General features: G+C 47.6%; 1 protein-coding gene and 2 long non-coding RNA genes across 4 annotated transcripts; 2 read left to right on the plus strand and 1 right to left on the minus strand.

Moving 5' to 3' along the window:
• Positions 1-5,638: 5,638 nt before the first annotated feature.
• Positions 5,639-19,476, minus strand: LOC126528888 (uncharacterized). The gene is made up of 5 exons (XM_050176479.2): positions 19,400-19,476; positions 18,156-18,634; positions 14,954-15,168; positions 11,707-11,900; positions 5,639-5,980 (listed from the first exon to the last, which is right to left on the minus strand). Exons 2-5 carry the CDS (start codon positions 18,429-18,431, stop codon positions 5,727-5,729), a joined length of 939 nt encoding a protein of 312 aa, XP_050032436.2. The 5' UTR covers positions 18,432-18,634; positions 19,400-19,476; the 3' UTR covers positions 5,639-5,726.
• Positions 19,477-20,392: 916 nt separating this feature from the next.
• LOC126529318 (uncharacterized) lies at positions 20,393-43,815 on the plus strand. Of its 2 annotated transcripts, XR_011896091.1 has the most exons (6): positions 20,393-20,570; positions 20,721-20,805; positions 26,777-26,805; positions 35,764-35,796; positions 36,363-36,389; positions 43,668-43,815. It is a non-coding gene; the product is annotated as an uncharacterized lncRNA (long non-coding RNA). The 2 variants fall into 2 exon arrangements; XR_008612098.2 differs by lacking the exon at positions 36,363-36,389 and having other exon boundaries at positions 20,396-20,570.
• Positions 43,816-58,767: 14,952 nt separating this feature from the next.
• LOC129384258 (uncharacterized) lies at positions 58,768-59,384 on the plus strand. The gene is made up of 2 exons (XR_008611997.1): positions 58,768-59,249; positions 59,283-59,384. It is a non-coding gene; the product is annotated as an uncharacterized lncRNA (long non-coding RNA).
• The last annotated feature ends 2,082 nt before the right edge of the window (positions 59,385-61,466 follow it).

A 61,466-nucleotide genomic window follows, 5' to 3' on the forward strand; every position in this document is an offset into this window, starting at 1 on the left:
GTCGGGAAAGAGAGCAAGGAGAACAACATGGCCAGTCCAAATTTGAACGCTGAACTAATAGCAAATACAGTCACTAGAGTTGAGGAAGACCTTGGCAAATGGCCAAGTAAAGAGTGGGAACATGGTGAGCTTCTAAGTGCAATAACGACAGAAATACGGAAAGAGAAACAACATGTTCGTTGGAAAGGAAAAAAGAAACCGAAAAGCTGGCGGAACAAGGAGATACGAGAAGCGATCCCGAATTACAGAAAGCATCTGGAGAGTACAGGCAGGCAAAGAAGGCGCAGTTGCCGCAGGATGAAATAACCAGTAAATGGGAAATGTACCGAGAGAAAAAGTGTATGGTTCAAATACTGGTGCAAGCAAAATTAAAAAGTGAAAGTGAACATTTGTTGTCAGAAATACGTGAGAAAAAGAAGGCCGCACCTAGAATATGTTGGAACCACATAAAATTATTAGGCAGGAAGTCAACAACAATACAATAACATATCCTAGACGAAGATGAAAACAGACTGGAAGGAGAAGCGGCCATAAATTACATCCGAAAAGTAACAGGCGAATCTTTCGAAGGCAATGACGAGGTTGTACTTAAAAAAAAAAAGAGCATGAAAGAGACCTAAGTGGAAAAGGAGCTGGTGCTGCCAAATTTAAACTGGAAGAAAGCGGAAGAGAAAATTCCTAAGCGCACAGCCACAGGGCTAGACGAGGTTCCCGTTAGGCTGATAAATGAACTAGGACCAAAAAGTAAGGAAGCTCTGGTGAAAGCAGTGGAAAAAACTTTAAAAGATAGACGAATACCAGACAGTTGGCGACAAAGTAGAATGAATTTAATTTGTAAAGGTAAGGGGGAGGAAGACAGAATCCACTCATATAGACCGTTGACCATTACATCGGTAATATACAGGCTAGCAATGCAGGCAATCAAATTAAAACTTCAAGCATGGGCAGAGAATACTGGCATTTTGGGAGAGCTTCAGAATGGCTTCAGAATAGGTAGGCGTTTGGATGATAACTTGTTTGTTCTTACTCAGTGTATTGAAATATCAAAATCAGAAAGCAGACCGTTGTATGTGTCCTTTTTAGACATTACAGGAGCCTACGACAACGTAGACCGCAACATTTTGTGTGATATTCTGGAAGGGGAAGGCTAAGGTAACGATTGTATACAGCTTTTGAGAGAGATTTACCTAGAAAATACCGTTTGCGTTGAATGGGAAGGGATGAGGAGCGAGGAGAAAGTTCATATCAACAAGGGACTGAGGCAGGGGTGCCCCTTATGCCCGCTGCTGTTTACGATGTACTTGGTGAGGATGGAGAGGGCGCTAGAAGGAAGTAATATCGGGTTTAATCTCTCATACAAACAGGCGGGTACAGTAGTAGAGCAGCAACTCCCAGGATTATTTTATGCGGACGACATTGTGTTGCTAGCTAACAAGCAAAGTGATTTGCAACGTCTAGCTAATGTCTGTGGACAGGAAGGCAACAATTTAGGTATGAAATTTAGTGTTAGAAAATCAGGTGTTATGGTATCCAATGAAAACAGTGAACAGACAGTGGAGATACAGGGCCAAGAAATACCTCGGGTAACAGAATATAAATACCTTGGTATATGGATAAACGAAGGCAATAGATATATGGGAATACAGGATAAAACCATAACAGTAAAGGTGAAGAGAAATGCAGCCATAAAGAAGCACAGAGCGCTATGGGGATACAATAGTGACACATGTACTTATCTTTATCGGGCGACCACGTTTGGCCGCCTAACAAATGTTATCGCGCAGAGCAGGACGCGCCTGCATGTAAAAGAAGTTTCTGGAATGTTATCGATGGTTCAGGTCACTGTCTTTCACCGCAACTTGTGTAATCTGATTGCATGTATGCGCGACGCGAATAGTGTAGAACTTTTTGGAAGACACGCGGGTCCCAGCGATTGCTCTGGAACATTCGACTACAGATGTATAAAAGCCGACGCGCTTGACCTGCTCATCAGATTTTCGACGATCGCCGACTGTGTTCGCAGCTCTCGTTGTGCTTTAAGTGTAGCCTGTTTTGTGGGCACAGGTTCGCCCAATAAAAGCTAGTTTAGCCTTTCACAGTATTGCTACTGTGTTCTTTGACGTCACAACCACGTGACATCTGGTGGAGGTGCTTTGCGTTCATATACCGGACGCCCCCACAAAGCCGTGACCCAAGCCCCCACACGGAAGACACCAACGTCGCCAAATACCAGCGAGGTAGCCGCAGGCTGCAAGGTCTGCCCCCGGAGCACGGACTTTTGCCTGAGACGACTAGGAAGATGGCCACTGTCTTTTGTTTATTACTTTCGTTTGTTTGCAGCATCGGGTCGATGCTTTTTAAGATAGGGGTAATGACACATGTACTTATCTTTATCGGGCGACCACGTTTGGCCGCCTAACAAATGTTATCGCACAGAGCAGGACGCGCCTGCATGTAAAAGAAGGTTCTGGAATGTTATCGATGGTTCCGGTCACTGTCTTTCACCGCAACTTGTGTAATCTGATTGCATGTATGCGCGACGCGAATAGTGTAGAACTTTGTGGATGACACGCGGGTCCCAGCGATTGCTCTGGAACATTCGACTACAGATGTATAAAAGCCGACGCGCTTGACCCGCTCATCAGATTTTCGACGATCGCCGACTGTGTTCGCCGCTCTCGTTGTGCTTTAAGTGTAGCCTGTTTTGTGGGCACAGGTTCGCCCAATAAAAGCTAGTTTAGCCTTTCACAGTATTGCTACTGTGTTCTTTGACGTCACGACCACGTGACAATAGGTACGAGGTGCTCTGAGATATGTGGAAATGTGTAATGGTTCAAGGACTTACTTTTGGAAATGCAGTTGTTTGCTTTAAATCAGGGGTACAATCAGGACTCGACGGGAACCAAAGGTCAGTGAGTCGCCTCGCATTGGGCGCTCACGGGAAGACTACAAATGAAGCTGTGCAGGGTGATATGGACTGGGCTAGTTTTGAAGTGAATGAAGCTCGCAGTAAAATTGAGTATGAAGAACGGCTGAGGAATGTGGAAGAAAGTAAATGGGCTGGGAGAGTGTTCAGGTATCTGTACAGGCAAAACATTGATTCACAGTGGAGCAACACAGCAACAAGGAAGGTCAAGCGGAAAGTCAGAGAGGCTGAATTAATCTCATGGGTGGCGGCAATGGAAAAGAAACCTGCCATGAGTAACTACTTAAGAGGAAAAAACGAAATCAGGAAAGAAACAATTTATGATAACTCAAAGGGAAGCTCATTACTTTTCGAAGCGAGATCGGGATGCCTTATAACACGCACCTATGAAGGGAGATATAAGAAGGAAGAAGAAGCATGTGCTTTTGCGGTAAAGCTAGGGAAACGATGGAGCATGTTTTATTAGAATGTGAAGACGTCTACCCAGCGGTCGATTTAGGCGCCAATGGCCTCCTTGAAGCCCTTGGCTTCAGCGGGAGCAGTGGTAAAGCAAACATGTCCGTAATAGGCATTAGTAAGAGGCGATTGGAGGATTGGTGGAAGAAAAGAGGGAAACGGCAAAAGACGGAGACGTACAAAAGCACAGTTCGCAATAGGGGATCAGAAAATTCGGGCGTGGTAGTTAATAGCGTTTTTTTTTCATTGTTTAACCTAGGCAGGACATTAGGCAGTATAATAGCAAGAGCTTGGTGGCGCAACCCACCGTACCGTGCCAAAGGGGATCGTAACATCCATCCATTCATCGCGTGTCCTTTCTAGCAGAAAGCTTACCTTCGTGAATAGCATTTGGCGCCAGCGTTTCTCATAACATAAGCTGCAGTTGCCGGGAAGCGTGAGAAGTCAGTGAGGGATCTTTGAATACTATCGCGTTCCATTCTTAAAGGCGAAGCTTAAGCGCCCTCCAATTTTGTTTGCGTATAGAGAGACATACGACAAAACACACACACACACACACACACACACACACACACACACACACACACACACACACACACCCACACACACACACACACACACACACACACACACACACACACACACACACACGCACGCACGCACGCACGCACGCACGCCCACGCACACACAATACAAGATTACAATGACCTGGTATAAAGGTTATATGCCTAAGGCCAAAGCGGGTGAACCTGTATTGTAAAGTTTGTGGAATAAGGTCGGATGCCTCTCCAGCGAAATCGCCTGTACAACGAAGGATTAATTATGTCCCGGCCGACTTCCTATATTTAGCATAAACGCCTCGACAACAAACACTCCTACGACGCCTTTGCCTTTTCAACGAATGAATTTAGGTGTCCCCATAGCTGAAGGACTAGCTCGGAAAGCTGGCCCCAACCTGTCGCTCATCCCAGGGAGGGTGTCACTCGCATCGAGTTGCGACCAAGTCACGTGGGACCTGGTCGCTTTTTCTCCTTGCACTCTCTTCGCTATCGCCGTTTTTCATCCTCCGCTGAGCTTCGCGTTTGCTCTTCTATCCTCCGCTGTGCTCGTTCGCTCGGTCATGTCGAGGGGCAGTGACGCTCAACGCAGGAACCGGCGCATAAGAGTGGCGCTCTAAAAAATAAACCCGGCTTGTTTCTGCGCACCGCGCAAGAACTATATTTGTGTCTACTACATCATACATTATTTAACAAACTGTGCTTGGTCACAACTTTGTGGGCGACAGGCGGGCGTTTTATTTCAGCCAGGCCACCGCGATAAACTGCATAGTTCAATGCCCGGTAAATTTGAAGGGCTGTTTTATTGTGTGAAGCCGGACTTTTCCTGTCGGCTTCGTTGATCAGCAAAAAATGTGGAATCGACATACACTTAAGTCCCACTCTCTGTCTCCTATATACCCCCGCCCCCCGAAAGCTTATTAAGGAGTGTCCGATACCTATTCAAGTCTATATAGTTGTACTGATCTCGCAATTTTCGCACATAATCATCTAAACCTTTTGAAGTAACTCGTCCAAAAGCTCAAGAAATAAAAATGAACAATGCACTCGTTTCCTGCCTTTGAAAGAAGGCAAAGGGGTCTACAGAGATCGTGGCGTAAGTTCCCCGTGCATGTCCCTCTGGAATAAATGGATTCTATGGTTTCAAGTGCCAATAGCGGGATTTGATTATGACGCACGCTGAATCGGGGGACTTCGGGTTAATTTTGACCACCAGGGGATCTTTAACATGCCCTCAATGCTCGGAGACACGGGCGTTCTTGCATTTCGTTTCCAGATCTCGCAGTGCCAAAACAGAACGCTCACAGTAATAAGTACGACATAAGTGCTTCAATACTTTGTCCACTTCGTCCAGTGTGAGATGAGACAAAGTGCCATTGGCCTTTGTAGCGATTTATTTTTTGTTGTTACGACGGAGAATGAAATCGCGAATTTAAATTGAAGTGCGCGGTCCCGGCGCTGCCATGTTGTTACTCAATCGCGGAGACCGCAGGTAGCGCCGCAGCAGCCCACGGCTTAGGACGCGCATGCGCAGTGGGCCTAACTTGTCGTACTATAAGCTAAAGCACACTAGCATGTCAAACCAACTAGCCCATCATCTCGCGCAGTCTCAAAGTCAATACAAACAATTCATGTAATGCAGCTAAATTCACATACTGCAGGCGCATAAGGTATACGGAGAAGACATGTCTAATGAGCAAAGCCTTTAATGAGTAATGCTTTTATCTGTTCAAAGGTTGCCGAAGATGGTGAAATTACGGAAGCGGGCCGCGGGGGCGGTGCCGCCTCTAGCTGACCGCGTAGAGAGACACGTGCCTGGTGTCGCCGGGTAGTTGTTTCAGGCTTATCTCGAGCCAGAAGGGCACGCCCCAGTTGATGAGGAGGTCGAGGATGACGTCCAGGGCGTGCTTGGTGGCGCCCACGCCTGTCACCCGGCGGGGCCAGTGCAGTCCGCGGTCCCTGAGGAACGACAGAACCTCTTCGAGGCGCTCGTAGGTGTGGCCCTCCCGAGAGACGCAACCCTGGTACAGCGCCGACGCAGCTGCAGAGACGAGTTGAGGTGTCTTTTTTTCTACGAGAACATCGGTTACGACCTATGAGCTAGAGCAGGCGTCCCAAAACTTTCTTGCCCCACCTGTCTGCCCTGAGGTCTGCGGTACTCTTCCCCCCTTTCCATTACTCTGATGTGGATGTGGCGGTTTTAATTGATAAGTTCAAATTGAAATTAAAAAAAAAATATGCCGGAACAGGGATGGGGTCGGATTCATTTTGGCCACTCGTGGAACACTAAAATGCCATTTGTGGAACTGGGGGGGTGTCGCGGAAGCCCAATTTGGGAACCCCTGAGCTAGAGAATGGGCCGAGCGCGTCAGTACGTTCTCAAGTATCTTGAACGTTTTGCCAGGTGGCGTGGGGAATAGAAACGGAGCGTACACCGTCGAGCACTCTCACCAATTCTAATGCAATCGTCCCTTACAATCTAGAAGACGGGCTCGACATGTCCGTCCGTGAGTGAGGAGATTCCGCGGGCTGCGCAGAACAATGCGCAATAGGAAGGGCTTCGGCATGATGGTAGTGTGGCCATACAGATATCAGAGGAAAACAAGATAGGGGTCTTATAACGTAAAACTATTCCAATATGTTTTATTCCAATCTCCTGACGCCAAATTTGCGTAACCACCGACGCAAGGATCGGGCGGTCACCCGCAGGGTTTTGTGAACAGACCAATCAAACGCTCTCCTCGTTCACAGGGGGACACTTTTGTTTGCTTGAAAAACGAATAACATTGCCTACACTGAGCGGCTTGTCTTATCTAATTGACTGATAAGGGGCGAGGAACACGCTCAAGTGGAGAGGGATTCGATGAGGTCGAGCCACTGCACTGAAAGTCGATAACCAGATGAAGAGAGTGGTGCCGGCGTCTGCGATTGGTCCGCTTCCCCTTAGCTTGCGGTGACTGGTCGAAAATCGCGGCGGCATGCAACGGAAACTTAAGAATTACCTTAAAACTGATCCTCAGCAAAGAAGAGTTCGCAGAATGAGGTCGTAAACGTGCCGAAAGTGCTCGAAAACGTTACACGGCCACTCAAAAAGTTTTATTATACGCAAATAAACCCATGATCTCCTGCAGGTGCGAGTAGCCAGTGCCCGAGTGATCCGCGGCAGCCATCTTTTATTCCTTTCAGTATCGGGGCTGCATGCTGCTATTCAGAAGAAAATTCAGTTTTGTTCAGCATATTATTGCATGAAAACTCTTGACCAATAGTCGAGGGCTAATGGCCAAAAGGCGTCGATTCAGAAATAAATATCTTTCTTTTGTTAGGTCAAATCATGCATAACCAGTGTGTACAGGTCATAGCGGACGGGGGAGCAATTGCGGTTTTCGTGACGTCGCGTGACAGGCAGGATAAGTGGGGGTGGCCCAAAAAAGTTTTTGACCAATGGCGGAGGGCTGACTGCAGAATCGGAACAGAAAAAAAAGTTTGGAATAGTTTTACGCTATAGCGCCCTAGATTACGCAGATCCAATGCACATCTTGGAACCTGTGAGAAGCGACGCTTTCGTGAAGGGGTTGACCGAATGCTATATATTTGTCCATTGTCCTTCCCCCTGCGTCTTCGATGTAAAAGAAATTCGCGCGCGAGCATGTTCTCTCGTGCACCCGCGCCACGCAGTCTGGCACGTCCGGCGATCACCTCAAAGAGCTAGTCGGCTTTGCCACGATACAACCGGACGTGCGGTTGTGGCCTAATGGTTAGAGCACCGGGCTGCTGTGCTGGGGCACCGATCTTCAGTCCCACCATCGGGCACGTAATTTAGTTTTTACAGCGAAGCTGTTAAGGCTACTTTCCCTCCTGCTATCGTGTCTGCGTGTAGAAAAAAAATCCCGAAGATAGTGCAACACAGGCCCCATCCGCAGCGGAGCTGCAGTTCGCCATTAAGGGGCCCACATACACAGCTTCGCTGGTCACCCTTCTTCACAGTGTGGAAAGACACTGAGATTTTTTTCTTCTTTTTTTTAGGTATGAGCTTTCCAGCTAGACAGCAGCAGCATCCATCGGACACGGCCATGAATGTCCGGGATGCGCTGCAAAGGGAGGTACGTCTAAAAAAAAGCGCGCCGGTATCACTATTAGCATAGCATATATATGATGCTGCGGAAACGCGTCACATTAGCATAGCAGGTATTATTTCATAGCATAGTAGTATTAGCATAGCAGGTTTCTTTTCCACTGCCGCCAGCCATGACATTATCTCAGCCTCTCTGACTTTCCGCTTGAGGTTCTTTGTCTTTGTTGACATGTTGCTCACCATACAGGTCGCATATAGACTTGCTGGTGAGCCTCCTAGTTCTTTTCCTCGACCGTGAATCAATGTTCTTCCCGTACAAAAACCTGAACACACTTCCAGCCCATTTACTTTCTTCCATATTTTTCAGTCATTCTTCATAATCAATTTTATTGTGAGCTTCTCGCACTTCAAAGCTTGTCTAGCCCATATCTCCCTGCACAGCTTCATTTGTAGTCTTCCCGTGAGCGCCCAATGCGAGGCGTCCCAATGACATTTGGTTGCCATCGAGTCCAGATTTTACCCCTGATATAAAGCAAACAACCGCATTTCTAAAAGTAAGTCCCGAAATCATTACAGCTTTCCACATACCCCGGAGCACCTCATACCTATTGTATCCCCATAGCGTTCTGCGTGTCATTATGGCTGCATTTTTCTTCACCTTTACTATTATTGTTTTTCCTGTGTTTCCATAAATCTAGTGCCTTAGTTTCTTTATATACCAAGGCATTTATATTCTTTTAACCGGGGTATTTCCTGGCCCTGTATTGCCACTGTCTGTTCACTGTTTTTACAGAATATCATAACACCTGTTTTTATAACGCTTAATTTCAAACCTAAATTCTCGCCTTCTTCTCCACAGATATTAGCCAGACGTTGCAAATCACTTTGCTTGTTAGCTAGCAACCCAATGTCGTCCGCATAAGATAAACCTGGAAGCTGCTGTTCTACTACCGTACCCGCCTGTTTGCATGAGAGATTGAACCCAATATTACTTCCTTCTAGTGCCCTCTCCATCCTCACCATGTACATCGTAAACAGCAGTAGAGATATAGGGCACCCCTGCCTCAGTCCCTTGTTGATGTCAGCTTTCTCCTCGCTCTTCATCCCTTCCCATTCAACGCAGATGATATTTTCTAGGTAAATCTATCTCAAAAGCTGTATACAATCGTCGCCGAAACCTTGCCCTTTCAGAATATCTCACAAAATCTTGCGGCCTACGTTGTAATACGCACCTATAATGTCTAAAAACTTCACACATAACGGTCTGCTTTCTACTTTTGATATTTCAATACACTGAGTAAGAACAAATAAGTCATCATCTAAACGCATACCTATTCTGAAGCCATTCTGAAGTTCTCCCAAAATGCCATTATTTTCTACCCATGCTTGTAGCTTTAATTTCATTGCTTGCATTGCTAACTTGTTTGTTACCGATGCAATGGTCAACCGTCTATATGAGTGAAACTTTGTCGCCAATTCTCTGGTATTCGTCTATCTTTCAAAGTTTTTTTCTACTGCTTTGAACAGAGCTTCCTTGCGTTTTGGTCCTAGTACATTAATAAGCCTAACGGGAACCTCGTCTAGCCTTGTGGCTGTGCGCTTAGGGATTTTCGGCTTTCTTACAGTTGAAATTTGTCAGCATCAGCTCCTCAAAACATGCTTTGCGGCACTTTTTCTGAAATCGAATTATGTGACACTTCGTGGGGGACTTACGCATTCTCCGTTCTCTTCCCTGGCTCTTCTCTCCAGCTGCTCGATATTCGGTGGTTTCACACATGCGTCCGGGCGCACGATATTTGGACTTTGTCCCACGAATAATTGCAGCGTGCGTAAGTTCCCCCGCAGTATCACATAATTCGATTTCAGAAAAAAAAAAGTGACGCAAAGCACGTTTCCAGCGCCGCGGAGCGTCTAAAACGAAGGCGTAGAAAGCACCTGCCAGTACAAATGAAATACGTTCGCTACGATATAATCGCCCGGGCGCTTCTACGGCGACTGCAGAAGTGGCAACTTGCGTTCCCTCCCCCGTTCCGGTGCGCGCGTGTTGAAACGAGCGAACGGGCAGGCTGACATTTAACAAAGGACGCGTGTGCACCGTGTGCGCTGTCGAACTTAGGCGCGCGGCCGCCAGAAGGCGCGGCGATGCAGTTTAATCGCTGCTCCCATGGTCTCTAAAATTTTGCACTCGACCGTACATCTCTAAGTGCCGATAACACGAGCGGACAGTTGCAGGAACGGTCCGCGAACTTTGCTACACATATCCATTCCATTCCTTAATACGCCAGTCACTATTTTTGCAGCCAACTACTGCACACGTCTTCAATGCACCATGAATAGAGCAGAGTGCGTTACCGAAAACTCAGTTGCGTTTCCGACAGCTGATCGCACAGAAGCAAGGCGGAAGCGGTAATGGTTTCGTATTCGTGCGCTGTCGCTGAGGCGACAGGCGGGGGCAAACGCGGTATTGCCTGGAAGAATTGTTTACAATGAATGAGCACAACGCGCGTTTGTTGTTAACAAGGCTCGTTTGTTAGAACCGAAAAGTGATGCTGTTGATTTCCCTCGGTCGCAGCGTCTGTCACGTTTCATTACGATTGTGTAAATAACTTACGAATGATCCTTGTATGTATAGAGATCCGAACGAGAGAAAATTCGCAGGCGGTTGGAGGCCTGAAGTGGATAACAACAGTCGAACGAAACACTGTCGCCGGAGCCAACGCTCCTACACGAGATATATACTATAGCTGTAAAACAAGTTCCAGCAAAGACAATACACATGAAGCATCTACGCATACGGTGGACGTGGGAGCAACACTACCTGAAAAAAAAAAAAGAAAAAAAGAGAAGCAGAAGAAAAACGCACACACGCGCGACAACCAAAGCCGACAAGGGAAAGCACTACTTTCACGCAGGAACCTGCATACATTAACAAACAAATCAACAGACAAACAGACGTCGACGCCGACCTGACCAACAAGACAAAAGCCCACAAGAAACACTACCTGTAAAGGACCAAGGTAAGCCCCGGCCCTTGTCGAAATGTTTGCTCCAGCATAGTTCATTGTTCGGTAACCTAATATTTTGTATCTTGGATGAGCTGACATTGCATGGACAGCGATAGCGCAGAAAAGAGGAAGAACACGAAGTAGTACACTGTCCAGGTAATCAGGGAACAAGCGTGCGGCTGTATGGTGCGAACGCAGCCCGAAGAATGCGTCGTTATATAACGACATCCCAATCAGCTCACGCGCGTTATCATCGATGCTAAAAGGATAAAAATATGCGTGCGAAAATTGTCACTAGACTTTCGATTAATCTGTCAGAAAAAAAAAATGAAAAAATGCGTTCTATCTTGGCTGCACGGGTAACTATTGGCTAGCAGATATAGCGAGGACTAACGTTGGCGAGGACTGGCGGTGTGTGTTTCTTTTTCGAACATGCATTGTTCTTAACAATTCGTACGTATATACGTTGAATAGCAGTAAATATGGTCATTTGGAAGCATACTCGTGCCTGTGTCGTCTTGTACTACCTAGTCTTTCTTTTTCTTTTTTTTCCCTTTTTTGCGCTAGAGAAACTTCGTTTCTCGTTCGACCACTGTTATTCACGTTTCTCCAATATAAACAGAATAAACCTTCACCTTCTTATAAGCATACAGACAAAAGCCGAGCTACACAGCTGCGCGCATCACTCACGCGATGGTCTTCGCTGCTTTTCGAGGAAGGTGGCGCCGAGCTGGTACCAGCGCACCAGCAAGTCGGTGAGCGCGTCCGTCATGATCTCGCTATGCCAGCGCACATTGTCGCACACGTAGGCCGTCGGGTCCCTGCACGGGTCTACGGTCTTGTTCATGCTGTTGGACAGGCGCTCCAAGTGCTCCTGGCAGCCTCTGCGCGGCGAGCATGGGAGAGCACCGGGCGTGTGACGAGGTCATCGCTTCGACTCGCGAGAACTTGTTGCCCCTGCTGACTCATGACTTTCGGGCAACAAGAACGCGTTAAGAAGACGCACGGTATTCTGTCAGTCATCGGGCCACACGCAAAACAAAACAAAAACAAACAAACAATTACGAGTGAAACAGGACCATCAAGACAACGACAGTTAAAGCCGTCGCAGGGTCGTCTGCCCCGAAACAGTTCGAAACCACATCGAACGTTTTACGCTCCACATGCTCTGTCACGGAACTGCGAAGCAAGGGTGTCGCCGAATAATTGGGCGCGCAATTCTTTTACGCATGCGATAAAAAGCAACAGGAGACCAATGAGACGCAGATGCAAAAAAAAAAAAAAGAAAAGACGATATGACGTGCTGCAGCCACACGCATTTTCGGCTCCCGCAATAACTTCCGGCGTTTGCAGTGTACAAAAAGAATCGCCTTCGATATTGGCTTTGGTTAATCCGAGAGAGCCGTTTCTGGCAGTGCGATTTCATTGCACCACCACTCAAGTGTTGCCACATTGCCGTAGGGTTCAAATGCGACATAAAACTTATACTACGAATTTTCTACAGCACCGAATGCGGTCCATTTTTTGCCGGTTTGTTGTGGGACGTGTGTGGTCTCACGTGCTACGCATAATTGCAAGCTTAAGAATGCTGGCGTCAATGTCCGTTTACCGAAGATTACAGGACGCAGGTTTAGGAAAGGAGCTGAAGAAAAAAAAAATTCGCAGTGACCTGGCCCGGCTATGCCAGGATATATGTAGTGAAAGCTAAGGCATAGCATGGTTAGCCTTGGTTAATCTTGATTGCAAGTCCAGGTTAGTCTGGTTGTCTAGCTATGTTGCGGTGTTTAGCCAGTCGTTCGGCGCGCTGTCTGTCTGTTTCCTGGGCGATTCGTTTCCTCTTCATCTCGTTTCGATGTCGATTCCAGGCCTCCTCCTGCTTATCAGAATTGTCGCCGTCCATACTGCCGCCTGAACTGTGGTTGCGGCGCACGCGAGCACTCCTTTTCAATCCTCCGACATGTTATCAGGCATGCGACGCAGCTGGCGAAGCGAGCGGAGGCGAACGCAACGACGAGGAACGTGATGGGACGTCATGTGCCTCCTCGGAGCACGGTCACGGCGTAATCGCAAGATCGCGGCCAGTAAAACTTTCGCTTTAAAAACATCCGAGGATGCCTAAGCACTTCTTATGAGTTGTGAATGCGAAAACATTAATGTCCAATTGAACGGCGCTGAGCGGCCCTTCAAGTTACGAACTCCTCGCGGGCAAGCGAGCGCGGTGAGACACGGCGCGTTTTGGTCTGGCGTCACCGAGGTGCAGTTAGAACGCAGGCGAAAGCTTCCGCGGACAAGGAACGCGCGGATAACGCAGGCTTCCCAGAGCGAGAACGAGGGTGACGTGCTGTCGCGACGATGTTCTCTCCCCTTTCGCAACACCTGGCGCGCTAGCAGCACAACAGATGTTCCCTTTCGCCCACTTTGCTCCGTCGAAGCGCGTGGCGTCGCAACCAATAGGAATTTAGGAGCCGTTTCGCTGCTCCAGACGACAGACGCCGGCTTTTTCGTTCAATGGGCTATTTGACGCTTTCGCATAAAAATAAATAACATCTACCACATAAAACCAACAGCTGCCTACGGTCTTGCTGACCAAACACATGAAAACATAGTCATGTTTCATGCAGGTTTATCCTTAGGATACTCGCACCCATGACCTCCATTCACTGCCACCACCATCACCACCATGTCTGTGCACTTATCTACTATGCTGGTGTTCAAGATATGACCGCCATGACGCCGCTTTCGAACCTACACTATGCAAACGCGCGACCTTCGATATTTGTCTGGCAGTATACTCTTAGGGAACCGATCACTGGTTGCATGAAATTTTCTGCAATGATTGCTATAGGTAACTCTCGCACTTCGGTTTTCCAGTTAACATGCGAGTGATTCTTTATTCACGAATTTGTCTAATATTCGTGCTTGCTTGTAGCTTCAAACGTTCTTGCCGGCTTATTTATTACGCCGTATATATCTAAACTTCCAGGCACTTAGTTTCTTTAAGCACAGCAAGACAATTACACAATGCACTCATACATACTCATTGTGAAGTGTTGCATTTATAATACAATATTTTGTTGAAAATCACCGATTTTCGAAGTGACGATACCGTTCGAAGCCACAAGGACGATGTTTAGTAGACAAATCCATGTAGCCTTCGCCGTTCACAGGTCGGCTGGACCACCATTCTTGATAGACGCTAGCGCCGGAGTACCCACTAGAAATTTTTGTGAGGCAATGCTATATGTCGCTAGGAAGGTAGAAATAGAGTACACCGTTATAAGACTAGACAGTTTACGCAAGAAACACGTAATTATTTCCACAAAAAGAACGCACTAGGAACAAAACTTAAATGGCTAGATGCTTGCGCACGTTAATAAAAAATAATAATAAAAAAAGTCATTTCTAATTCATATGATGCCAACTTTATATATTCTGCAAAATTAGGGCAATCAATGTACTAGCTATTCATAATTCCATGGGGTGTAGATACAGGGATGGGGAGGGGGGCACACCGTGAACCTACCTTCCTCCCCGTGAAATTCGCGTATTAGGGTACCTGGCACACAATGACGAATGACAACACCCACCCACCCTCTCGCACTTTCCCAGGTCCAGCGCGTGCTGCCCTCCCCCCTCCCAAAAAGAAAAAAAACAAAGAGAACTAGCTACATTGTTAATCATTTCAACTACACAAACTGACTATCGAAAATAGCGTGTTTCAAATAAATAAGCTGCTTCTTTCTATATCTTGCATCAGGTTGCACTTTGCCTTGCAGAAAATGCGTTGGTTACGCCTCAAAGCTGCAGCTGCAAGGATAGATTTCAACATAGTAACTTCTGTAGGACACTGAACGGTTTTAAGAAACCGAAAGTGAGAACATCCCGCCATCAGTGACTCGCGCCTCCCCGCCCATGGGAACGTGAACCACGGTGTCACCTGGACGTGCAGCCTTTGTACTGGAAGGCCTTGTGATGGGCCTTGCGCGTCGCTGACGAGCCGAGGATCAAGGCGGTGAGCACGACGGCGCCGACCAGCGCCGCGAAAAAGTAACAGAGTGGAGTCACGGCGCGGGCGCACGACAGCCCCGCCACCGTCGCACGCCGCCATGACGACTCGGAGGGGCGACGCTGGTCTTCTCGGCCACTCAAGGCCTGCGGACGACGGGAGAAAAAAAGCCAGGTCATTTAGGGAAAACAAATAACGAAAAAATATCGGACGGAACGCGTAAGAAAGAAAGGTAGCATGACACGCGCACACTGTAAAATAATTTACGTCTTTTAAAAGTGAATGTATAACTTTAAAAGTGAATCAATGTATAACTCACATTTACACCCTTCGTGCGTAAGGGTGTTAGTTATATATTTATTTGCACCCTCGATAACATTTAAGGGCGTAAATAAAGGAAGCTTCATAAGGAGGTAAGATTCGGGATACCAGCGTTAGAACGAAGAAAAAAAAAAGGGACAGGCGTAGCGTTTAGACACAGGAAGACAGGCGGTGTGGTTTAGAAAGCAAACTGGGGTGGCCGATATTCTGCGTTGAAATTTAGAGGAAGAAATCACATTGGTTATACCGTGTAATATAACCGATTGTCTGTTAGACATGTAGAATCGTTAGTAAGAGAAGGGAAGCGCAGTCGAGGACGGCAATGAATTAGGTGGTGTGGTGCAGTAAGAAAACTTGCAGTCATAAGATGGAATCAGCTGCCGCGAGGCAACGGTTATTGGATATCGACGGGAGAAGCCGTTCTCCTGCAGTGGAACAGGAAATTAATTCACATCGAAATGAACGTACGCTAGAGAAGCGCGCCTGATTGATCTAAAAAAAATCCCCAAATTCAGTCACACTAAAAAAAAAAAGTCGCAGTTTCGCCCGAAGGGTGGGGCATCGATTGCAATAGCAAATAACAGGCAGCTCTACGGCAGCAGCAGCGAGTGAATAGACCTTCGTGCCGTGTATCGCTTCAGCGCGAGAGCGGCGAGAACACAGAGCGCAAAAAGGTATGAGCCGTCTGCAGATCCCTTTCAAGAGACGGCGCACGCGACCGCGCGCAGCCGTGCAAAGTACGCATTTGTTGGCGGAGTCGAAGCCGCCTCTCCCCCTCCTGCGCTGGCTCGCCGCTTTCCTCCAAATATGGAGCGCGAGATTGAGCCCGATTGAGCCACGATTAATAGTTCCCTCTGCGCCCAGTAGCGAAATGCGCAGTTGCTGCCGTTGCATAACGGCGCCCTCCCCCCCCCCCCCCTCCTATCCCCCCACGGCCTTTCGCGCGACGGAAGACGGCGCGTTGGCTCTCCGCTTTCTTTCTTCGCGCGCGCCAGATTGAGCCGCGATCGCCGGCTTCCCTCGCGTGCTTTCACTCGCCCATACATACGACACGCGGCGACGGTGTTATCGCCCTTGGACTTTATACGGAACATAACGCCGACGGCGACGACAAAAATGCGACTGGGGTACCCATATAATTGCCATCGCAATAAAAGAAGCTATAGATAAGTTGTAAGAGATTACACACGTTAGCCTTGCTATTTCTTTTTCCTGCAACACTACAGATTGTTTACATACACGTAAGCGTCCGCAAAACTCTAGATGTAAAATCCGAGGTTGAATGAATCATAGGCACGATAACCCGTAGTTCACCTTCCGGAAAAGGGTACCTCGTGGCAGGAATATGAAACAGGTCCTGCGGGAAGCAATGACTCATTTGCTGCTCACTCAGAAGCAAAGCCCCGGGAGACTCTGAGCGTCTTCATGGCTTCGTAGAACGATGAACGGAGCTAATTGTTGGTCTTCACTGTTACAAACGCAGCTGATTCCTCAGCGTTGATTGGCTTGAGATAGTTGGTTGGTTTGCTGATGTGGTAGTTTATATAGTCATTTAGAAGGAAAACATGCAGCGCACATTAAGAGATCTAGAAATCACTGTTTAATAAGAGGGTACTAATTACAAAAGTAAGTTGAGTTGTATTGGCAAGTTATGCTTCTTCAATGCAAAAAACGCCATTCATACCATGTTGGGAGGGCTGGTAAGCCAGAAGAGGCGTTAGAACAAAAGGCGGATGGCGAAGCCACTTTGAAGTTACCGCACCAACCCGCCCTGAGATAAGTGATTTCGATTACGTCTGCCCGCGGCTAGGAAATTTTTTTTCGTGAGGATGGAATAAATCGTAATATTTAACAAGCGAATGACTGAAATTAGCAAGTTATTTATATTTTCCTTTACTGGTTGAACATCTTCAAGGGGCAGCGTAGAAGCTTGTTAAGTGTGTAAAATTAGGAGTGGCCACAAGAATGAATAATCCAGAGCCTGCCGACAAGAAGAAAAAAAGCAGTTGTAATTCCATATGCACATAAACTATCACAGAACCTCAGGAATGTAGCCAGTGTACTTGATGTAAAGGTTCTTTTTTTCTGCCCCTATCAAGATGATCAAGATTTGCGGTAAGATTCATAGGAAGTAGGCACAGGCTGCCTCCACGCTTGCTGGGAAAGGCTGCCCTGTTAAGCACACGTCTCTGCCTGTGCAATGTAGAATGGGAGTTGTTTACGAGCTTCAGTTTTTCTATGGTAACGTCTATATCGGCCAAACAGGTCGATGCCTGAAGATTAGATTGTCAGAGCATAGACGCTCGCCAGCGGGTAATGCCTACTCACATGTCGCGCGGCATTGCTCCGAGCACGGGTGTACTCCATTCTATGAAGACACCACAATTATTTGCGCACATAGCAATTAGACTGCGAGGGAGATTATTGAAGCCTACCATATCAAGAAAAAAATGATCGCGCTTGTGTAAGCATGCCTTCATTAAATTTGCATGACAGTGAATTTGCATTTTTAAACCACTTCATAGTATAGCATAAGATCACAGGGTGGTTGCCGTTTGCCTGTGCACTGATCATGACGCCATCGATGGGAGGGCACGTGGGTATAGGTTGTAGTACTAAAGTTGCGCATGCCTTCTAAGAAAGCTACTCGTGAGTTCAGCGCAGCCCTCTGTGCTTCCCGCCTTCGGTCTTGGTCGTCTTGCGCTGCCCCTTCAAGATGTTCGACCTCCTCCACCTGAATATCTTGATATCCATGCTTGTTATACAAGAAGGAATGAATAAAGGTTCTCCCGCGAACACGGAGGGTGCTCACCAGGTTTTTCATGCGAGCCAGCGACGCGCTGCCAATGGAATGGCTACGCTTGCGTGCAGGGCCCGGGCGGGAGTCCACGGGGCTGTCGTGGGCGGTGGTGCGCTGGGTATGCGGACTCGCGTGAGCTGGTTCCGGTTCCCGGTGCTTCTTCGGTGACGAGGCTTTCCGGGCAGGTGAACTGGTGCGACGACTGTGGCTCGATTTTCGTTGGGCCATCGCACCTTTCGCGGTCTTCGTCGGAGCTCCGGGGGAACGCTGCTTCGTGGCGAGGCTCATCCTTCTTCGTCTTCTTCTTCCTCCTCTTCTTCTTACGCTGGACGCTTTCACCCACCTCGACAAATGTCGAGCGCGTCCTTCCTCCTCGGGACAGCGCTGCGTCGACGTCTGGCGTTGCGGATTCGCAAGAACTGTTGGCGGCGTTTCGGCGCGGCTTGCGAAAGTTGCAGTGCATAGACATTGCGTGCCACGAAGGTTGCGACCTGCGTGGTTCATAAGCACGAACACTGCGTAAGATTACACTTTGCGTCGAATTCCGACAAAGACAATTTTAGGCATCGTTATTTAGTTCCATAGCATTTATTTGCCCACTTCGAGAAATCTTCCATTCACATAGATTTCAACATGTGTGCCGGATCTGCATAATTTTACAGCAGAGCTGTACGTGGCTAAGGTACCATAGAATTTTCGCGTCCACACACAAAAAGAAATATCATCATCAATGGCTCATACCCCTGTAAGCAAGGAAAAAGGTGCAATGGCTCGTAGCCCAGTAAGCCAGATGCTACAAGCACTCAGCACAGTGAAGCGGACAGTGCTTAGATTCTTCCTAATCACGCATACAACATACAGAACAGCAAGTTGAAAACTATCAGCATCAGTGGCTCATACCCTCGTAATTAAGCAAGCAAAAAAAGATACAACGGCTCATTGCCCCGTAAGGTTCATGGGTACTCATTTTGCGTGGGTTAGTTGCGATGACACCACACCTTCGGTCGTTGTCGGTGATTTTAATGTGGATGTGTCGGGGCTGGAAAAAGAGTGGTTTACGCGTTTCGTGTTGCACACATATCGCTTGCGATGTCACACCAATCCGGCCCACCCGACCACCCAGTGGTGTACGTGTATCGATTTGACATTATCAAAGAGTGTGTTTGCATTTGCGACAATGCCGATCAGAGTATATCATAGCGACCACAAAGCCAATGTGGCCGATGCAATAAAGTATTTACTAGAAGATTTCTTACCAGGATGTTTACAGTTCCACTCGTCATTCACCTTCGCAGGGCGGAATGGCCTTGAATTTTTTGTTGTTGCTCGAAGGCTGCCCTGAGACGTAATACACAAAGGGCGTGGATCTCATGTATACCAAAAAAATGCGTTTAATTGGAATTAGTGGCAGATTCGTTCTTTGGATATTTTCACGTATAACACGTTGTACTAAATTATGTCAATTCCACAAAGCCCCCCCCCCCCCTTCTTGAACTCGGGGGAAAAATGACTTCCATGTCCCCGATTCTCCCAGCATTCTTTAGTGGTACTCGGACAAATTGATAATAGTAGAAGCTTCCGTTTCTTCATCGGAATAATACGACATGATATATAGCGCCGATATTGTCTGTAATTATTATTAGCACTATATTTTGAACATATCATGGCCCCCAGAACGTTTACCCCTCTTTAACTGCCGTTCAAGCCTATTGATGGTCTCGCCAATATTACTTGAACAAGCACACAGAGCGTAGTTCAATTTAAATATGGAGCTTCCAAGGAGCAAGTGCGAAAAACACCTCTTGTGTAGTGATATTAAACGGAGGGGCTGCTAACACAGTTCTATGATAGCTGTGAGAAATGAAAATCAATAACAAGGAAGGCACAAAAAACTGACACGCCGGGCTTACGAATATTTCGGCATCGTATGGTGGTAATATATAAGCAAAGAAAGAAACAAGGAAACAAACAAACAAACAAACAAACAAACAAACAAAGCGAGAAAAAAACGCGTGTGCAAATAAACAAAACAAACAAAGAACAAGCAAAAGGAACAACAATTCGAAAATTCGAGAAAAATTAAACCATAAAAAAGTGGATCACGTCACGACGTAGTCTTGATAACATTCTCGCTGCCTCAAACCCCACAATTCTGACTCGTAAAACGCAAGAGTTAACGATGCCTTTTAACGAACCTCGCCGACTATAGAACGATTTACAACACGAGCACACAATTGTTAAGCTCCGAGAATTGTAGCTGCAAGGGCGTTCAAGGGAACGGACAATATACGCCGACTTCGCTCTGTTTCGAGCATTTGCTGCGTGTCTTCGTAAGCTAATAAACCTCGTCGCCCGGAGCAGCATTACGACGACTAAGGATCTATAAAATCGTCTCTCTTCTCGTCTTCGGATAGATTCAGTGGTGGAGTGAGTATCTTGGAATTCCTGTTTGTAAAAGTTTTCATGTACCGCGTATTAAGCGCATATCTTAGTAAAGAACTTGCAGTCTCGAAACCCTTGACGTGGTCACGCTATTTGAGTAAGCCTCACGCGCAGGTCTTGCTTTGCCCGAAACAGCAACTATGGAGAAGAAATTCGCCGCTCCGTTTGTCCTGGCACTGATAGCCATCGGTATTCTGGCAAGCCTTACAACGGAGAACGGGTACGTGTTGGCAACAGCTTTTACTCATTTTCTTTTTGTGGCCTTTGTTTTTTTTTAAAGCGAAGCTTTCTTTGCCTGTTCCTTCGACTTTCCCACTGCTGCCGTTGCTGCTGTCGCGCACACCGCGTCGGAGGGGGTGGTTCGGAGCGTGTATATATATATGAAAGGCGCGAGTACGTGAGTAAGAGAAGAAAGGGAACGCTAGAAACTCGTTTTCACCCCGCCGCGTCGAATGTGCACACTGCCCTCTGGAGCAGTCTGGGCGTCGCCGCTTAGCCTCTTGACAGCTGTAATTATCCCTGACCCCCCCTCAAAAGCATTGCAGGAAATCCAGCACTTCCCTTTCTCTTAACGTGCGAATCCAGAGGGGACGTAGATAGAACTGTAGAGATGAGGGAGGAGAAGAGGCAGTTACCATACAAAGGGGAGGGGGGTGAAGGTGACGTGAGAAGGCAAGGAAACCCTACTACTATACGACAATGGTTGCGGGGAAACTGGATAACCTTAAGTTCGAGGTACGGTACAGTATGTTCCTGCTAGGCCTTTGCCCTGCAGTGGGCGTAATCAGGCTGATGATGATGATGATGATGTCTGAAAAGTAAACACGATGCAAATATGTCAAGCGGACAAATTACGCAGGGCGTGCCGAAGCAGTGTCGCATTAATTAATGCGCACCGCAGGGCCCAGACGACACTATGGAGGCGGTCCACCGTAAAATACACATTTTTGTGCCCGCCGCGGTAGCTTAGCGGCTATGGCGTTGCTAGAGGAAGTGGATTTGACCCCAATCGCGGCAGCCGCCTTTCGACGGGGGTGAAATAGAAAACGCATGTGCACTTAGATTTTGGGGCACGCTAAAGAACATCACGGTGTCAAAATTAGTCCGGAGTCCGCCACTACGGCTTGCCACATAATCCGAGTGGGATATTGGAGCGTAGAGCCCCTAATCCAATTCAAGTTTCGTACTGCCACAATGCGGTGTGGCACGTTAGGAAATGACAACACTCAACCATCTCAGAGGTTATAAAATGGGGCGGACAACAACGCCTCATGCAAACACCTCTTCCTGTGTGTTCTGTGTACTACGCAGACAAACAGCAGTGGTGCACGCAAGGTAACGTTTAACATCAACTCACCACTCTCGTGTTAGCCTAAACGTTGAAGAAGTTAAGCTTCAGCCGTTCACATCACCGCTAACTATCGTCAATCAAAGCATCCAGAACGGAAAGCTTCGCTTACATCGATTCCCACAGTGCGTGAGATCTGCATAACTTATTTGTATAGTACTTGTGAACAAGGCGGAGGAACTGCAAAATGGAAACTGTTAATTATTTTCATCTACACTAGAGAAGAAAGTAGCGGGATGAAAGAAACTTTCGTGTTCTACACCCAGAATTATCAACACAGTGAAAACATTCAATGACAGTAATATTACAGCTATAGCCTAAGTTCTCGCGTTAACTACTGTAAAATAAAAGTTTACAGGTTTCCTCATTGTCCACGAAACTGACTCAGAAGTTTCGTCAAAACTGGAATGTGGAAGGAAGCAACGTGTCTCGCGTAGGAAATAGCTGATTGGTAAAGAATGCACGAGAGCAGAACCGGCTCAATGTTTCTGAACACTCTCACGTGCCCTGTCTGCAATGATGAACCGTGACCCAATTCTTGGCAACGTTTTTACACACGACACTCATTTAGAGCTTAACAAAGTCATAATGAACAAATTAGGTGCATGACATGGTGAGCTGATTTTTGTTCGTTTTAAGCGCTCTCTGTAAAGTGTAAAACGAGAAATGTAAATACATCGACAGCAGTAAAGGCAAACTGTGGACGTAGATGTCGTTCTTTCAGTGTGCAATCGTTATGTCGGATGCTATTTTCTTTTCTTCCGTAGTCTGGTGGGGACTTTTTCGTGATTATTCTTGGAAAATTCACGATCTTGTAAATATCGGTTAGCAAAAGAAATAGCCATTGCAAATCGTCAGAGATGCCCTGCTCACGGCACATGACTGACTAATTTGAATAACCGAAGTGGAATGTTTGCTTTCGCGTGTTCCTTCGGCCACGCGGTTTGGAGCGCGCTCGAAGCCGAGGCTGTCACAATACAACTGCAAAGACACCATTGCTTCTCTAACGTAATTTACATCTACGTCAGAGATACGTCAGTACACACGTAACCTGGGCCACACATGTCGCTGCTTCAGGGACACGCTCACGGTAGACACGTTGTTAACGGTGCTTCTACGTTGCTTAAAACAATGATCCCAATATGCCGATAATAAATATTCGCTAGAGTCCTCAATAGTGTTGCAAATGCGCTAGAAATGTGGCTACAAGAATAGGGTCAAAGGTGGGTACGAAACGAGAATCGTCAAGTAGTGCAATGGCATTTTGAAAATCATATTCCATAACCTTCTTAACGAATACCTATGAAATACCATGGGTTTCGCATATGCTTGTTTATGAACACATGATACTCTTGGATGTCGAGCTAATGAAACATACGTGTATTTATCAGGGAGATATTGACCACCATCATAGCCGAGGACTCTTCAGATAAGATAGAGCGCAACCAGATTGATCAACAAACAGCTACTAATCTGTTCTGACGAGGAATATCACTTCCGCACTGACTGGAACACCCAGTCATGCCATCACTCCGATTCACTTTGTCGCATTAACTATGGAGTTTTTGTTTGTGTTTTCTTTAAACTTTGGCACGTGGCAGGCAATTTCTTATGTTGTTTACGTTCCTCCAATAATATTACCGCAATAATAGGCCGACATCCCAAGTGGACATGTGCTGTTGCCCACGAGGTTTCCAATTAAGGAAATACAACTAAGAGTTGGGTTATTTCGTCATGGTTCATAATGATGACAGACGCGTCAAAAAGAAAGAAAACATGAATACATGAAGATAAAAAAGAAAGAAAGAAACGTAATGGAAAAGGGACTGTCCCTTGTCTTATGCGTTCTTGTTCTTCTCTAGGCTTAATTGTTTGTCGTAATTATTAATCTGCGGCCAGAACCACTACTACGACATCAGGTTGTGTATTTCCCTCTACTTTGTCGCAAAGGAGCAAAACAAAAGACGTAATCTTGGCACTTCATTCGAAGTCACGTGTCAGTTGGCTTTTTTTTTTCTTTCGTAATCGATTTCTTTTCGCTCGCTTGCTGGTTACACAAAAAACTCCGAGATCTCCCATATTTGTGTAATCATGCAAGGGTTGACTGTCAAATTAAATATACAAGTACAGTGAGCGAAAAGTAGAATTATAAGAAATGCAGATAGTCCAGGCCCGAGGCACATTCTTCTAGCCAGCTACTTTACACCGGGAGTGGGGAGAAGAGGGAAGGAACGATGACGTAATAGGGGAGAGGCAAAAACACATTATCGAACAGGTCTAGTCATGGCCTAGAGCCTAAACACGTACTTTCTCGAAATAAAGTAAGGCTCGAAGTTAGTGTTTAATAACAAATGTACAGCCTCATCAATAAATAAATAAATAAATAAATAAATAAATAAATAAATAAATCCTATATAAGCAGTTTACGAGAAGATAGATACGAAGTATCCATCTTCTTGCTGGCAAGTCGCTTTGCCAACGTTTCGGCAAGGGGACTTGTCTTCAATGCCGCAAACTGTTTTCGTTGGCATCATTTGCTTACGTAGCTCACTCGCTCCCACAGGGGGGAGGAGCATAAACGAGTAGGATAGAGCAAGGGGAAGGAAGGCGAAGCTGAGGGAATCGTCAAAGGCATAGCGCGTGAACGGTTGTTACGCGTGTAAGGCCAACAGATAATGAAGCCAAGGGCAGTTATTTGTAGTTTTAATTGAAATTTAAAAGTGACAAACTCAAGGAAAATGAAAGGGGACCAAGAAAAAGCAACTTGTCGCGGTGGCAGCCAAACACAACTTAGAAATTACGTGCGCGTCACAAAATTTGTGCCGCGCCGGCAGCAGTTCCCGCGTCCCCATCCTCGGGTACTTTATATGTGTACACGATCTAAGCCGGGTTGTGTGAGCCTGCGCCACTCATGATCCTGGCGGCGGATGTGGGACGCCCTTGTGATTGATGGCGTCACGCAGTACGTTTATACTTTAGGAGCAGACAGCTGACCCATAAACCTTCGCACGCCACCTGAAGTAATCAGTCATGTTGAAGTCGAGACCCTCGCTATGCAATGAACGAGAAGGGAGACCAATGTTCGTTAATCCCAATCATGTGAGCCCAATAGATGACGAAGCAACGGGAAGCATAACAAAAGCTATTTGTGGCTTTAATTAAAGTGCAGAAATGAACGCCCATTTTCATTTTCCTTTAGCTTATCATTTAGTCACTTCAATGAGAACTACAAATAATTTATATGCTTAGCTTCATTATCTGTTGGCTTCAAACGGTTGATGATAACTAAAATAGGGTCCCCCGCTTACTCCTCACTTACTCTCGCTCACACGCGTAAGAACGCTATTCTAAAGCGAACAGTTTACACTACTGGCAGCGATTTTGTAAACGACGCGTGCGATTCCCACAGCCAGTACTAACAAGTTGACGTGATCTTGGGCGCTGCAATGGGAAGCTACTCTAATCAGTTCCTATTCCAATTCTGCAACTAGCCCTCCATGAGAGGTGAAAAATTTTTCGGGCTACCCCACACTTCGCTCGTCTGTCACGGGATGTCACGCAAATTGCAAGAACTCTCATCCTAATATGATGTGTACACACTGATTAGGCATAAATACATCGAAAAAGAGCAAAACAAATATTGCTGATTGTACGCCGTTGGCCATTAGCCCTCCGCTATCAGCAAAACGTTTTCGGGCCCCGCCCACTACACCTGTCTGTCATGCGATGGCACAAAACCGCGAGAACTCGCCACGTCCAAGTGATGTGTACGCCCTAAAAACACATTAATGTACCCAAGAAAAAAATTGTTTTGGACTAGGCTGAGATTGTCTGGTTCCGAAAGAAATATCAGACGAATGCACACCCACTGCTCAGGCACTGGCTACTCGGAGCTACCAGCGAGACGATTTCTCAGCTTATAATAAAAATAAAATTGGAGGCACAGTACAACGTCGTCTAGGCCTTTCGGCAGTTGCAGGATATCCGCTGACAACGGTTCTTCGCTGAGGATAAGCTTTAGCGGTATTTTTTAACCTTGCGTTGCATAAGTAGCGATTTTCGGCCAGCCACCGCAAGCTGTAAGCAAGGGGAAGCGGACCAATTGCAGACGCCGTCACCACCCTCCCCATTCGGTTGTCGACTTTCACTGCACTAGCTCGGACCCACCGATACCCTCTGCACTTGTGGGCGTTCCTCGGCTCTAGTGAGCCATAAAAAAAAAAAAACCCTGTCAAGGCAGCCAGCGCTGTTGGCTTTCAAAGAAAACAGAAGTGATCTCCTATAAACGATGAGAGCATTTGGTAGGGCTGTTCAAATAACGCTGCAGGCCGGCTTCCGATGCTTGCGTCGGCGGTTACGTAAATTTGACGTGCGGAGATTGGAATAAAAAACAGATTGCAATAGTTTTCCGTTATAGGGCTCTTATAGCCTGCTTATTGGGGAGTATAGCGACAGCGCTAGAAAGGCGGGGTAAGATAAGACTTGCTACGCAATTAAAAGTGTTCCAGTAGCAATAACAAATCCCGACTTGCTGATCCCGAATCCTAACTTTTGCACTGAAACTTATGCGCGTCTTATCAACGCTACATATTTACTGGCGTGTGCTTAAGCGATCAGTGGCTGACATTGCTTGCGCCTCTCACTACGTTTGCGCTCACTTTCAAAGCAACGACGCCACCTTTTGCGGGTACTGAGTGGCTGCTAATCAGAACTTTACAATTCTTTTTTTCTTTTGGTGAAATAAAGGATTTCAGTTGAACGATTACTTAACGAAGCATTTCTGCAAGCAGTGCTATTTGGTGCTCATCTAATACATTGCTTGTTTCCTCCACATTCAACACAGGGGAGCATTGGCGGACGGTGGCTCTGAAAGTAAGTACGATGACGGCGATGACAGATTCTTAGTGATAATGACGACAAATCTTCACAAATCACCGCTTCCTACACGTAAATTGACGGCTATACTTCCCTCTGATCTTAACGTCATGCCCTGTAGTTTGCCCGCAGGCTTCCTGGAATTGCGAACTTCATTTCTTTTGAAAAACGGCGGAACAGTTTTGTATCACTGGTTGTAGCGGTCCGTCGATGTAACGACTTTGCCAAGTTATGGCCATAACGCGAATGCAGGTGGCGCCACGTGTAACAGACAGGTAGTGCTAGTTAGACTGTTGTCGGAAGCAAGCTGTCCCTTTAAAAGTGCCCTGAAAAAGAAATCTTCAGTGAAGCTTCTGACAACACATTTCCCACCCAAAAAACGAAATAGATCATAATTATAGACAGGATAGGCTTCGATTGCCACAGAATCACACAGAACGGCAGGTTCAATATTCATGAATTTCTTGACACAATAGACGAGACGTCATTATAGTCGTCAACGGAAAAGAAAGGCTTAGCGAACGACTGAATGATGTCATTGAACGAACGAAAGCAACTGACGGGCTATAGGTGTGCCATAGTTGGCGGCTTCGGATAAATGTCGAACACTTGGCGTTCTTTAAAGCCCATGCAACTTCGAGTACACGCACATTCTTGTCTTTGGCCCCGGGTCGTAATAGTTAAATAAGGAATACAATTTTATTAGAATTGAAATAATAATTTCGAAAAATATTTACGCGCCGTTGTGGGATTTAATCATGATTCCATCGCGCAATATTGTGATGCTCTACCCAATCAGATACATGCGCGTGTTATGCCTCGTTGTATTAACCTTTCGTTGACGAGCGTTGCCTACGGATAACATGCCATAAAAAAATTTGGATGCGAATGCGTGACATGGCCCATTGAGCGAAAACGTCGGTGGCGCCTGTAGCAGTGAAACGGCACCCAACTTCCCATTGGCTGCGACGCCACGTCACAAACGTGCCTCGCGCTCTCGTACCCTCGCTCTCGGAAGCCTGTGTTATCCGCGCATTCCTTGTCTGTGCAAGCTCTAACCTGCGCGCTGAGTACGCCTCGGTGAGGCCAAATCAAAACGTGCCAAGCATCTCAGCGCGTTCGCTTGTCCGCAAGGAGTTCATAACTCGAAGGACCGTTCAGCAGCGTTCAGTTGGATATTAATGCTTGCGTATTTACAACTCATAACCAAACGCTTACGTGTCCTCGGACTTTCTTCCTGAGTATCGGTATCGAGTACGAAGTTCCTGGCTAAATGTATTCGGCCAACACTAAATGATAGACAGCAAACGTGATGTGTTGGTTTAGATCGGGAACACAGGACGAGGAAAATGTATTTCACGCAATTCGCTTTCTTTTGCGAGCACGGTCGGAGGAGACAGACCGATGCAAGATCTCTGGCTGCAGTGGTCTGACACACGTGATGTAAAGAAAATGAAATGTGCACCCTATGGTTCACGTATTATGAGAGCTGTCTGTACAAAGTCCAAGTGGAGCTATAGGTGGCTTGGGGTGAAGCCCACTTTCAGTGTCTGGCTGGAGATTCTCACCTATTGTGGAAGAAAGGTTCGGCAAAATACTATTTTCTTTTCTTCAGCTGCGCTTCCCACTGCTCGACGGTTGGTGACAACCCCAGCCCTGAAGACCAGCTCGTCAGGTGAACAGAGCCGATCTATTGGTTAAGGCCATGGCATCCTGGGGCGGCTTTCAGGAACATTTAATAACGGAAATATTAGCCAATCGGAGTACGCGTTCTTAAATGTTCCGTAGACAACGCCTAGTCCGCACAAGAACGCGTTCTTAAATTTCGGTATTACTTCCGTTAAATAAATGTTCGCGCAAGCCGCCCCAGAACCAGGGACGCCGCCCATCTTGGAAGATTCCACCATCGCGTCATTACAATGATTAAGGTGTATTACCCTTCCTTTCGTCGAATGTGCTTACTCTCGAGGTGTGTTGCCGATTTAGATGAAAAATAAGCATTGTTTTCGGGCATTTATATGGCAGGCACTAAAGAAGTTGCAGGGCACAAGAATGTGCAGCATGACCCAAGTGACCGCAACTTTACTATACTTTCCTGCCTTCATGCAAGCTAGCGCCTTCGGATGATTGTTGCATAGACCACATCACGTGTGAGTGAGTGAGTGCAACATTGTTAGGGTGCAGTGCAGACGAGGAGGTTGCCCCGCGCCATCAGGCTACTCCCACGCGGGGGCCGGCAGGTCTAGCCTACCAGCCTTGTCGTGGGCGCGCTGGACGGCCAGGATTTGGTATTGAAGTTTTTTGCTGGTGCAGAAGCGCATCCCAGTTGGTCTTGCTCTAAGTCGGGCCGAGCGACCAGCGCTCCCAGAGCATATGTGCTAACGTAGCGGTCTGCCCACAAGCGGTGCAGGCGGCGTCAGGGAATTTGTGTGGACAAATTTGATTTAAATATGGTAATGGCGCATACGAATGGGCTTGGAGTAAGAGCAGTGAGACTGCTTGTGCTATATTAAGTTTGAGTGTGGGGCGGGAAAACCCTCCTAGCCATGTAGTAATATTTGGTGATATCGTTACGTGTGGTTGGCGTATACTTAGGTCCTGCGTCGCCGGCGCTGGAACCCTCACCCATCTGTAGAGCAGCGCGGTCGGCGAGCGCGCGCGCTGCTGCGTGGGCCGACTCGTTGGGGTTCAGGGCGACGCGCTTTACCAAGCCAACGTGCGCGGGGAGCCAGTAAATGGTATGAGGGACGATGCCATCGCTAATGTTCGAGATCGTGGCCACTTGTATAGATATGCGGCCCTTTTGAAAGGCTCCGACTGCCGCTTTTGAGTCGCTGTATCTAGCAGAGCGAGTGCGATGGCCTCTTGTTGGGCCACCTACAGGTTCGTAGTGCATAATGTGGCACAGTTCGTAGTCGAGCCAGTCTGGTCCACGGCCACCACTGCGAGCTTATTGCCGTCTTGATATGCCGCAGTGTCGACAAATCTTGCCCTTGTACTACCCATTCCCACTTGATTGACTAGTGTCGTCGCTCTCGCCCGACGCCGTCCCCCGTTGTGCACGGGGTGAACGTTGCGCGGGATGGGAGAAACAGCAACAATGCCGTTTTCTTGTACATTTTTGAATATACTTTCGCTGTTTGCTTCTTACTGCATCGGCTTGAACCTGAATTCGGCAAGTATTTGTCGACCGGTCGTCTTGGTGAATAACCGGGCAGCTGAGAGCCTTCCTGCGCTTCTGCTATCTTGGCCGCAGAGTTTCGCACACTGAGATTGAGTAGATTCTTGGTGTGTGTGCGCACGGGAAGTCCCAGCGCTTTCTTGACAATCTTCCTGATAATAACAACGAGCTTTTCCCATTCTGACCTAAGCCAATTGTGCATGGCGACGGTATAGGCAAAGTGGCAGAGCACCGAACGCATTGATGAGCCTCAGCAAATTGTCCTCCCTAAGGCCCCGGTGTTTCTCAGAGATTCTTTTGACGAGCCGAAAAGCGTTGTCTGTTTGGCGACTATTTTTCGTAGAGAGGTGCCATTGGTACCCTTTGATTCAGTAAACATGCCGAAGACCCTGTTGGTGTCTACTTTTGGAATTGCCTTTCCGTCTCTGGTGTAAAGATGTATGTGCCTTTCTTCCACGGGTTTCCATCCCTTAGGTCGGAAGCCCCATTCCTTCCTGCACAGTAGAAGCTCCGATTTTGTGGATGAGCATCTAAGTCTCGTTGGACAGAAGTACGACTCCAGCCCAACGATTGCCTCCCGCATGACATCTTGCATCCGGCCTTCGCTGCCTCCAACGCACCAGATCGTGGTGTCGTCGGCATAGATGGAATGTTTGATGCTGTTTATGCTGTCCATTCTCATGGACAGTCCAGTCATGCAGGGATTAAAAAGCACAGGGGAAATCACAGACCTCTGGGGCGTGCCTCGCTGTCCTAGCGGCACGTCTTCAGAGAAGAAGTTCCCGATGCGCAGCCTCGCTCTTCTCCCAGACAGGAAGGACCTGACGTAGTCCCACAGACTGGGCCCAAGTTTGAGGTTCACCACCCCTCTAGGATGAATTCGTGCTTGATGTTGTCGAAGACCTTCTCCAGGTCTAAGCCAAGAATAGCCTGGCTTCCCTGCAGTACCCATCGATGACTTGGTGTTTAATGAGCCTTACTGTGTGGTGCATTGAAAGGCATGCGCGAAAAGCGATCATGTTATGTGTATGAATGTCGTTTCCTTCCAGGTAGTCGTTAAGTCTGTTAAGGATCGCGTGCTCTGCCACCCTACCCACACAGGACGTGAGGGAGATAAGGCGAGGGTTCTCGCACTAGGTGGCCTCCCTGGCTTGGGGATCAACATGATGTCGGCTACCTTCCATTCATCACCCGTTTTCCATGTTTTGTTGACGAAACTGTTTAATCGTTCTATGGATGCGGCGTCGAGGTTTTGGAGGGTCCTATTGATGATCCTGTCCTGTCCAGAAGCCGACTTGCGATTGAGAGTTTGAACCAATCGCCAAATTTTGATCTCTGGAAAGTCTACGTCTAGTTGTGGTAGCGGGGGGCCGGTGTATTCTGTGAACACGCAGTCTTCGTCATCATGTTCGACCGGAAGGTACTTGGATACTTATTGTGCAACAATCTCCTTTACCGCCTGTCCTTTGGTGGCCTCACGTAGGGCACGGGCTAGCATGTCTCTGGTTGGCTTTAGTGCTGCGTTCATCCAAGAGCTTCAGAATGTTTCAGGATTTGCCGTTTCTGATTTGCCTGTCGACAGACTGGCAAATCGTCGACCACTGCTGTTTGTACAATGTGTTGCAATGTTCCTCCATTTTCTTGTTCAACATTGATATCTTCTCCCACAGCTTACGATTGTGCTTCGGCTTCTTCCGTCTTCGCAATAGCGTTTCCTTGGCTTTCAGCAGGTAGACAAGTCGGCTGTCGATCTTGTCCACGTTTAGGTCCGATTTTACCCTTTTGGTGGCAGCGGTGGTATCTTTGCGGATGCCGTCATACCATTACTTGAGGTTGTCGGGAGCATCGGACCCTGTACTACGGATGCTGCCAAAGAGATCCCTTTCAATCACCGTAAATTCACGGATCCTGCAGCGATCCACAATTGTTGATGCCTCCAATACATAGTGATCGCTGCCAAAAAGCAGGAAGGTGTTGGTCCATGCAGGCCTTTCGACATTCTTGGTGACAGCGAGGTCACCGAATTTCACACCCGCGTAGGGAAAGCCTCATCGATGATTAGGGTTAGGTCTAGTTCACTGGCGTCTTGCCAGAGGTCCCGACCCTTTCTTGCCTCGTACACGCATCCCCATAAGAGATGTAGGGCATTGAAGTCTCTGACTATGACGAGGGGGTGGGGGAGAGCTTGTCCCACTACCTTCTAGAGCAGCGTATTAAACTGCTGGCGCTTGTGCTTGGGATGGCTGTAAACGTTCAGCACAAAGACACTGTTTCTGCGTTGGTTATTCCGCGGTGTGTTGAGCAGGATTTCCACCATAATGTGTTCGACTTTACAGCTCGTCAGCTTCAGTTCTTGGGAGAGGTGTGTTAGCTTCTTATCTACAAGTTTGTAGATCCCTCGTTCGCCTCGCTGCCTGGGGACTGCTATGTAACTAGCGAGGGGCGCTGCGGAGGCTAGGGTCTATTGCAGTGCTCTAATCTGAGGTTACCCGTTAATAATATAAAGTACTGCTACAGGAGTCCTCTTTTCGAAGCGTACCCTCTGCAGTTCTATTGCAAGATACAGAAGTTTTATCGTTGTACATTATTAATTCTACTTTCATGTCCCCTTTGGGATGTCAGTATGGCTCGAAGAGTCTGTCCCTGTGCCTGGGGGACCCTGGTTTATCGACGGACGCGGGCGTGGTCATTTTCACTTTGCTTGCCAACGCTCCTTGCGGTTCAGATTTGTGTTGTGTGATGGGATTTTCGAACGCTACCATGCGATCGTTCATTGCTCCTAGCCCCTTGACTGGGTCGTTGAGCGCAGTCTGTATCTGCCTAACGCTTACCATGAGGCTAGCTACACTGCCTGCCACCATCTTAATGTTCTCTGTCACTGCATCCAGCGCTTGTTTAATCTCCTCTACCTGAGTTTCTGTGTTCTTAAACTTACTATCGCCCTACATTTGGGTGCCATGGTACCTTCCCCAGCAGCGGCCGGCACCGGTGTATTGGTTGTTTCGCGTCCGGTATTGCTATGCATGGTAATTAGCATTCCTTTAGTTCCCTCTGTTTCGCTGGCCATCCTGCTAACAGTTTTCGTAAGCACTGCGTTTTCCTTTCTCAGTCGCGATACCTCCGCGCCACTAGCATGTTCTGGAAGCGGGTCGCATTGCATGAGCTGGTCGCCGTTGCTGTTACGAATCCTGTCGGCCCAGTTTAGGGCCGACTTTCTCCTGCCCGGGTCCTCGTTGGCATGGCTTGCTGCAGGTATCTTGAGCACCGGGGAGTACCCGTGGCTGGAACATGGTCCGGTGCTGGCCTTGGATCTGGAGCGTGGCATGGAACTGGAGCGAGATATCGAATGGGACCGTAGGCGTGGTCTGGAGGAGCAACGAGTCCTGCCGCCGCCTCTGGTTCTTGATCTCCCTCGCGATCCGGATCGGCCTCTGGGTGGCGGGGTCGGAGCTGGTCCCGTTGATGACGACCGTTGAGCTCGGGGAAGGCGTCCAGATCAATGGTTAGGGACCCCTCCCAAGCGGCGCGGGACCTCAGGCCTCGCTTGCGTCTAACGACACAGGGTGTTTCATATCTTTGCTTGCATTATCGGGCCACAGTGAGCTGTTTGCTGCCGCGCAAAATACATTTCGGTTCACAAGCGTAATCTCCTTCCTGCTGCAATGGTTCCCTGCAGCCACTGCAGATCGAAGCGTTGGGCGTCGGGCAGATGCCGGAGCGATGTCCTAGTAGGCCGCAGGCATACCAGACATCTTCTTGCTTCCTGCATAAAGTGCATTTGATCAAGATGCCGCGGTATGAGACGTAGTTGGGAACCTTGTACCTGTCGAATAGCACTATGAGCGTGCCGGTATTCTCGATTCCTTTCTCTCCGAAAGCCCGTGGATTTCTTGTATTAGCGATCCTGCGGTTGATGGCCTCTGGGCCGTCGCTGAGCGCGATTCAGAGAATGACTTCCTTGCAGATGGAATGTGGTGCCACCAAGTATGCTCTGACTTCGTGGACCTTACCGGCCACCGTGATAGCTTCAACTTTGACGTAGCGGTTGACATTCTCTTGTCTATGAGCACCGATGAAGATATAATTTATCTCGGATTAGGGCACATCGTGTCCGAGTTCCTCTCGTTCAGATCGAGCCCTGCCACCCCTCATAGGGCCTCTGCCACAGTAGAGGACCAACCTTGCTGATAAATAGGCCGCCTCTCAGCCTCAAGAGCACTTTTGTGTATTCCCGAAGTGGTCGCATCTTGCTGTTACTTACAATGGTTTTCTTTATATCCCCGACGCACTAATGGCCAGGCGTCTGCGCTTGAGCATTGAGCTTGTCCGCCGGGGTTTCGGCGCCAAAAACTCCGCCGCCTCTATTCATTTTCGAGCGTCTTCCAGTTACCGTAAGCCACCCGATGTCCCTGTTAACCTCCTTTACTAAGGTCCTTTTCATTTGGCGAAAGAAAGCCCTTTTCTGCCAGAGAATCGATGCTTGTGTGCCGCATAGACAACGGCGCGGCTAGGCCCAGCGTCTGCGTCAAGGCGAGCTGCCCACCCGGCGTTGTCAGCACAAAAAACGCTTGTAAAATTGAAAGTAGTCCACCCTCCGATGCAATTTTGGTGTCCAGTGAGTCCCGGTGATCTTAAAGTCCGATACGGTACACTTTCGGTTGAGCACGGCCTCCCAAAACATCCAGAGAATAAGAAAACTCCGGAGTTGAGCGGAACGCGGCCAAACTGCTCGGCGACATCTTGGATCCCTCGTCGCGTGTCAAGAATTCGCACACAAAAGTGAGAGCGCATAACCGAATCAATCAGTGTATATCACAGTAATCAGAAAGCTGTCGTCACTACCGCTATCAAATTGTGAAAATAAATACATGTACCCTTGCCTATCTCTGTGTGATGTGCTGGTCACCCACCTTCACAGGATGGAATGACTGCTAAATATTTCTTGCGTTCTTTCTAATTAAGAAAATATTGATATTAGCTAACTATATTTATAGGTATTATGCCTGGCTAATATGTCAATAATGCGCCATATAGAGCACAATTGCAAGCATGAGCTTCAGTAGTTAGCGGTGCACTATCTTTAGCCTAAATGACCCGCTTTGGTGGCCTAGCGGCTATGGTGTTGCGCTGCTAAGCACGAGCTCGCGGGATCAAATTCTGGCTGCAGAGGCTGTAGTTCCAACGAGTCGAAATCTCCCAGCTGAATTTGGTAGGGCTTCCGCTCCAGGGTGCATGGACATCAGCAGAGTCATAGCAACACCGTGCAGACCTACGACGAAGTTTCGTTGTCTATTCAAGATGCTTAGCACTTTTCATGGCGCTGTTGACGTTGATGAACTGCTTTATGATGTTTTAGAATAAATTTGGCTTGTTTACGGTGTAATTCTGTGTTTAGTTCGTGCTCACAGAGAGAGAGAGAGAGAGAGAGAGAGAGAAATTTAAATGGTACACAATATCACACTGAGGTTGTTGCCCGGGGAGCCCTCCATCCTGTCCTGGCTCTCTTTCAGTAATAAGGGGGGGGGGGGCGCCTCTGAACATGAGCCAATCCAGGAATTCGTGCGATTCGTGTTACATACCGATCGTCCCACGAACGTAGCCTACATTGGATTAGATGAAACAAAAACAAGAAAAAGGAGTAAAGAAATGAAACACCATCGATTTGACTGTTACATTACTGTCGAACAGAAGGACAAGTGCCCGGCTACCTAACGAATGCCGGGCGCTTAAATAAACAACCGGTGGATGAATATTTATCTTTATCTCTGTCGTAGGTACTAGTGACGACACCGACTACCGAACCCCAGGTGAGTGAAATGTGAAATATGTTTATTGTATGATATATGGGAAATAACGAATGCAGTTTCAGCTCGTAAAGCGAGAGAGAAAGTTTTCGTCGCGAGTAAATGAATGATTTTATTTTTATACGCACTGGTCAACGGACACGCGTCATTTGTTTTATTGCAAGCAGGCATTCAGAGCGTTAAGTAATACTCTAATACATACAAAGCAACACATGACGGAGCACCGTTAGTCCCATAACTAATAACATAACATTCTTTAAAAGCATAGATAACGTTATTTGGGATGCCTTGTAGGATATGAAGTAGCATTATCCCAAGGGTTCCAAAACACACACATGATATGGATATGCCATTTTGTGCTGCATCAGTCCTTCTAGCTGACGACAACTTTCGGATTGTAGAGATTAGCGAAGAGCCAATATTACATGACATAGTTTAGATGGGCAACGACGTACAAGACAGCCTGCAGGGTCAGCCAGAGCAAATAACTTTAGTAAACCTTTTGTTCCTGTGTCGTACAGTATGACGAGTTTGAGAGTAAAACAACATGATTTTTTTTGCACTTCCAGCGCCTAAAGGACACAGCGATAGAAGGGGCAAGTATCAGCCACCTGCACTCTTCGCACTATTACGTTCAGATAATCTTCTTGTGCCGAAGCAACGGCTTCTCGCTGGAGCAGTATTCGGAATTTTATCCCCTTTCAGACGACCTAGTTGCACGTGGTCTGATAGAAGTGTAAAGTCTGCATGGATATCGTGCTCTCTTATCGTGCTTACCGACATCGCCTGCTTGTATTACGTACTTTGTGACGATAGCTTCACTTGAGGCTGTCACTATGTGACGTCCCTGTACAAATTGATTTGTCTTGCTTTCAGTAATTTAAAAAAAAAAACTATTGGCACGTGATTGGGTGAAATATTTGGGCAGGATATGAAGTCAGGAACACGTGGATGTATATTGATACGTGTACTTATCTTTATCGGGCGACCACGTTTCGCCGCTTAACAAATGCAATCGCACAGCGCAGGACGCGCCTGCATGTATCCGACGTTTCTGGAAAGTTATCGATGCTTCTACCCGGCTGTCTGTTGTCGCCGAACCTTGTGTTATCTGATTTCATCGCGTAGCGCGAATGGTGTAGAACTTTGTGGAAAGCACGCGGGCCCAAACGATTAGTCTGGAACATTCGACGACTGCTCTATAAAAGCCGACGCGCTTGACCCGATGAGCAGATTTTCGACGATCGCCGAGCGTGTTCGCCGCTATCGTTGCGCTATAAGTGTAGCCTGTTTTGTGGGCACAGGTTCGCCCAATAAAAGTTAGTTTTCTTGTTCACAGTATTGCTACTGTGTTCTTTCTTCAACGTCACCACCACGTGACATCTGGTGGAGGTGCTTGTGCGTTCATGTACCGAACGCCCCCGCAAAGCCGCGATCCAAGCCCGAAGCCCGAGGACAAAACCGACACCGCCCAAGACCAGCGTGCTAGCCGCAGACTGCAAGGCCTGCCCCCAGAGCACGGACATCTTCCTGAGGCGACAAAGAAGATCGTGGTCAAGACAACCTCAATGGCTGCCCCAGCGTCCCCCGTTATCCTACAACAACCCCGGGACCCACCGACCTTCCATGGAGCAGCGACTGAAGACCCGGAATCTTGGCTGGAGACCTACGAGCGAATCGCGACATTCAACAACTGGGACTCCGACGACAAGCTGCGGCATGTCTACTTCGCCTTAGAAGACGCCGCCAGAACGTGGTTTGAGAACAGGGAGTCGACCTTGACTACGTGGGACCTGTTCCGTAGCGGCTTCCTGTGCACCTTTACAAGTGTCGTGCGCAAGGAAAGGGCCGAAGCTATACTGGACGCCCGAGTGCAGCTACCAAACGAGAACGTTGCCATCTTTACGGAAGAAATGACCCGTTTGTTCCGCCACGCCGACCCGGATATGGCCGAGGAAAAGAAAGTTCGCCTACTCATGCGTGGTGTGAAGGAGGAACTTTTCGCCGGGATGGTAAGAAGCCCACCGAAGACCGTCGAAGAGTTTCTTCGTGAGGCGACGAACATCGAGAAGACACTCGAAATGCGGAACCGGCAATTCAACCGCCGTACAAGCTCTACCCCCTACGCAGGAATTCAATCACTGGCCACGGACGATCTGCGCGAGACCATCAGGGCCATTGTGCGCGAAGAACTGCGCAATGTCTTGCCTTCGTCGCAGCCTCAAGTGGCTTCGATCGCCGACATCGTAAAAGAAGAGGTGCACCGATCGCTTGGAGTTCCTGAGGTGCAACCAGAACCACCGCAGCCTCAGCCGCAAGCGATGAGCTACGCCGCCGTCGCCCGCCGTCAAGGTCCCTTTCCACTACCGCGCCAGGGCCCTGTAACGCCGCAATTCCGTCGACCACCACCGCCGCCGCCAGCACGCCCACCCGTCGCCCAGCGCAGCTACCCGAGGAAGACTGACGTTTGGCGCGCTCCTGACCACCGCCCGCTCTGCTACCACTGCGGAGAGGCAGGTCACGTCTACCGACGATGCCCATACCGGGAGATGGGACTCCGAGGGTTCGCCGTGAACGCGCCGCGACCACAGATTGGCGAACGACCTCGCGATATCGCCGACTACCTCGCCGCCACTCAGTGGAGCCCTCGACGACCGTCCCGTTCGCCGTCACCAGGCCGTTACCTGTCGCCGCAGCGCCGACCATACACTGGCCCAGCCCGGGGCCGGTCTGCGAGCCCATATCCGGAAAACTAAAAGCAGCAACCGATGGAGGTGCGGTTGCTGTTCGTCGAACTGACGAAGATCCTCCGCCGCCGACGAAGACGCCGAAGAAACCATCTCGACGACATAATAACGACACGCCGCCGTCCCGAGGAAGTCGGGAAGCCAAGACTACACCGACGAAAGACGACTTGACGACGCGACGTTCCAGCTTCAATTCAACACGACGCAGCCGTGATCCGACGCCAAGACCCAACTGCAACGCAAGACAAAGAACCACCGACCTCGACGTGCTTCTAGACGGCCACGCAGTCACCGCCTTAATCGACACAGGCGCCGATTTCTCAGTCATGAGTGGACACATCGCCGTCCAGATGAAGAAGGTTAAGACTGCATGGGAAGGCCCTCAAATTCGGACCGCTGGAGGACACCTGATTACGCCGACAGGAATGTGCACGGCAAGAATTACCATTCACGACCGGACTTACCCTGTCACCTTCGTTATCCTCCAACAGTGTTCACGAGACGTCATTCTCGGTATGGACTTCCTGGACCAACACGGCGCAATCATCAACCTGAAGTCGAAGTCAATAACGCTGTCGGAAGATAAAGCGATACCGCCGGAGAGCCCTCGTAGTCACCACGCCTTGAATGTGCTCGAAGACCAAGTGAGCATCCCGCCCCGCTCCAGCATTGTTATTTCGGTCGGCACCGAAATACCCGCTGACGTAGAAGGCGTCATCGAAGGCGACCAACGTCTACTGCTAGACCGTGAAATTTGCGTCGCAAGAGGGATCGCTCGACTGCATGGAGGGAAAACTGAAGTGTTGCTGACAAACTTCAGCCAGGAGTTCAAGCACCTCAACAAGGGCACGACGATCGCGTACATCGAGGAAATTCTGGAAACAAGTAATGCGTTTGTCCTCTCGGATTCCGCCGCATCTACCCCGACGACCATGGTTCCCGAACCAGACTACGACATTAATCCAAGTCTCCCAGTGATTAAGCAACAGCAGCTCAGAAGTCTGCTCCGACGATACAAAAGCTGCTTTTCGACGACATCGAGGATTCGACAAACACCAGTCGCCAAGCATCGCATAATCACCGAGGAGTACGCTCGACCACTCCGCCAAAGCCCTTACCGAGTTTCGCCGCGAGAACGCGAAGCTATAAGAGAACAAGCCGACGAAATGCTGCGCAACGACATCATCCAGCCGTCGAAAAGCCCATGGGCATCCCCTGTTGTCCTGGTGAAGAAAAAGGACGGAACCCTACGTTTCTGCGTCGATTATCGTCGTCTGAACAAGATCACGAAGAAGGACGTATACCCCCTTCCACGGATAGACGACGCATTGGATCGGCTCTGCAACGCTAAGTATTTCTCCTCGATGGACCTCAAGTCTGGCTATTGGCAAATAGAAGTCGACGAAAGAGATCGCGAAAAGACCGCCTTCATCACCCCAGACGGCCTCTACGAGTTCAAGGTTATGCCATTTGGACTGTGCTCGGCGCCTGCAACGTTCCAGCGCGTGATGGACACGGTTTTAGCGGGATTGAAATGGCAGACCTGTCTCGTTTACTTGGATGACGTCGTTGTATTCGCCGGAAATTTCGACGATCACCTTAGGCGGCTTGCCACAGTACTAGAGGCCATCAAGTCATCAGGGCTCACTCTGAAGCCAGAAAAATGCCGCTTCGCTTACGACGAGCTTCTGTTCCTAGGCCACGTCATCAGTAAATCCGGAGTACGCCCCGACCCCCAGAAAACAGCTGCCATCGCAAAGTTCCCGCAGCCCACCGACAAGAAGGCAGTGCGTAGATTCCTTGGCATGTGTGCCTACTACAGGCGCTTTGTCAAGGACTTTTCACGCATCGCCGAGCCGTTGACACGTCTAACTAAATGTGATGTTGAGTTCAAGTGGGAAACGCCGCAGGCCGACGCATTTGAAGAACTCAAACGACGCATGCAGTCGCCGCCGGTACTTGCGCACTTCGACGAGTACGCCGACACAGAAATCCATACTGACGCCAGTAGCCTAGGCCTCGGTGCCGTTCTAGTCCAGAGGAGAAACGGAGTCGAACAGGTGATAGCTTACGCTAGCCGGTCGCTGTCAAAAGCGGAAGGCAACTATTCTACAACCGAAAAGGAATGCCTCGCCATCGTTTGGGCTACAGCTAAATTTCGCCCTTATCTTTATGGCAGGCCATTCAAAGTCGTCAGTGACCATCACGCGTTGTGTTGGCTAGCGAGTATAAAGGATCCTTCAGGACGACTGGCACGGTGGAGCCTCAGACTACAAGAATACGACATCACTGTAACCTACAAGTCAGGACGAAAACACTCCGATGCCGATTGCCTATCACGCGCCCCCATTGACCCGCCGCCGCAAGATGACGAAGATGACGCCTTCCTTGGCATGATAAGCGCGGAAGACTTCGCTGAACAGCAACGGGCAGACCCGGAGCTAAAAGGCCTGGTGGAATATTTGGAAGGGCACACCGACGTTGTCCCCAGGGCATTTAAGCGCGGATTATCTTCCTTCACGCTTCAAAACAATCTCCTCGTGAAGAAGAACTTTTCACCAGTCCGCGCCAACTACCTTCTTGTTGTCCCGTCAGGACTTCGTCCAGAAGTATTGCACGCTCTACATGACGATCCGACCGCTGGACACCTCGGTTTTTCCCGGACACTGTCGAGGATACAAGAAAAGTATTATTGGCCGCGCCTGACCGCCGACGTCGCCCGTTATGTCAGAACATGCCGAGACTGTCAGCGACGCAAGACACCGCCGACAAGGCCAGCCGGATTACTACAGCCAATCGAGCCTCCTTCCCGACCATTCCAGCAGATCGGGATGGACTTGCTGGGACCCTTTCCGACGTCAACAACCGGAAATAAGTGGATCGTCGTGGCGACAGACTACCTCACCCGCTTCGCTGAAACTAAAGCACTGCCGAAAGGTAGCGCAGCCGAAGTGGCGAAATTCTTTGTCGAAAACATCCTGCTTCGACATGGCGCCCCAGAAGTCCTCATCACCGACAGAGGAACGGCCTTTACAGCGGAGCTCACCCAAGCCATTCTGAAATACAGTCAGACAAGGCACAGGAGAACCACGGCCTACCACCCGCAGACGAATGGTCTTACGGAGCGGCTGAATAAGACCCTCGCCGACATGCTAGCGATGTACGTCGACGTCGAACACAAGACCTGGGATGCCGTCCTGCCGTACGTAACATTCGCTTACAACACGGCGGTGCAAGAAACAACACAGATCACGCCGTTTAAGCTGGTTTACGGCAGGAACCCGACAACGACGCTCGACGCCATGCTGCCCCACGTCACTGACGAAGAGAATGTTGACGTCGCTAGCTATCTCCAGCGAGCCGAAGAAGCCCGACAGCTCGCCCGCCTACGGATCAAGAACCAACAGAGGACCGACAGCCGACACTACAACCTCCGACGACGCTTTGTTGAGTACCAGCCCGGCGACCGTGTTTGGGTTTGGACCCCGATACGCCGACGAGGACTCAGTGAGAAACTACTCCGACGCTATTTCGGACCCTACAAGGTCATCCGACGTATTGGCGCTCTGGACTATGAGGTCGTGCCAGACGGCATCTCGCATTCACAGCGGCGCCGCGCACGATCTGAAGTGGTCCACGTGGTGCGCCTTAAACCCTTTTACGGACGCTGACGAACTTCGTCATTTTGTTCTTTTCTTTGCTACGAGTGCTTTTGTTTATTACCTTCGTTTGTTTGCAGCATCGGGTCGATGCTTCTTAAGAGGGGGGTATTGATACGTGTACTTATCTTTATCGGGCGACCACGTTTCGCCGCTTAACAAATGCAATCGCACAGCGCAGGACGCGCCTGCATGTATCCGACGTTTCTGGAAAGTTATCGATGCTTCTACCCGGCTGTCTGTTGTCGCCGAACCTTGTGTTATCTGATTTCATCGCGTAGCGCGAATGGTGTAGAACTTTGTGGAAAGCACGCGGGCCCAAACGATTAGTCTGGAACATTCGACGACTGCTCTATAAAAGCCGACGCGCTTGACCCGATGAGCAGATTTTCGACGATCGCCGAGCGTGTTCGCCGCTATCGTTGCGCTATAAGTGTAGCCTGTTTTGTGGGCACAGGTTCGCCCAATAAAAGTTAGTTTTCTTGTTCACAGTATTGCTACTGTGTTCTTTCTTCAACGTCACCACCACGTGACAATATGGATGTGGTCTATGTGGAAGCGGGTAGGCGTTGTTCCACTTACTCATGGAAACGTTCTCGACGCCTTCAAAAGTTTAAGTTCCATATAGCTTTAAAAGAAGTGGAAAGTAAGATGCTGAAAACCGGTGACGCTTCCTTTGTGTATACATACCCAGAGCGCCCCAGCTATCATGCACCAGAATTTAAAAATATGCAAATGCCACGAAGCTGGACAGAACCAAGGTAATGTCTGCCATCGCTTGGCGATATTCAGATTATATTTTTTTTGCATTCCGCCTGATTACATAATTTACATTTACATCATTACATTTTTACCCTTTAGCATATCGAATGCAAAAAAAGAAAATAAACATCAGGTGTTTCCGTGTACTTTGGCATACATCGGCGATAGTATATCCTTGCAATGCTAAACGTTTCCATTCCCCTCTGCTCATTGGCGGTACGTGAGCTCTGTGCTTGAAGGTGGAGAGGTTGACTGTGTTCCACCTTGTCATCCAACGCCTACAGTCTATATAGCGACCGATGTAAAACAATCTTTTCTTTCAGGTAGCCATGTCATGGGGATTAATGTCCCAAAGCAACGCACGGGCCATAAGAGACGCAGCAGTAGACGGGGGGGGGGGGGGGGGGCGATTGTGCTGCGGAATAATTTTGACCACCTAGGGTTTCAATGCGTCCATGATCTACGCAGACGAGTGGTTTTTTGCACTTCGCTCCCATCAGAATGATGCCGCCACGACATAATTGAATCCGCGATGTAACGCTCAGAGTCGGGATGTCACAACCACTGAGTGAGCAAGGAGGATCATTGCTCATAAAGCGTGTTATTATTAATAGCGTTTATTATTATTAATGGCGTGTTATTAATAATGCGATTGTCTGATCTTCGTTGGTTTGTTTTCTCATCTGCATGCACCCCACCCTAACAGAGCGCCCTAATGTGACTCCCTCAAGCAGCCGCTAGGTGCTTCGTCGACAGCTTTCCGTGACGAAGTGGAGAGTCCCAAGCTGGGAGAGGTTGCGGTTGCTTGCGCCGCGATCATTCTGATGCGCTAATAAACTGTGAAAGAAGCTCTCTCCTTTCGTTGTGTTCGACATAATGAACTGACGAGATGTGGCATTCGCAAGCAAACAATCTTTTTTTTTTTTAAGCAACACCATCACCAGCATATTTTATGCCCTCTGCTCAACTAAGGCCTTTCCCGACGATCTCCAATTACTGCTGTTCGCGTCAGGCTATCCTTCATTTATGCATGCAGGGTTTTTGTAATCTAATGCCACCATTTTATCGCCTGACTTTCTCGATTGCGTTTCACTTCGCTCGGTGCCCGTACTGTTATTTCTTTCATTATCTGCTCACTTTTTCTTCTGTGAATCTGGAGGCAGTAAACGAGGTGTTTGCACTTACATTTTCCTATACTTTCTGATATACGTTCTGCGGAATATTGTGTAATGTTTTATTCTTCTGATTACGCAATGCATCTGACGCGTCAACCAAGGGTCACAGGGCCGATATTTGAAACTTTTCAACCATAGCATTGTCATCGTAGACCAACTTTGACAATCATGTATGATTGTTTGTGCCAGAATTCTTCCGGTGTTGCATGCTTTTCGTTTGCTTCGCCGGCTTTCGCATGATCGTTCACTTTGGGAACCTGGTTGCTCAATGCAGCTTCTCTGTTTTCTAGTCTTAACCCGCTGTGGGCTAGGACTTCCATACTTTGAATTATGTAACGTGTGTCTCATCAAGGCGTTTGTATCAGAGCAGTGTAGAGATGCGCATTCAGACTGTGATTGACTATTGTCTTTCCTTCTCCCGAGACTCACATTTTTTTTTAATTCGTGGCATACAATTCCAGAAAATTACCGTTAGCTTAGTTTTCAAACTACGAACAGCCTGACAAATAACAGAGGTGATATAGTAGATGATTCTGCCGGGCTATTTAGTAAGACCAAACTGCCTTTTCAAAGGAGGACTGAGCTGTTTCTTCCGCATGCAGTATGCCTCTTCGAAGCAGTGTGAGCGGCGAAAAGCTGAACATGCACAATTCATTATACTGCATGGGCGAATATAATGCAAATTCGCAGGTAAGTTATCAGTGTACAAGCGAAGGCCAGCCTAATACAACTCAAGTCATGCGTTCTACATATGACTAGAAGGCAGTACGTGAATGGCTGATGGAAATATGCACTCCAATCACTGTGATACCCGTTTGCCATCGCTTCTGTGAATTTCTGCAATACTTAATTCACTCCCAAAGTCATGTTTAGCTCATTTGCCATTGAGGCCAATCTGCCTGCTCTCTTACAATAAAAGGGCAAGCACATTGCCGCCTATTTGAAGTGAGAGAGAGAGAAAGATAGAGAGAGAGAAAGATAGAGAGAGAGAGTCTTTAATAATATGCACGGAATATTTGGAATGCACCTATTTGCAATACTATAACGGTTTAAGTTATACTAAAAAATGGCTGAGAAACACACAAGCTAAATATGTGCAAGAAATAGTTGAGCCTTTATGGAGCAAGTAAATATACATCGAAGCATTATATTTTGATTGGGAGTGTGTCTTGTTTCCGGCTTTAAATAAAAGAAGCTTCTGATAACATATGGTCTATTTTTCTCTCTTGGTAGAAATAGCTGCAATACTTAGAAGGCTCTGTTCCTCGCAATACTTGTTTGTGCCTAGAGAGAGGGCTCACTCGTAAACAAAATGTCGTAGTTGTTACTAACTAGAGCTCCACCATTTGCTACCTCAGTTGGTAACGATAAAGTGTGTTACATCACTAATTAAAGAAGGCAGTCAGTGTTACTAATTTCCCTGAGATAACAGTTCCAAACGCAGTTAGCACCACCTGATATAAACATTGTCGCTTCTGCTGCATATATTGCACCAGATGTGTGGCGTATTGGAGAGTGAGCCGGATATGTGTTGTGGAAAATAAATTTTCAATCTGCCGGTGCTAACTGCATTCGGAATTGGTAGCTAAGACCCCTCAGTAACAGCGACTACCTTCTTTGTCAGCGATGTTACTAACTCTACTGTTACCAACTGCAGTTATACCAAGGTAGCAAATGGTTTCACACTAGGTGGTAATTACTACGGCATTTATATAGGAAAGACTTTGTCCTAGTTGAAGCGTGTGGATGGATCTGGACTTGGATTTCACACGCACACTTAGCGCTCTATGAACAGACCAGGATATACAAGCACTGATACGTGGGAACACATTGAACGCGACCATAAAACGCGCATATCAAACGTTCTTGAAGGGCGTCATTCTTTTGGTAAAGGTCGCCATATTTGCCCTTATTACATAGTACATGATGGTGCAGCGTTGCGGTGATGTCGGTGCTGATGGTATTGTGCGTTGTCTATTGCTTGAGTACATTTATGATCATGTTATGAGATATATCATCGCATTCACAAAGGGTGATGTACATTCGCGAGGTGCGAACTTTCAGCTCTAAATGGCCTCACATTGAGCCGTGGACGTCCATTAGCTTTGCTGTTGGCACAACTTGCACACGAATCTCATAATTTATTGAGAACAATTTTTTTATATTGGATAGAATAGTAGGACTCATGTTTCAGCAAATATTTGCATACCATTTAAATTAGTAAGGAAACACAGAGCAAAGAGCTCTTTGATTAGCCTTCTGGAATGGGATAGCTTGCCCTAATATTACATTGGTTCCGGCAACTGCCTTTTTTAAGCTGCACAAGTTATTTTGTTGTTATAATCTGTCCAATCAATGTCGAAACAACTTAATATATGTATATATATATATATAGCTGTTACAGTAGTCGTACGTTAAAGAAGTCGTAAGACTAAAGGGGTCAAATATCAGAATGCTGCGTGAACATATGCGCCAAAAATGTTTGCTTCTGAAAATGTAGCATAAATGTAGTGATATCAAATTCATAATTGGCTTCACAAGGGGACTTTCACAAATAAGTCAAAGCTGACGCGCTAACATCGCAACGTTTCCGGCATGGTACCACGTGATGATCAGCAACGTTTGAAATTGGGCTGATTGTCGAAGTTGCATGACTCATTAGTCAGTACAACGACACAATGACAGGGAGACGAATGCGGAGAAACGAGACTGAAGGAGCCAAGAGTTCCTTCGTTGAGTCTTGTTTCTTCGTGACCGTGTTCTTGTGCTTACGCTATCGCAAGGATCATGATACGTGACAAAACAGCAGCGAGGTTAACGCATTCAGATGAGTACTGGAAAATAAAAGAGTTCCTCTTCATCTCCAAACACTTTTAGCCAAGAGTGCACACTAGACAAGCGGTCACCTCAGCCCTCTAAGCTCTAAGGTTCTTCCATCGAGCGTTGGCTTGACCTCATTCTAAACGCCATCACTAAAAGTGCTGCGATGATGGCGAAATACAAATTAAGCGCCATTTCTAATCGAAAGGCTCTCGAGCGCAATTTAATTGAGACCATTCTAAAAAAGGCACACATTTGCCCATTCATCGCTTATTAAGATTGTAATTGTGTTTTATCTGGAACCTTTTTTTACCATACATATACCTGACCTCCCAGCAGAAGCATTGATGCTGGTATGCGGAACAGGACAGCCCCAGAAGGTGTGCAACGCGTCATAAACTTAGCCGCTTGTACCAATCCGTAGTAAGGAGCTTACACTAGTGACCACCTTGAACATAATTCATTCAAGCAATAAAGTCTTCACACGATACTTGATAAATATTAACAGGTACATTCATTCGTCGAACTCAAGAGTTAGAGCATGCCGTATGACAAGTCGCGTTTATCTCTCACTATAAAACAGTTTAATGTGTAATGGTCAACCGCACTGTTGCAGAACAAATGATTTTCGTACCTATTAAGCTATAGATTGCACAAAACAGCCTATTAGTACACACACACACAAAAAAAAAACTTCGGCAAGCGCCACACTTTTCCATTAAAATATCGTAGCATCCGCCAGGTACTGTATGTTGTATTTTTTGTTAATTGCCTGATGGTGGCATCAACATTAATAAACTTATAAGATGCAGTGTTTACTGCCATTGTCTGATGTTACCATGCTGGAACAAGACGTTGGGAGCCGAGATTACCTGGGGGTCGTTTTGGTAACTTTTGTCTCAATTCAACTCAATGTCGATGTCTCAATGTCAACTTTAGGCCCAGAAAAAGCAAACATGTGCAAGCGCAATGCACATGTTGGAACTTTTGTAAAACAAAGCTCCTGCGAAGAGGTTAAATAAACGCTAGACAAGTCAATGCAGTGCGTGTAAGTATTTTTTTAAATTTTCATCTAATGCAACGCCCCAAGTTTGATGGCATGCTATGTTTATGTTTATGTACCGTGATTGACGTAATAGTTCTGCGGAAACCCGCAAGGTGGAGAGGAGTAACCAATAAAGGGAAAATCAGACATCCACCCGTTCGTAGCAATTGCTACAAAGGAAACCCATACGGGTTCCTCGAAAGAAAAGCTTCATAGTTGAAGAAAGATTCGTCCTGGTCCGGGACACGAACTCGGGACCACCGCCTTTCCGGGGCAGCCGCTCTACCATCTGAGCTAACCAGGCGGCTAGCAGAAGGGAGGGCGAAGTCGAATTTCTCGACAACACGAAGCAAGGCAAGAGATTGACGTAATAGTTCTGCGGAAACCCGCAAGGTGGAGAGGAGTAACCAATAAAGGGAAAATCAGTCATCCACCCGTTCGTAGCAATTGCTACAAAGGAAACCCATACGGGTTCCTCGAAAGAAAAGCTTCATAATTGAAGAAAGATTCGTCCTGGTCCGGGACCAGGACGAATCTTTCCTCAACTATGAAGCTTTTCTTTCGAGGAACCCGTATGGGTTTCCTTTGTAGCAATTGCTACGAACGGGTGGATGTCTGATTTTCCCTTTATTGGTTTATGTACCGTATTACCGCAAAATCTGCCGCAATGCAAACACGAATCCAGGTGGATGCACATTATGAGACGTCGGCGAAATAACGTCACGTAGACGAAGACGATGTTTCGTGTTTCTCGTGGAGAAATTTTTGTTTGAAAAATGAAAAACTAATTTGTTTATCCTTTTCTCTCTCTCATCTATCGCATCATTTTGCCCCTCCCCCAGTATAGGGCAGCCAGCCGGAGATAATCTCTGGTTAACCTGGTCTTTGCCTTTCTCTCCCTATCTCTCTCTCTCGAGAAGAAGAACGGTGGGGAGAGGCTTGGATATTTTTAAAGAAATGTTACCACGTCCTGCAGCATTTACCGTTGTTTTAGGTAAGAAAGACTAGTTGATCTTTCGTGTACTTAGATTCGGGTGCACGTTAAAGAACCCTGGGTGGTCTAAAATATTCCGGCACCCACTACGGCATGCCTCATAATCAAATCGCCTTTAGGCACGTAAAACCCCATATTCCTTCATTTTTTTCTGTTGACCTTTGCAAATGTAAATGTGCCGCTCTATAACAGTTGCTCAGTTTAGAGTAGCCTTGAGCCTTCTAAAGCTGCGGTGAGAAGTAACGGCTCCTAGCTGGATGTTTCGGATGCCACGTCGCTAGTAGTTATGCGAGCTTCTGCTCCACTTGTCGAGTTGCGGAGTTACGTTCACGTATAATGCTTATCTGCCACACCGAGGGAGCATGGTCCCTTTGCCGTGGCTGATTTCGTGAGCTTAGCCAAGTCTTTGTCAAGTTCGAAAGTTTGCCAAGTTAAAAGAAGCATAACCAGCTATTGAAGCATTATAAATTAAATAAAGGGCGAACAATGCCAGTAACGTTAACATTGAGTTCCGCAGTAATTCCTGTGGTCGAGAAACCAATAATATTCCCTTGTAAGTATACGTGTGTGTAGCTTTTTGTCTGCGTCTTCCTACGTAACAATATTTTTACATTAGGTACATCTTAACGATCCCTTTCGAGATCTTGTAAACCAAGACAATACACTGCACAACATAGAACATATTAAATTAATATATATTTTGGGGTTTTTACATGCCAAAATCACGATTTCATTCTGAGGCACGCCGTAGTGGGGGGACTTAGAATAATTTCGACCACATGAGGTTCTTTAACGCACCCCGAATTCACGGCACACGGGCGTTTTTATATTTCTCCCCCATGGAAATGCGGCAGCAGCCGCGGCTGGGATTCGATCCCGCGACCACGTCGTGCTCAGCAGCGTAACGTCAAAGCCACTAAGCAACCGCCATGGGTTCGACAAAGAACAAACACTTCGAGTGTTGCTAGAACTCTTACAATTAGTAAAAAGAAAGGAACAGGCATGGATAACTACACCATTTCTAGTGCTAGCTCCGTTTCCATAGAGAGCTCATTAAAGTTTTATGACTGAGCAACAGATGCGTCGACAAAAAGTTAGCAGGTGGAATCATTTCATCTGCCCTTCTTGAAAAACAAAACAAACAAAACACATGAATATCGTGTGATCATTTTTACTCAGTTGTCGATTTCAGACGAAATATCCAATCGGGGGGCACGAATCGATGACTAGATATCTTGAAGAGAAAACAAGTGGAGCGCATTTTACATTAAGAAAACAACCACTCAGGCTAGGCTCGTTACATTATTTGTCGTAGCACTTACGGCGAGCGTACTTCTAGGAAACATTCTGCAGAAAGAAGGCTACGTATTCACATTGTTCGCACCTTCTTCCTGTTAAATTTCCCACGTGACATCTGACAGAACGGCACCACTCGGAGCGCCTTCCGACGTGCTCGGGCGATCAACATTGAAGTCAATGCGTAGTGCCTATAGTTGCGCAAGCGATACGCTTAATTACTTTCTGCATATTTGAGACATCCGAAACAATTCTTACGTACCAGATCGCAAAGCTCTTTATACCATGTCATTAGCAAAACAGAAAACAACAGCGCGCTTTCCAAGGATAAGATTAGCGAAAACGATAACGTAATTGTAGCGGAAGATTGAAGAAAGCTTCGAAGAAGTGTATGATCGTCGATGAGAGCGATTCAGCTCGGAAAGCTCTTGCATTAAAATGCGGTGCGAAAGAAAAAAAATGCATGCCCCATTCTACCCTGTGCTGTGTAGCACACGACAAATAGGTGACACACACACTCGCACACACACACACACACGCAAACGCAAACGCACACACACACACACGCACACACACACGCACACGCGCACGCGCACGCACACGCGCACGCACACGCACACGCACACACACACACACGCACACACACACACACACACACACACACACACACACACACACACACACACACACACACGCACACACACACAAATAAATAAATAAATAAATAAATAAATAGCCATTGCAATTTTTGCTTGTTACGGGGTATGAGTCATCGCTGATGATGATAGCTTTTGCTCGCACACATGAACATTTTATGGAACCCTAGCCATAAACAACTTCGCTGTAATAAAAGAGTTCATACGTAATTCATGGTGATATAGTACAATGATTAGATTGTATGAATAACACAACGTATACGTATGAATACAATACGGTATGCCAAGTAGACAGCTGTCTAGGTGTCATGTGCTGTTTTCATCACATAAACGTAAACGTGGCCGCATTTGTTCTGGCGTCTGGCTATAGTGTTTGCGCTCTAAATTAACACGACCCAGCGTGAAAGCAGCAGGGCGCTACCAAGGCAGCAGGCGTGGAGCGTGGAAGCCATACAGACAGTTTGAATTAGCATATAGTGGCCGCTATCTAGGGGTACCAGGACGTCGAGAAGCAGCGTAAAAAAAAAGAAAAAAAAAAGGCGACAACACGGAAGGCATGTCCTGGGCTGAGAGAGAAATGGATAACCATGATAATCCGGCGAAAAACTTAAAAAATGAAAACAATGTGCCCATGATAATTTAGTGCACTGCCGTCATTGTGGCCTCCATGTCTTGATACTATTTTGGCGTGGAGCCACGTACATGACGTCACGCGAAAACTATTTATAATGGGTAGAAGAAAGCGGAGTTCTGGCCGAAACGGTCGCACATTTTGACAGTGTACAGGCACAACATACATGCTGGAACAAAGATAAACGTTGAACTTCTAAATGGTGTGTATTTCACGCGTACGCACAATTACGGTGAAATTTGCGACATGTATAAAACAAATGACTGTTACATATAGAACGAATGGTTCAAAACTAAAGATAAGAGAATCACGCAACCCACACACCATCACCGGGAGCCTAAGTAAATCTGCGTATTAAATATGTACAAACGAGAATTAAGATAAATTTTTGTTCAGCGCTTGCTATACCGCTGAGAAGCGTATAAAATAAAACGTTGGTCTCTATAGGTAAACAAGTGAAGGCCAAGAAAAGGGAAACGAGGTCGGCGTTTAGAGGATGAGATAGAAGGATTTAAGAAATCTGCAGGCATCAAATGGGGCTCATCTGAAACACGGCGGCAGTGATAGGAAATAGTCGGGAGGGGCTTTCGTCCTACAGTTGTGTTGAGCCGCGTTGAAGCTGATAACGACATATCTCTTGTATGCTTTTAGAGCGTAGCTCTTGGGCACCCGTTCCTGCGACGAGCATCGGCGCCGGCGTCGTCCCTCGGCGTCCTCGTAACCGAGCGAGTGAGCACAGCAAAGGATGAAAGAGCGACCGCTGAGCGCAGAGGGAAGGCGGCGATTGCGAAGCGAGTGCGAGGAGGAAACTGGAGGAGGAAAGTATGGCGACAGAAGCGGGAGAAGAAAAGTGTAGTACTGCGCAAGACGGGCTTTCCGGCGACAATGACTACAGGATGGCGCCAGAATAGCGCGCGCCGTAAAGTTTAGCGCGCCGTCTGTTCACCGATGACGCCACCGATACCATGTACGGAAACAAGGCGCTGCATGAGTGGAGGTTTGTCTGCGGTGGCTGCTGTGAATCACACCTACGCGTCACCCACGCGCTGCCTCTCGCGATCTCGCGGTTAGCGAGGTGGTCGCGTCACACCGCTGCGTTTACAACGTTCCTCACGAAACAGATTCTCCGCGCAAACCGATATATCGCAAAATTAAAAAAAAAAAAAACGCGAACAGCTGCCTTCAAATTTCGCATTAGGGAATATCGTAATGGGCGGTAAATGTTTTTGATCGAATTGAATTCTGAGATTTTACGTGCCAAAACCACGATTTGGTTATAAGACACGCCGTAATGGAGGACTTCGGAATAATTTGGACTACCTGGGGTCTATAACGTGCGCACAATGCACGGGACATGGGCGTTTTTGCATTTCGCCCCCATCGAAATGCAGCCCCCGCGGCCTGGATTTGATACCGCCCCCTCGCGCTTAGCAGCCCAACAGCAGAGCCGTTTAGCCACGGCGGCGGGTCTAGGTGCATTCCTTACGATGGGTAACAGCGCACCAGTGACAAACACTGAGCACGGAATATTTCATCATCATCACCGTCGTCATCGTCGTTGTCAGCGGCAGCGGTAGCAGTGGCACCGGCGGCAACAACAGTAGTGACAGCAGCGGCAGCAGCAGCAAAGCAACAGTGGCGGCAGTGGCGGCAGCAGCAGCAGCAGCAGCAGCACAGCAACAGTGGCAGCAGCGGCAGCAGCTGCACAGCAACAGTGACAGCAGCGGCAGCGGCGGCAGACAGCAGTGGCAGCAGCGGCAGCCAGGCAATCGAAAATTACCTTGGCTCTCTGCACATTATTCTTATTATTATTCGACTTCACTCTTAAACACTGTTTGCATGTGTAGTGAGGTCACGAATAGAGGCGATACAGCGAGCAGCTTTCGGCGCTGTTGCTGATTTGGCAGAACGTTGAGCAGCGGTGAGGGTGTCGAGAAATACGGGACGTAATGAGAAACGTTCAACGTCTTCATTCTTTCAGCGAACACGAGGTCAATCGCGTCAGCCGTACTTACGTGGGTAGTGATGACTGACTAAAGGGGTATAGGTGACGAGAGGCACACCGAAGACGCCATCCATAAAAATCGGTAACCAGTGATTTTTCGGTTTGCTACAGTTAATTGTTAAACGTTGTCCTGTGGCTATTGTGGCCAGGTTGTTTTAGGCTGTTCTACGCAGGCTGTAGACAAGGACGCGCATCTGCTGATGGCTCATTTTCGCTACAGGGGAGTAGCCAAGATTAGGATGAAATATGTGTGCTTACTTTTTCACTTCCATGACGCCACGCCCAGCCATGTTTGGAGGACTTTGATATGGTCATCCTCATTCATGGCACGTAAGGAGATAGGCCAATAACCGCAACATAGGAGGTAGCGCAAGAGAAATAGTTATTATTAGCGGGGAAACTAAAAGTATAAACGGAAGCGCCGTAAAAACAAGCACAGTAGGTGAGTGTCATTCCGTCGTATTGCTACGTAGATAACCAGCGCTTTCTCTAAAGTCAGGTACACAACACATATATCTGCGTTGAAAGAAAGGGACCATGCTTCCGTTTACTTATAGCGTGCGACATTACGTGTCTACTCATTTTTTGTCGGGATCTCGCAGTTCAAAATTTTTGCTTGCACGCAAAGAGCCGAGTCGATGCACGAATGACGTAACTGCTCTTCTACAACAACTTAAATTGAAAGCCACTCAGTCAGAACCATTAAATCAATTTTTCGATCATGCCAACAAATAATTAGCGACCCAATTAAACCAACCTATGTGCCTCATAAACACGATGTCTCGTAATTTGACATGGCTTACGGAAACCCCTGGCCTAATATATAAGAAAATGCCCTTATGTTATTATTGTATCTGAAGGGGTTATGAAGAATGTTCTTTTTATAGGATAGTCTGTACAACTTTTTGATATAAACGGGCAGGCTTCTCCAGAGCAGTGACTTTTTCTTTGTTTTACTTTCGGAACGGAGCAAGCCCATTTTGCTCACGTCGAATAAATATTAGAGGCGTTTGGGCTACACGGCGTTTTCAGAGAGTCATAAAAGTTAACCTTGTTGGCCAAAAAAGATAATTGTTAGTTGGGCATGCTGACAGCTGCACGCAGAGCGAAGTTGTGGAGAAAATAGATAAGCATAAAAGCGCTTGCTTGAGCAGATGACTTGGTGCTCGTTAGGGGAAAGCATAGCTTTCGGTGCTGAAAAGAGCCTGTTAACTATCGCATGTTCCCCAAAGCACTGACGTACAGTAACAGTAATACCACATATCCTAAAGACACATACGATATTTTTTTATATATTGGATCGCAGATAATCATAAGGGATTAGTGATTATAGTTGATATTAATTATTCGATTAAAATGGTACCGGGAAAGTTATATAGGCAGTTGCCAAGTACGTTCTTTTTGACATAATACACATAAAAATTCCGCTCGCGTTGCTTAGTCTCGTTTCAAAAGTGAGTGAAGTTGGTTGACCAGATGTGTTTAGGGTAGGACTACCCTGAACCAGGACAGACAGACAAAGTGCTTTATTCACAAAGTCCTGAGAAGTTTTGCCCTAGGGCAGAGCATCGGGCCGCTCCCACGTGGGAACTGGCAGGCCGAGCCTGACCACAGCATCGTGGGCTCTCTGGACAGCTGAAGTTTGACGGGAGAGTTCTGAGCTCTAGGTGGCAGAGCTCCATTCTTCTTCCGTGATGCGATTGGGTCCCTGTAACAATGGGCATCGCCAGAGCACGTGTGCGAGATTGCTAACAGCCCCACAGTCGGGACAAGTAGAGCTAAAAGCCTCGGGAGTGATCGTATGAAAAAGGGCCAGGTTTGGATAGCACTTAGTCTGAAGTATGCGTAAAGTGGACGCCAGTGGTCTAGCTAGTTTGCTAGGAGGGGGAGGATAAGTCCTCCTACCCAGGTGCTGGTGCGTATTGATTTCGCTGAAAGTAGTGAGAGTGTCCCGAAACTCGAGAGCCCCGGAGTCTGAGCTCGACCCTTCTCCAGCGCGGCGGGTTAGTGCGCGGGCTTGAGAGTAAGCGATGTCATTGAGATTGGGAAATGAGTCAAGCTGGGGGTGGAGGTGCACCGGAAACCACGTGATGGTGTGCGGAGAGATTATCTTGTTCTTGAGAATCTTGTGAGCCTCCTCAGCGATGGATCCTAAAGCGAAAGCCCTGACCGCCGATCTCGAATCAGTGATTTGGGATCTGCTGTTATCTAGGAGAGCTCCACTCTGGTTGGTGTTGAGCACTTCAGGGAAGCCGCATTCACTGTCTCTCCGTTGTGATCAATGAGGGCAATGGCGAAGTTAGACGACTGTCCATATTGGGCCGCGTCGACAAAACATGCCGAGAAGGGATACGCTTGAGGAGGGCGAGGGCTCTTGCCCTGCGTCTGCCTACGTTGTGTTGAGGATGAACATTACAGGGAAACGGTGCGACTCGTATGTTGTTCCTTTGATCTTCTGAGATTTCATATTTCCGCTCTTCCATGAGGATAGGGTTGATCCCAAGAACCGCCAGGATCTTCTTTCTAGTTATGGTACAGGATAGACGGGCCAGTTGGGCTGACTCCTGGGCCTCGATTATCTCGTCCAATGTGTTGTGCACTCCTAGTTGCATAAGGAGGTCCATGCTCGCCCGTAACGGAATGCCTAGTACTTTTTTTATACTTTTTCTGATGAGCGTGTTTAATCGTTTCTTCTCGGAGTTATACCAATTGTGCATGGCTGCCACATAAACTATATGACTCATGAGGAAGGCGTGGAACAACCTGAAGAGATTTCCTTTAGGCCTCCACGCCTATTCGATATTCTGTTGATGAGTCTGATCGTCTCAGTCTTGGCTGTGAGCTTGTTGATCGTCGTATTTTTACTGCCATTGGATTCGATGAACATGCCAAGGACCCGAATGGTGTCTATTCTGGGGATGGTAGAGCCGCTTTTAGTGGGGAGTTTGATGTTTATTTCAGACAACGGTTTCGAGCCTCTAGGTTTGGCACCTCTCCTGACCGGCCTGTAGAGGAGGAGCTCAGACTTGCTCGGGGAGCATCTAAGCCCCGTATTTTCCAGGTACACCTTTGTTTAATCTACAGCCTCCTGTAAGCCTAATTGACCAGCTCCTTCGCTTCCTCCGGTGCACCAGATTGTGATGTCATCAGCGTGGAGCGTATGATTGATCCCTTCTGTGTTGTAGAGCCTTTGCGATAGTTTCTTAATGGCGATGTTAAAAAGCAGTGGTGAGACTACCGCTCCTTGTGGCGTGCCTCTGGGGCCCAAACTGAAATTGTCGGACTTGGGGTCACCGATTTTGAGCGTGGCCTTGCGATCCCTGAGGAACGAGCTTATGTATCTGTGTAAGGCGTCTCCCAAATTGAGCTCCGAGATGGAGTTTAGAATGTGAGCATGGGATACATTGTCATAGGCTTTCTCCAGGCATAAGCCTAAGATACCTCTTATATCTCTTGTGGTGTTGTCAATGATCTGACACTTGATGAGCTTCATCACGTCTTGCGTTGACAGGGCCCGACGAAAGCCAATCATGTTGTACAGAAACAGTGCTTGCTTCTTGGTGTACTTGGAAGTTCGATTGTGTATGACATGTTCCTCCACTTTCGCCACGTAGGAAGTGAGGAAAATGGATCTGAGGTTTGAGAGACTCGGGGGCCTTCCAGGCTTTGGAATGAGGATGACCGAGGCCAGTTTCCAGGACTCCAGGACAACCCCTCGTTCCCATATTCAATTGATCTCCTCCGTCAACCATTCTATAGAACAGTCGTCCAGGTTTCTGAGGGTCCGTTTGGGGATGCCATTAGGACCAGGGGCCGACCTGCCATTTAGATTCTCGAGAGCTTCCCTTACTTCGCATGCCTTGAAGGGGTGATCTAGCTCGGGGCAAGATGAGCCTTTGTAGGGCGGGTAGTTTTCATCACTCAAGTTGCCCAGTGGCAGATACTTGCGAGCGAGTCTTTCGAGTACGGTCGTTACTGTCTCTGATCGTCATGTCTCGTATAGAACCTTCGCTATCACTTGTCTTTGATTTGACTTGGCATTGGTATCATCGAGCAGATGCTTGAGTAGGCTCCATTTAGCTCCAACTCACACCTGGCCATCCACGGAATTGCAGACCTCATCCCAGTGTTGTCTGCTCAAGGTATGGCAGTGATCTATAGTTTTGTTGAGCTCCGCGATCTTTTTTCGGAGCCTTCGGTTGAGTCTCTGCCCTTTCAATCTGTTAAACAGTGACGTTTTAGTTTCTAGAAGATGAGCGAGGCGGTTATCCATCCCGTCTACCTCCAATTCAGTCTGGACTTCGTCGCCGCACTGATATCCTCCTTTAACTGTTAAGCCCACTGCTCTAGGCTAAGTGCTGAGTCATGGGTTTGTGCTCGCTCTTCCCTAATCTTGCGAAAGTAATCCCAATCTATAATATTGAACTCTTTGAGGTCCCCACTCCTCACGTTGACGGAGGTTGCCAGGATAGTGGGATCACTGCCAAGGTCCACTTGGAGGTTGGACCAAGAGGCCGACTCTACATTCCGTATGAAAAAGAGGTCAGGTGTGGTATCCCTAGAGCAGGAGTTGCCGTTCCTGGTCGGAAAAGCCGGATCTGTTATAAGCGTGAGGTTATTATTGACTGTAGTTTGCCATAGGTCGATGCTCGTGCGTTTAGCTTGTTGGTACCCCCATGCTTGATGCGGAGCGTTGAAGTTTCCTGCCACCAGAAGTGGGAATGTCTTGGCCTTGCTAGTAGCCCTGTTGATGATTGCCGCGAATATTTGCCTGAGGTGTTTGGGTGCACTGTATATGTTAAGTATAAATATACTTGTCTTGAACTGTCCGTTGGGGATGATTTCAACGAGCGAGTGCTCAACTTTATTGGATTCAGGATTGAGATCGTCGGCTATGAACGTACATTTGTTGGTGGCTGACGCCCCTCTTCCAATCACCATATTGGGTATGCGATTTATAGCCCGGTAGGGTGACCGTATCCGTGAGCGTTTCTTGTAATAGGATCACATGTGGATTTTCCGGGTGGGTGCGAATGAACTGTTGGAGGACATTCCTTTTACAATGGAATCTCCTACAGTTCGACTGCCAGACATTAATTACAATGTGGTGCGTCGCCATGGTGGGGCGTAGTAGTCAGCTTGTATTATAAAGTGCTGCGGAGTGCAGCGGCTGCCGATCTTTCAGTGTCGGTATTATACAGTTTGTCCAATGACGTATTGGATGGTCATGATTATATTGAGCTTAGTGTTACACTAACAAAAGTGAAGGACAGGACGTGGACATACGTAGCGCAAACTACCAACTGTTTAATACGGTTAAAGAACGCGCTTATATAAAAGGAGATATGGCGCGGGGGAAGATATAAAAAGATATGACAAGGTAACGGCATGTGATAATACTTTGGGCCAGGCATACATTGTTCACTTGCACCCGCTCGCCCTGGCAAACTCGACCTCGGCTTCGATAAGCGCGGTGAACAGAGTACTTACGCACATCTCTTTTTCTTTTACTATTGCAAATCCCTCCCATATTTCTGGCTGCGTTTTTATTTTATATGTGCCAATGACTGTGGTGCTTTCTAGTAGCGGAGAGCACTTGCCTTGTTTGCAGTGTGCAGCCAAGTTGCTAGGTGCTGTCAGAAGCTGGCACGGAGCGAGAGGAAGAGGTCAGGAAAGTTGGCAGAAGGATGGAGGAAGAGGTCAGGAAAGTTGGCACCTAAGTACAGGGTAATTGAAAGTGTAAATAGAAATGTAGAAACCATCAAGACAGAAAGAAAAAAAAGAACAGAGAGTAAATTGGATACGAAAAATGGAAATAAAAATATAAAAATTTACAACAATGGGAAGAAATTAGAAGGGGAAATCTGTACGATAACACAAAGACAGTGCCTTGCTCTTTGAGGTCTGAGCTGGTTGCTTAAGGACAAAAAAAAAAATGACGGAGCGAATATTCTCAACAAGTTCAGGATGTGTCTGCTGCAGCAGAAATCGGGGACCACTCAGCGCATCCTAACTGAATACGAGCGTAGTCACCCGTAGGCAACGTGAACTTTCCAGAAACGCTTGGATTTTAAGTGGATGGAAGCATCAACTGATCAGCAGTCTTGATCAGCAAGATACATTGAGGACATTTGTGGAACAAAAAGCGTGGAGGGAATATAGTGCCAGTTCGATTACAGGCACAAGTAGCGGTACAAGGTATATGTAGAAGTCTTGAGGAAGAGAAAAAAAATATTGAGGAGCCATTGCACTCTGTGGAATTGGATGACCATCGAAGCTGCCGCACATCTCACAGGGCTTGACAAGGGTACATGCATTTATTTTAATCATTTGGTAATGGTGGCGACGATAGCTTTGTGATTACTGTGATATACACTGATTGGTTCGGTTACAACCATTGACAGAATCTTGGCCAAGGTCAAATCTATACGCGACCATTGTCGAGGAGTTGAGTGACTTGGGTTGGTGCGGCACTTAACCAAACTTTTCTAGCACAAACTGAATAAACCGCTTTTTGTGTTGTTTCGAAATGTCCACATTGACTTATCCAACGATGACCGCAGGGGTATTGTCATCACGGGTAACCATGCGAAGTGCGTGACCATGAAATTCTCGATATCACACTTGGGTTTCTTTGCCTGGAGATATATACGCAGTGACTATCACAATTCCATCTTTGGTTTGTACGGCACAGACATCTCCGCCGTCGGCGGCATTATCCTCTGGCGAGTTAAGGGTGTATGGTTGTACGTACATTTTGTCCTCTGTGTATGTGGCAACGCCTCCTTCTCGTGAGTCTATGCGCTGTTGACAAACGATACCAATGTACCCATCGACTTGAAACAACGCATCTTGATTTGTTTATTTCATTGACTATTATTATTATTATTAGTGACGGAGTGCTTGAAGCCTGCTTCACTTCCGCTGCGGGTCGACTTGGTATTGCACTGTCTCCGGGATCGGCCCACACTCACCTAGGTGTACTTTCCTTGACGAACAAAAATGACAGTTACATGGAACCCTAACCATATACAGCTTCGCTATAAAAAGGATTAGGAAGAAGGAAAAGGTTGGGGAGCCGAATAAAAATTGGAGGGCGCTTAAGCCTTGCCTTCAAGAGTGGAATGCGATAGCGTTGTCGCACCCCGTTCGCACCACACATTATTAAACTCAAGGGTATTGGGGCATCCTCGCACCGGTCCCCGCACGGCCCCAATGAGCTCAAATGAGACGAGGGGGAGAAGCGGGCGAGTGGCGCGCTACCTGTCGGGGCAGCACCGTACATTGCGAGGAGGGAGTCTTCTGTGTTTGCCGCAAGATGGCTCTGCGCGTGCGCCAAGCGCATAAGAAATGTAGCGGAAACGTACTTCGCTTCTCGTTTAACTGTGACTTCTATAATTTACATGCTCATAATTACCGATATACACCGCAGTATAACTTTCTACGGCATGTTTCTAAGGTAACACCGCATTCACTAGAGGCACTTTTGTCGCGCTTTGAACCATCGAACTCATGGCTGAGTGGTAGCGTCTCCGTCTCACACTCCCGAGACTCTGGTTCGATTCCCACCCAGCCCATCTTGCAAGTTGTTTTTATTTATGGATTGCCTTCCGAAATTTTTCGCTCACGGCCAACGCCGCCGACGACACCGGCTTTCCTGCGACACGAGCTCCTTAACGCTGTCGCGTTAAAAATGCTAGAATGAAAGGCAGTATGGTATACCTGAAAAACTGAAGCAGGCCAGGTGACTCTTTGCCAACGCCCCGTTTCAAAGCGGGTGCTAATAAATCATGATGATCACCATCACTTCTGTCACCGCTTTATTTCAGTTCGAGGAAACTAACCCTTTTCATTTCATTTCATTTCATTTATTATCACCTTGA

The sequence above is a fragment of the Dermacentor andersoni genome, chromosome 8 (assembly GCF_023375885.2).
Source record: "Dermacentor andersoni chromosome 8, qqDerAnde1_hic_scaffold, whole genome shotgun sequence".
NCBI lineage: Eukaryota > Metazoa > Arthropoda > Arachnida > Ixodida > Ixodidae > Dermacentor > Dermacentor andersoni.

Bases quoted from the DNA above. Each gene is read 5' to 3' on its own strand.
- LOC126528888 (XM_050176479.2), bottom strand. From the start codon at position 18,431: ATGAGCCTCGCCACGAAGCAGCGTTCCCCCGGAGCTCCGACGAAGACC. The intron at 15,169-18,155 runs GTGAGCACCCTC...CGTCGTCCGCAG, and splicing joins TGGCTCGCATGAAAAACCTG to GCCTTGAGTGGCCGAGAAGA. The intron at 5,981-11,706 runs GTGAGTGATGCG...TCGTCTCTGCAG, and splicing joins AAAGCAGCGAAGACCATCGC to CTGCGTCGGCGCTGTACCAG.